The sequence below is a fragment of the Protomyctophum parallelum genome (genome assembly GCF_964188405.1).
Source record: "Protomyctophum parallelum genome assembly, chromosome: 13".
In the NCBI taxonomy this organism is placed as follows: Eukaryota; Metazoa; Chordata; class Actinopteri; order Myctophiformes; family Myctophidae; genus Protomyctophum; species Protomyctophum parallelum.
Window position 1 is genome coordinate 40,746,412 of NC_139708.1, and position 72,089 is coordinate 40,818,500.

The 72,089-nt window shown below is 44.8% G+C and overlaps 3 protein-coding genes across 3 annotated transcripts in view; all 3 read right to left on the bottom strand.

Moving 5' to 3' along the window:
• Nucleotides 1–9,699: 9,699 nt before the first annotated feature.
• LOC310869713 (small ubiquitin-related modifier 2) lies at nucleotides 9,700–27,132 on the bottom strand. Its single transcript, XM_083780572.1, has 4 exons — nucleotides 27,001–27,132; nucleotides 24,810–24,941; nucleotides 15,113–15,184; nucleotides 9,700–12,655 (listed from the first exon to the last, which is right to left on the bottom strand). Exons 1-4 carry the CDS (start codon nucleotides 27,019–27,021, stop codon nucleotides 12,593–12,595), a joined length of 288 nt encoding a protein of 95 aa, XP_083636698.1. The 5' UTR covers nucleotides 27,022–27,132; the 3' UTR covers nucleotides 9,700–12,592.
• A 2,776-nt stretch (nucleotides 27,133–29,908) lies between these two features.
• On the bottom strand, nucleotides 29,909–48,783 carry nup85 (nucleoporin 85). Its single transcript, XM_083780866.1, has 19 exons — nucleotides 48,613–48,783; nucleotides 47,274–47,358; nucleotides 46,197–46,353; nucleotides 45,627–45,697; nucleotides 45,053–45,096; nucleotides 43,923–43,992; nucleotides 42,964–43,085; nucleotides 42,007–42,141; nucleotides 40,361–40,483; nucleotides 39,565–39,696; nucleotides 38,849–38,955; nucleotides 38,467–38,550; nucleotides 37,859–37,924; nucleotides 36,697–36,848; nucleotides 35,372–35,489; nucleotides 33,631–33,731; nucleotides 31,935–32,086; nucleotides 31,371–31,469; nucleotides 29,909–30,113 (listed from the first exon to the last, which is right to left on the bottom strand). The coding sequence occupies exons 1-19, from the start codon at nucleotides 48,643–48,645 to the stop codon at nucleotides 30,024–30,026; spliced, it is 1,941 nt and encodes a 646-aa protein (XP_083636992.1). The 5' UTR covers nucleotides 48,646–48,783; the 3' UTR covers nucleotides 29,909–30,023.
• A 5,883-nt stretch (nucleotides 48,784–54,666) lies between these two features.
• Nucleotides 54,667–72,089, bottom strand: part of LOC310868666 (ADP-ribosylation factor-binding protein GGA3-like) — a 22,102-nt gene continuing 4,679 nt past the window's right edge. Inside the window, 15 exon segments of the mRNA XM_083779122.1 lie at nucleotides 54,667–54,899; nucleotides 55,116–55,226; nucleotides 56,974–57,143; nucleotides 57,334–57,809; nucleotides 59,045–59,208; nucleotides 61,356–61,468; nucleotides 61,948–62,143; nucleotides 62,145–62,218; nucleotides 63,590–63,706; nucleotides 65,705–65,786; nucleotides 65,998–66,135; nucleotides 67,930–68,010; nucleotides 69,337–69,440; nucleotides 70,001–70,124; nucleotides 70,825–70,923. Coding sequence (XP_083635248.1) covers nucleotides 54,789–54,899; nucleotides 55,116–55,226; nucleotides 56,974–57,143; nucleotides 57,334–57,809; nucleotides 59,045–59,208; nucleotides 61,356–61,468; nucleotides 61,948–62,143; nucleotides 62,145–62,218; nucleotides 63,590–63,706; nucleotides 65,705–65,786; nucleotides 65,998–66,135; nucleotides 67,930–68,010; nucleotides 69,337–69,440; nucleotides 70,001–70,124; nucleotides 70,825–70,923 — 2,160 coding nt within the window. The 3' untranslated portion in view covers nucleotides 54,667–54,788.

Below are 72,089 nucleotides of genomic sequence, written 5' to 3' on the forward strand. Positions count from 1 at the left end.
ATGATAGTCAACGGACCAGCGCGTTCATGTGTTTGGGGCCAGGCTGCAATATCAAATTCGGCCACTATGTCCATTTCGCCTCAGTGTTTCCTCTGGGTGCCTTCTCTATTCATATATACTCTAAGGTTAAATGGCACCCACTGCTCCTGATAGTTGACGTGTTAAATGGTGCACCCACTGCTCCTGATAGTTGACGTGTTAAATGGCACCCACTGCTCCTGATAGTTGACGTGTTAATGGCGCCCACTGCTCCTGATAGTTGACGTGTTAAATGTCACCCACTACTCCTGATAGTTGACGTGTTAAATGTCACCCACTACTCCTGATAGTTGACGTGTTAAATGTCACCCACTGCTCCTGATAGTTGACGTGTTAAATGTCACCCACTACTCCTGATAGTTGACGTGTTAATGGCACCCACTGCTCCTGATAGTTGACGTGTTAAATGGTGCACCCACTGCTCCTGATAGTTGATGTGTTAATGGCACCCACTGCTCCTGATATTTGACGTGTTAATGGCACCCACTGCTCCTGATAGTTGACGTGTTAATGGCACCCACTGCTCCTGATATTTGACGTGTTAATGGCACCCACTGCTCCTGATAGTTGACGTGTTAAATGGCACCCACTGCTCCTGATAGTTGACGTGTTAATGGCGCCCACTGCTCCTGATAGTTGACGTGTTAATGGCGCCCACTGCTCCTGATAGTTGACGTGTTAATGGCGCCCACTGCTCCTGATATTTGACATGTTAATGGCACCCACTGCTCCTGATATTTGACATGTTAAATGGCGCCCACTGCTCCTGATAGTTGACGTGTTAATGGCGCGAGGACTTGCAACGCACACTGTCCCAGGCAGCGCACCCCCCACCTCCCAGTTCTTCTGCGTGTGTGTGTGTGTGTGTAGTGTCAACATCCGCAGAGATGACGGATCAGAATACACCAGCGGCGGCTCCAGAACATTGTGACTGGAGGTGCTATAGAGGGGGGGGGCTAATGAATCTTGGTTTACATGATATAAGTAAGTCAATTGGGCTTTTGAGGGGGGGGGGGGGGGGGTTAAGGGGGCCACCAGAGGGGGCTAAAGCCCCCCCCCCCCTTGCATGGAGCCGTCCCTGGAACACACACACACACACACACACACACACACACACACACACACATACACACATGAACATAAAATCGGGAATCGTGTGCTTGTGTTTTGCTAAGATAAATGTTGTATAGTTTAATTGACATGAATTTATTAGTTAATTAAAATTTCCCATTGACATGAATGGGAAAAGGCAAAAATTCACACTCAAGTATTTTTTCCTCGGAGACTGTAGGCACTATAGTTACAAAACTTGGAGGAAAAATTCATACTTATCACTAAAATTATTTAACCTATAAGTTTATAATTTTATCGGTCGGCCTCATGGTGGCGCTATAACTTTACGTTTTGGCTTATAACTCTTGAACCGTAGGTCGTAAAATTATTTTTCCCCTGGATTCCTTGGGTCATGACGCATCTCCCCATATAGGCCACACCCATTTCCGCCATGATATATTTTCGGCCATTTTGAATTTTGTCCAAAACACACTTTTTGCTTTTCGCAAAATGTATTTTCTCCAAATCTCACAAAAATCTGTACACGTGATCTCTGGACCTTTCCGATGAAAACTCGCACGGCGGAACTTCGATAGTGCGTATCGTTCGGCCGTAATCGTCGTCCGAAGTTAGTGGGAGGGGCCCATTTTACAAAAAATGCCTCAAATCACGAACGGAATGTCCAATCCATCCCAAATTTGAATCAGATGTCCGGGATGGTTCAATCAACCAAGTTCTAAAAGCAATTCCATTTTCATCCATAGGGGGCGCCGCAAATGCGAGAAATGTAACCGTTTGTCGCAAAAACATGATTTTTGGGGGTTAAATCCCCTCCGAATCACTTACGCATGATCACAGGGGTGACGCAACATTGTAATTGGCTGTCAACATTAGTGGGAGGGGCATATGTAAGCCACTGAGGCAACCACACTCTGCAATTTCTTTAAATTGCGAATTTTTTATGCATGCATCGCTTTGCCTAAAACACTGAATTATATAAGAACCGCAATTGGAAAAAGCCTACACCGGCTCCCATGCATTTGTTGGAGACACATCTATACATTTTCAAATTATATTGTTATTATGCTTAAATTATCGCTTTGGTTAAAACGCTCAATCCCGTGGATAAAGTAGTCTACCGCATATGTAAATTAATAGCCTACAATACATTTAACAAACAAGCTTGACTGGCATTTGTAAATAAATAGGTCAATACAAAAACTATGAGGATAAAAGCAGAAAGGCACTATAAGGGCCGATTCATACTCCTATTTTACCGCTGTTTCGGCGCTGTAGTGCCGAAATGATTTCTGAAGGGTCTGCCGTCCACTAGGGGCAGTATATCTTTAGCTTTCCTGTTCTGTAGAGTGTAGAAGAGAGCCATCTTGTTTGTTGTCAGTTTCATGTTCACATTCAGAGATGCATGTTGTGTTGTTTGGAGGTTCTTCACCTAATACTTGTAAGTTTGTTTGTGTTATGCATATATATGGAACTATGATATAGTTTTGCCTCTTTCTTTTATTTACACTCTTATGTGAGTAAATGTTTGCTTGTACATTTTCTTATGATAATTAGCCTGCTTATTTTAGTTAATGTTTTTCTATTATTGTTTGTTTGTACTGCAGGGCTTCTTCATCTTTGTCATTAAAGAAACAATTTGTATTTCTTCATGAAGAAGCCATGGTTGTTGTTGGATGCTCTGTCCCTGGCTGCGCTTTCCGAACTGACGACGTGTCTGAAGCTCTCGCCATCGCGCTGTTGAATAATCATGGACTTGCCCATCAGAACGCACCACCTGCCGCTCCGGCCCAGGCCCCAACCCCTCAGGGCCCCAAACTGGATCGGCCTAAGGTTGACGTTGGCGTGTCTATTGAGGAATGGAATGTATTCATCCGTCGTTGGGACGTCTTCTGCGCCGGCTCGGGCATAGGAGCTGCCCAGGCCCCATTCCAGCTCTTTCAGTGTGCTGGGCCTGAACTTGGTGACAGCCTGCTGAAAGTCAATCCCAACGTCACTTCAGGGACTTTGCCAGATCTCATCGCCGCCATGCGTTCTCTAGCAGTCATTCCAGTCGCCACATGTGTACTGCGCACCGAGCTGCTTCAGTTACGGCAGGGACGTGACGAGACCTTCCGCGCCTTCACTGCCAGGGTGCGGGGCAAAGCGGAGACATGTGCCTATGTTACAGTATGTGCGTGTGGCTTGCATGTGGACTATACCGACCACATTATCCGTGATGTTCTAATCAATGGGATTTATGACTCGGACATACGGCGTGAGACGCTGGGGTCACCTGACATCCTAAAGGAGCCAGTTAACGACGTCGTTGCACTTGTTGAAAACAAAGAGATGGCTCGTAATGCTCTCCCATCGTCTGCCCTGTCGGCCATGTCATCGTTCCAGCGCTTAAGAAAGGGCCCACAGGTGAGCCCCGCCCCAACCCCAGTCCCGTCAGACAAGGCGAGATTGGCCTCGTGCCAGGAGTGTAAGGGCACCTTTAATGTCTTCACGGAGGGTCCCCGCGGATGGAATACCAAGCCCCACCAGCTTTGTATTGACTGTTATAGGGCCCGCCGACGCAGGAGGCGACCACAGCTGTCCGCCGGCAGTCAACAGGCCGCTATGGAGTTTGAGCCAATCTCCCAGAATTCATCTATTCAGTCCAGTGCCCGCCTTGGCCGACGTCACAGGGGCCATGTCAACACACCCGTCAGACTCGAGCACCACATTTTTTCGAAGGGCGAGTGGAGGCGAGCCAGGACGAGGGACCATCCCCGTGCGCTGGTCACTATCTCTGTTGACAGGCCGGTCGGACTGAGTGACAGCGCTAATGGCCAAGGCTCGGCCAACGTGGCTAGGGTCTCTGCCATAGCGGACACTGGTGCGCAGTCGGACCTTTGGTCCTTAGAGGAGTTCCTTGCCTGCGGATTCTCGCGTGATGTCCTACGTCCTGTCCACCTCAGTATGTCGGCCGCCAACCGTTCCCCCATAGCTGTCGAGGGCGCATTCTTCGCTAGGCTTTCCACAGCCTCCGGCAGCAGTGGAGTGTCGTCCTGCCGCTCCATGGTGTACGTGAGCAGCTCAGTCCGGGCCATGTACCTCTCATATGATTCGTTGCTCAACCTCGGCCTCCTACCTTTAAACTTCCCGTCGGGTGACATCGGCGGGGGACCCAAAGACGGGTATGGACCTGACACCCTTTACACGCCGAGCCGTCCTTTATCTGTTTCTGCCGTGAGGTCCACCAACGGTGGTTGCACCGACCAGAGCGACCCCCATGGCGCCCAGTGCTCATGTCCCCAGCGCACTGTCCCGCCGACACGTCCTGCGACCCTACCATTCCCTTGCACACCGGAGAACAACGGCCCCATGAAGGATTGGCTGCTCCAGAGATACGCCTCATCCACGTTCAACACTTGCCCTCATCGAGCATTGCCGTGCATGGAAGGGCCACCCATTGAAATGCACGTGGATCCTGCGGCCACGCCGAGAGCATGCCACACCGCAGCCGTGGTGCCTCTACACTGGCAGCAGAGAGTCCACGATGACCTTCTCCGCGACGAGGCCCTTGGTGTCATTGAACGTGTGCCATATGGTGAACCTGTGTCGTGGTGCCATCGTATGGTAGTCACTCGGAAGCACGAAGGTTCCCCCCGTAGGGTCGTGGACCTCTCACCCCTCAACAAGTTCTGCCTACGTGAGACCTTCGCCTCAGAGTCTCCATTTCACCTTGCTCGTCGTATCCCGAAGGGCACCTGGAAGACTGTCACGGACGCCTGGAACGGCTACCACAGTGTGCCCCTGCGTGAGTCAGGTCGTCATCTGACCACCTTTATCACACCCTTTGGCCGCTGGCGCTGCACGAGGGCACCACAGGGTTTCCTGTCATCAGGGGATGGCTACAACCGCCGCTTTGATGCTGTCCTCTCAGACTATGAGCGCAAAGAACGTTGTGTGGATGACACTATCCACTACGACACCGACCTGGAGCAGCACTGGTGGAGGACCATTGACTTTCTGACACGTGTCGGCCGTTCAGGCATTGTGTTGAACCCAGATAAGTTCCAGTTTTCGTTGAGGGACGTTGATTTTGCTGGCTTCAGGGTGACGGACGCGACCATCGAACCACTCCCCAAGTACTTGGATGCTATCCGGGACTTCCCTGCCCCAGAATCTACGACGGATATAAGGAGCTGGTTCGGCCTTGTCAACCAGGTGGGTAACTATGCCCAGTTGCGCGACACGATGGCTCCATTCAAGCCGTTCCTCAGCCCACGTTGTAAGTTCTCGTGGTCGCCCGAACTGGAGGGAGCATTCCTGTCGTCCAAACGTGCCATTGTTGAAGCAATCCGTGAGGGTGTGGAGATCTACGACATGCAGAAGCGCACCTGCCTCCGTCCCGACTGGTCCAGGCGTGGTGTCGGTTACTTCCTGCTCCAGCAGCATTGCAGCTGCGCCTCGGGCGTACCAGACTTTTGCCCTGGAGGGTGGAGGATCACCCTCGCCGGTTCACGCTTCCTGTCCCCAGCAGAGCAGCGCTATGCAGCCATTGAGGGAGAGGCCCTGGCCGTGGCCTGGGGTCTGGAGCAGACGCGATACTTTACACAGGGATGTGACAACCTTGTCGTTGTTACCGACCATAAGCCCCTGGTGAAGATTTTCGGCGACCGCACACTGGATGAGATAACGAACTCACGCCTGTTCAGGCTCAAGCAGCGTACCCTCCCGTGGCGCTTTGACATTGTGCACTTGCCGGGCAAGAGCAACCATGCTGCTGATGCAACCTCCAGACATCCTTCCCCTTCAGGCTCAGCAGACGGCCTGTCACTGGGGTTGCCGGGCATGCCTGACGACGTGGAGTCCGCACATATGGCTTCTATCCGCAACGATGCACAAGAGCTCGGGGCCGTCTCCTGGTCCCTCCTTGCGCGAGAAACAGCGGCTGATGCGTGCCTCGGCCGCCTTCTGTACTTGATCGAGCGTGGGGATGGAGTCGACGTGGATGACCTCGCCCTGGCGAGTCTGTCACCGGTCTGTGAGTCTGTCTACGCACAGGATGGCGTCCTACTATATTGTGACCGCGTCGTGGTCCCTCCATCCCTTCGTGCCAGGGTCCTAAGGAATCTCCATGCCGCCCACCAGGGGATCTCAGCGATGGAACAGTACGCCCGTGCCATAGTCTACTGGCCTGGAATGTCGGAGGACATCCGTGCTACCAGGTACGGGTGTGCGGACTGTAACCGCAATGCACCGTCGCAAGCGGCCACGCCCCCTGTGCCATCCTCGCCGCCGTCCACCCCATTCGAGGCGGTGTTTGCTGACTTTTTTGACTATGGAGGCCGCCATTATCTGGTTGTCGGGGATCGACTTTCAGGCTGGGTGGAGGTCCTGTGCTCTACAGCAGGCACTGATTTGGGTGGCTCGGCCGGCCTAGTTCGCCACCTCCGTGCATTCTTCGGCACCTTTGGCGTACCAGTGGAACTTTCTAGCGATGGTGGCCCGGAGTTCGTGGCTGGCCAGACACAGGAGTTCCTCCGCTTGTGGGACGTCCACCATCGTGTGTCCTCTGTTGCTTTCCCGCAGTCGAACGGGAGAGCGGAAGTCGCGGTGAAGACTGCGAAGCGTCTCCTGATGTCCAACACTGGCCCGACTGGCAGTCTCGATCATGACCGCTTTCTGCGCGCCATGATACAATTACACAACGCGCCTGACCCGGACTGCAACCTCTCGCCGGCGCAGATTGTTTATGGTCACCCCCTTCGTGGTTCGCTTGCCTTCGTCAACAGGCTTGAGAAGTTCTCAGACCCTCGTGTCCGGCCGCTCTGGCGCCAGGCGTGGGCAGCGAAGGAGGATGCCCTTCGGACCCGGATGTCCCGTACCACTGAGTCTCTGAGGACTCACTCGAGATCACTCCGCCCGCTGACGCTTGGTGAGAAGGTGTTCCTTCAGAATCAGCAAGGCCCGAGCCCTAACAAGTGGGACAGGTCGGGAGTGGTGGTGGAGTTGCTTGAGCACGATCAGTATCGGGTTAAGGTGGATGGATCAGGGCGGTTGACTTTGCGCAACCGGCGCTTCCTCCGTGGCTACACCCCAGCCACCCCTTGTGCCCTACGGCGGCCTGCGGCGCAGTTGCCGCCGACCGTGGCCCTGGATCGCCAGCGTCTGCCTGTCCGCCCGTTGACGCCCCAGGGGGTCGTTCAGCAGTCAGGGGATGGACCCCTTGACGCGGGTTTGGGCTCCTCCCTTCTGGCACCGTCTGATGGGGCAGCCTCTGGCCTAGGGTCCCAGGGTGACCCCGTTCCCTCTGCCCTTGATTCCCAGGGCGACACTGTTCCCTCTGGCGTCGTCCCGGGCACGTCTCTTCAGGTGTCACAGTCGCCGCCGTCTCCGCCCCTGTCTGCGCGGCCGTGCCGCACTAGGAAGCCGCCTAGGCACTACGAGCCGGAGACTGGCCGTTGGACGCTTTACTGAGTCCTTTAATCTATTTCAGTTCATAGCTTACCGGACTGGGGGGGATGAAGGGTCTGCCGTCCACTAGGGGCAGTATATCTTTAGCTTTCCTGTTCTGTAGAGTGTAGAAGAGAGCCATCTTGTTTGTTGTCAGTTTCATGTTCACATTCAGAGATGCATGTTGTGTTGTTTGGAGGTTCTTCACCTAATACTTGTAAGTTTGTTTGTGTTATGCATATATATGGAACTATGATATAGTTTTGCCTCTTTCTTTTATTTACACTCTTATGTGAGTAAATGTTTGCTTGTACATTTTCTTATGATAATTAGCCTGCTTATTTTAGTTAATGTTTTTCTATTATTGTTTGTTTGTACTGCAGGGCTTCTTCATCTTTGTCATTAAAGAAACAATTTGACATAGAGGAGTGTATTTCTTCAATTTCGGCTCGTCAGAAATTTTCAGTAGCACCGAAGAGCCGACTTTAGGACGGTACCCGCCCCCCCGAACCTCAAATGATGTCACATTGTAGGCTCTACAGCGCCGAACCGACTTTTATTCGGCTCTAAAATAGGAGTATGAATCAGCCCTAACTTCCCTAAGGCTTCTTTACATCAGGTATAAAGGAAAAGGAAAACGTGACAACCGTATGGAAAAAGGGGCAGAAGTCCTAGATAGTTAACGATGGGGAAATGGCCGCAGAGGACACAACGTATACAATTATGTTATCTTTTGACACTTCTTTAACCCAGTGGCTCCCCATTTCAAACCCTTTAAAAGCTATTTCGGCATTTGAGCCACGGACCACCATTTGATGAGATTTAACCTCTCAGCGTCATGAATGATCAATCATCAGTTGAATTAATTCACTCAAAGTAACAAGTACCGGTAACTAAAGCAGTAGAATAATCGTAGTGGAGTGACAAGTACAACAGTTTGAGTCCGAGATGTGGTGGAGCACAAGTATAAAGTACCAAGAAGAAATGGAAATACTCCAAGTAAAAGTACCTCGGAGTACAGCACTTGAGTGAAATGTACTCAGGTTACTTTCCACCACTACCATTATACAATCACACCAGAGATTAGTGCTGCAGAATTAATAAAAAAAAAGATTCACACCTATGAGATCTCATTTCTAAATTTGGCTGTCCAATTCATTTTAGTTACGCTTATGTTTTTGCAACAAGAGAGAGACTGGGAACCCTATTTGGTGTTTTAAGCATTATGTTATACTTTAGCTATTGAAAAATAGCAGATCTACAAGCTCATAGTGCGGCACTGATGGCCGTGCTATGAGCTTGTAGGTCTGCTATTTTTCAAAAATCGTCACTGACATACAAACATAGGGTTTTTCAGAAAACTGCCATGATTTAGAAGGCATTTGTAGAATTGTCTCTAGGTCTAAATGGGTTAAGACTTAAAGGACCTATAACATAAAATTCAACTTTTTCAATTTCTTTTGTGTTTTTGGGGCTCCCATGTTTGTTTTCTATCCCCACAAATAACCAATTTTGAACAATCAGGCCTACATGTCATATGGGTGTTTTAATGGAAATTGCTCTCAGGAACAGCTCGACTGATTTTGGCCTCATCGTAATGTCATCAATGTCACCCTACTTTGTATAATTCCTCCTTCAGTTCCAAATTTGCATTTACACTTTGTTTACAATGTCCACCATTGTTGATTTTCCAAGCTGGCATGGAATGGAAACAAGCCTGGTTTTATCTAGCATCAGTATTATAATAATTCAAATATTAAATAATCTGCATATCAGCACCCCCACCACCTCAGGACATTGTGATACTGCAGCTAAAACTGCTTTCAAAGTCCAGAAAGAAATGACAAGGCCTGGTTATATCAGAGTGGTGATTGAGGCTCAAACCATTAGAAATAACTTTGAGGGACATAGACCATATGATTATTAAATATTAAAATGCATGTTATTTGCGCTTTAAGAGAGGTTTAAGTTCAAGCACTTTGATGTGCTACAGTAGTTATGCCACATGTTGAATGTAGTAATGTTCAGCAACTACAGACTAAAGACAATGAAGATTTTAACGAGATAAAATGAGAATCGTGATCTCAATTCTTGTCGACGAAGATTCACATTTTGAGCAAGAACGGTGCGGAGATGGAGACACGATGATCGGAGTTTGGATAAAAAGAGAGAATAGCTTTATTTTTTTTAACAGGTATCTTTATCAGAGAATACAGGTGATTATTCAAAACTCAATATTTTAAAGCTTGGCCTAGTTCAAACTATTAGTAAAGACACGTCATTCTCTACACAACAACTACTATATAAAAAAACAGATAAAAACAACAAAAAACAAAACGAACAAAAATAATTCAACGCAATTATTTTCTGCACGTCGCAGAAACCGAAGCACATTTAAACTGCAGCCACATTCCCCCGCCCCCAAAAAAACAGTGAAATTAAAAGTGAATCTCTGAGTAATAAAATCCTGTCCCAAAAACGTTTAGATCTCTAGAGCCTGACTTCTAGACAACCGACCGGGCCTAGTCAGTCCACAACTGGTCTCGCATAGCCAGACAACCATTCCACAATCTCCGAATGCTATTCAGTCTGGAACTACAGCTCCTGAATGCTATTCAGTCTGGAACTACAGCTCCTGAATGCTATTCAGTCTGGAACTACAGCTCCTGAATGCTATTCAGTCTGGAACTACAGCTCCTGAATGCTATTCAGTAGTTTAGCCGTGACGTGAGCGCCCCCTCCAGAGAAACTCCCGAGTCCGACTTTGTGTCGCTTTACTGTCCCCATAGGGCATAGAGTTATACTGTGACGTTCTGTCGGACTAAATCTGAGACGAAAACAACCACGAAAGTCTCATTTTTCTGCTTTCCCCGCAACAACAAAGCTGCTGCTCTCCCAAATCTGGCTGTGACAGGCCGTCTGCCCCACACGGAATACTATCGCCATTTTATTTCATTGTGTCAACTAAATCCTCATTAATTGCAAACTATATTCAACATACTCAAGCCTGCACACATTCTAAATATGCCCCGAAATATTGTACTGAGCAAATGGGCTGTTACCACCTTCAATAATAATGATAATAATAGTCTTTATTGTCTCCACATCATATATTTTCTTTGCCATGGACACTTGTACAAAACATTAATAATTCTACTCGAGTTGGAAGCATTAAGACCCATTTTAACCCTCAATGGCTTCCTTTCTGAAAAAGAACGTCATTGTAAAAAGATTCACGCGTTTAGATATTCTATTTACAATGAGATGCGGACGGGAGCTGGTGCCACTTGGACCCGGACGTAACTAGGACTACAAAATGACGTTGGACTAAAATACTGAATATAGTCTGGAACTACAGCTCCTGAATGCTATATAGTCTGGAACTACAGCTCCCGAAATCAGAGTAAGGAAGCTGCCATTTGAGTTCACGAAAATATATTTTAAAATATCGTTAGAGCTTATTTCCTTTTCTGCTAAGCAACAAGCTATATATGCTTAGATGATTTTTATTAAATTATGAATTTGCACGACTGTAAGGAAGAAACGGAAGTGAGGGAGGAGGCTTCACTTCCGCTTTATATTTTACTCATGGTAGAACTTCCGTTGCTCCAGTATGACGGAAGCATTTGCAAATTGCGAGAGGCAACAGTCTGGCAATGTCGAGATCAGTCCACAACCAAACATTTCAACCACGACCTCCTCCCCATGCGCCGTTATTACTAATCACATGAACCCCAGCATCCCTATTCTAGCGGGGAACATTTGACAAAAAACATAGCTGATCGACAAGCTCACAACGCGTCGACGCGTTGTGAACTTGTAGATCTGCTATTTTTGACAAAGAGATTCTTGTGAACTTGTAGATCTACTATTTTTGACAAAGAGATTCTTGGGCACGCACGCCTTATACTCTTTATCCCTAAACTTCTTTGCCATATTTTACTATCTTGAAAGTAATTTAAAAATAGTTCAACTAGACGATCTACATCGACACGTTGTGAGCGTGTAGATCGGCAATTTGAACTATTTAAAAAAGTTTTTCAAAATAGTAAAAGAAAATGGCGACTACGTTTAACGATGTAGATGGAAAAGTTGCAACTCGATCGTTTCAATGACACTGGAGGGGTTTTCGAGTGTTTAATATTCGGTGTGCGACTAGGCCGACTAGGCCCCACAACCTCCCCAGAAACACAAAGCATTCAAACTGGGCTCCGCTCCCACAAACAAACATGGCATGACGAACCAACGGACAACCCTTTGAACACGGAGTAATCCTGATGTGGCTTTTTATGTATGTTTATGTACAAATACGAGAGGTGTAACACAGGGCATTGAATGAATGGAGAGCAGACGCTATACAACAGCAGTTATTATGTGTTATTGTAAAGGATTAGAGTCTATTTTCCGTGCGAGAGACGGCACGCAAACAGAGCATAAAGGGTGCGGTCACACGTGTGCGTCAGAAGTTCTGCGAGGTGAGGTGCGACACGTCAATTTCTCTCCGTTGACTTGCAGGTTGCGTGCAGCGCCAGTGTTCTGGCGTGTGTAGTTTATTTGACCTATGTTGCGGCAGTTGGCTCACGGAACAAAAACTACAAGCAAAATGGCTTTTTTCCTATTGGCTGACACCCGGTTAAAGTCCAGAAATGTTGAAAACCACGCGCTTCGCAACGACGCGTCGAAAAAGCCACACGACACCTCTGACGCGCACGCCCCCGATTTATGCTCTGCATGCTCACGCCCGTGGTGCACGTCGAACACAGCCCATCCACGCCAAGCTTCCAGCGCGGCGCGGACACGAAGCGCTGGGAGCTCGCAGGTCGTGCGACGGAGCATAAATTGGGCTAATGTGTGACCGTGCACTGAACTGAGTCAGACATTAAAGAGTTTAGGTCTTCTTCCTGCATGGCGTTCGGTTGAGACGGTGGAGCAGAGAAGCTTCCCGGATGTGATGGTGGTCTCGGGTGGGGTCCGGGTGTGTGTGTGTGTGTGTGTGTGTGTGTGTGTGTGTGTGTGTGTGTGTGTGGGGGGGGGGGGGAGAATCATGGACTCCTTAATACAGGCCTCCCGTTTGCTGCTGGAACACATCAATCGTATCTTCATCCTCCATTTCCAACTGTCGGGAGAAAAACAAAACAGCAAATTATAAACAGGCACCATGTGACGTTGTGTGATAAGACCTTAAAGTGTATAAACGGACATTTCTGCGTTATCTCGCCCATCGCCTCGCAGTGAGTGTCGATAGTCTGCTCTGCAGTGACCTGAGAGGACATGCATTCTTTTGAAGACACATTTAAGTGTTACACGTTACACACACACTCGGGTAACCTTTAATTTACAATCTGGACATTTAGCAGGCGCTCTAATGTGGAATGACTTAGACCAGTGTTTCTCAACCTATGTACCGCGGCACTTTACTGTGCCTTTGAAATCTCCAGGTGTGCCTCGAGATTTTTACCGAAAGTAACACTAGCCCTCCCCCGAAAGCGATAGCTAGGCGTCCTATTGTTGCGTCGTTGTTGTTGTCACACGTCTAAATAGACGTCCGAAAACAACATGACGACGGAACAATAGACTCTTAACGACCATCGGCCATAGAAATGTTAATCGCCTGGTGGTGTCAATCCCTCCAGAAAGACACCACCAGAACCCGACAGCAGCACACACAGCGCCGCCGAGTCACCTCCACCTGACGACGGCACAGCAACAGCAGCAACAACGGCGGCTACTAACGCAACGCCTACAAAGAAAGCCCCTGCCAGACTGTACCGCGATGATTACATGAAGTTTGGCTTCACGTTTACTGGGGATAAAACGTACCCGATTCCGCTGTGTATAGTTTGTGGATTCAAGCTTGCAAACAGCGGCATGGTTCCGAGTAAACTGAAGCGCCACCTTCATACCAATCATGATGAACTCGCTACAAAGGACAAACACTTTTTCGTGAGCTTGAAAGAAAAAAAGGAGAAAGACACAACGAAGCAGGCAAGTCTCTTGATACGCAGTACTACTAAGACTTCTGAAAAAGGTCTGGAATTAAGCTACCAAATCGCAGAGATGTTGGCACAGTTAAAAATGCCACATACATTGGCAGAAACAGTAATAGCCAGATCATTCAAACTCTTTTCTTTCTCTTTAAAGTTATTTGACGAGTGCTGTCATGTGTGTTTTTAAAAGTATATTGGGTTCATATATATATATATATATATATATATATATATATATATACATACATACACCGGTATATATACAGTATATACACACACCATATATCTAGGTGTGCCCCGAGTCTAAGTCTTAGACGTGCAAGGCCAGAGTAAATGACATGAACTCTAGTCAACAAACGGCAAGGAAAACTATGGTGGCCTCAGTAGAATGCAGAGAGAACCGTATCGGGTCTCAAATAAACTAGGATCCCTGGTAAACATCAAAGCTAGTATCTGTTTAAACAACACACCATGTAAATAATATTCTGTGCATTTGAAACTGTCGGACACCAGGTGAACAATTGGCCTAGTATCTGTCTAAACAACAGGCCATGTAAATAATATGGGGTGTTATGGAGTCTGAAGAGGTGGTGAATGCTAGGGGGGGTGAGGTTGAGTTTGAGCAGGTGAATGCTAGGGGGGGTGAGGTTGAGTTTGAGCAGGTGAGTTCTAGGGGGGGGGGGGGGGAAGAGTCTGAAGAGGTGCGTACTAGTCAAGGAAGGTAAATTAATCCATTTTGGGCGGGAACCCCTTTTGGTGTTTTAAGCAATATGTTATACTATTACTATATATACTATGTTATACTATTTTTTTAAAGTCGTGAAAATGTGGCGCAAATCTTTGAATATATATTTCAGAGCGAACATTTTTAACTAAAATATTGGCTTCTGGGGGGTCCCTGGAACTACATATTTTGAGATGGGGGTCCGTGGCCCAATAGAGATAATTCTGGGGGTCCTTCATATGAAAAAGGTTGAGCACCACTGACATATAGAAACATAGGATTTAGAAGGCTTTTTTTTATCGACCTCAGTCCAAAATGGGTTAAGGACACAACATAATTTTCTCTATCCAGCAATTCCAGCTGGCAGATTGGTCGCACTGGGTGGCAAACAGCAGGCAGGGGTTTGATGGAATGCATTGCAGTCAATGAAGGCCAGGTGAACAAGCTTAATAAATATAATTTTCTAACGATTGAGAGTCGACCTTTGTAAAAGTACACTGTATCTAAAGAGCACAGAGTACGTTTATGAACGTGCCAAAGTCTGACAACCAAATCACCATAATACAGAACCTGAAATGCTCGAAAAACCAGCGATCACAAAACAACCCTGTGACTTGTCTTCTTCTTTGATATTCCTGAACCCATGACATCAGAAAGGTCACCAGGACATCAGAAATAGTGTTTGTATATAAGCTGGTCCAGCCGGCTCTCATCCACTCCTAAGCATTTCACCCAAACTTAAACCGCCAGTTTACTTCCTTAATTTACCTTCCTTGGTGCTAGGGGGTGAGTGCTAGGGGGTGAGTGTTTAGAGGTGAGTGCTAGGGGGTGAGTCTGAAGAAGGAAGTGTTTTTTTCCGTACCTGTGCCGGTGTGTCTGTCTCGTTTATTGGCTGTCCGTCGAATCGGAACCTGATTTGCCTCATGGCCAAGCCCTGCATTTTGAGAGAGAGAGAGAGAGAGAGAGAGAGACACTGAGTGAAGCACATCCCCTCGTCACACGTTGGGAGGAGCTGTTATAGTTGGAGTCCATTCTATAAACAGTGACATTTCCACATCCATCCACTGCCAAGTAGTTCATAACAAGATGACAGTAGTAACCCAGCAACATTCACTGCTCCTTTCAGCAGCTCAGAGCACTGGCTCTAAAACCTGCTTCATATCAAGGACACAACCACCATTAAGTCTAATCATTGTGTGTATTCCTGCATCGAGCGATCTCGGTACATAGAAAATTGATTTATTGGAGATTCTGACTTTATTTAAAAAAAGATTATATATTTTTTTGTCCCACGATTTTGTAACCCATTTTTCACCCCTGTGTCAATCATCCTGTGATGTGATCCTGGGCTCTACACAGTACACACCCTCCGCCAACCTAGGGAGAGCAACGGACTTAACTCATGCTTCCTTCATGCTTGAGTGTCCAAGTTGCTCCTTTACACCTGACAGGGGGGAGTTTCCCTGGTTGGACGTAGCGCGTGGAAGGAACACGTTATTCCAACCAGTTCCTTTCCCCTCCATCAGGCGTCCCGGCTGGCCAGGGGGAGGCAGTTTAGAGACCAGGATTACTGCATGCTTTTGTCCCTAGGGGACACGGGGAGAACATGCAAACTCCACACAGAAAGGCCCTTTCGCCAACCCCGCCTTCGTGTATGGGCACTGATGACGCGGAGGAGGAAACACGCCGCCAGCACCCACAGCGCCCCGAGCGGGAATCGAACCCAGGACCTTCTAGCTGTGAGGCGACAGCACTACCAACTGTGCCACCGTGCCCCTGGAGATTCTGACTTTCAATTGTGCATACATACAAGTTGTTTTGATTGTATTGTTTCACTTTCACAATGTAAAAGTAAGTTTTCTCATGCCAATAAAGCTCTTTGAATGTGTGTGTGTGTACTGTGTGTGTGTGTGTGTGTGTGTGTGTGTGTGTGTGCACGCGTATGTGTGTGTGTGTGTGTGTGTGTGTGCGTGCACGTGTGTGTGTGTGTGTGTGTGTCATATCCTGACAATTCACATCCATGTTGACGTTCCAAATAAAGCAAACATCTGATAAAGTGAACAACAACAAAAACATCTCCATAAAGAGGAAGGAAGTCACCTCGACAAAGTCTGACCTACTTTCACAGCCGTGTTAAATCATTCTGACCTGAGATCAGATTCATACGAGGTTTCCACTGGACACACACTGGTCTGATTAACCCATTCTGACCTGAGATCAGATTCTAAAAATGTCAGTCGTTCTTCGATTTTTCAAAAAATAGCAGACCTACAAGCTCGTATCGCGCAACTCGGTGGCGCGATATGAGCTTGTAGATCTGCTATTTTTCAATAGCTAAAGCATAACATGATGCCAACACCAAAATTGGTGCCCGGTCAGAATGGGTTAAATCACACGACACGGAGCCTCTCCCTGTATACATTTGGCGAAGATAGACGATCTACAAGCTCGTAAATATATTGGCTATGTATTTTTGCTGAAGAGATTTAGTATAAAAGGAGGTGGTCTAGTACAGAGCCCTGGGGGACACCGGACAGTGTATATCAGCCTCTGTCGGGCTTTTGGAAACCTAACCTGTTGCTTTGTTACTTTTCAGGATTCAAATTCAAAAATAGCAAAAAGTAGTAGATCTACAAGCTCGAAACATTCTGGGCGGGAACCCTATTTGGTGTTTTAAGCATTATGTTATACCTTAGCTATTGAAAAATAGCACATCTACAAGCTCATAGCTTGTAGGTCTGCTATTTTTTTAAAGTTTTGAAAATGTGGCGCGAATCTTTGAATATATATTCTTTCAGAGCAAACGTTTTTAACTCAAATCTTATCTTCTGGGGGGGGGGGGTCCCTGGAACAACATATATTCAACATACACAGATAATATACAACAAATACAGATCATTCCTTGACATGAGAAAGGTTGAGCACCACTGACGGAAACATAGGTTTTCAGAAAAATGTTAGGATTTAGAAGCCAGTTTTTAAGAATCGGCCCTTTCTCACCGACAGCCGTTAAATATCCAAGGCATTCACACAGCCCCACCCTGGAGATTTTTTAAATCCAACTTGAAAACACACCTTTTTAGTCTGGATATTAATACAGTGTTAAGTTATTGTTTATTGTTTGTGTTATTTTGTTTGCTTGGCCTGTTTTATGATTGTATTACATGTTCTACTATTGCACTGTGGATAGACTACGGTCTACCTGTTCTCTGGAAAGCAACTGCTGTTTTTAAATGCGCTATATAAATAAAATGTACTTGACTTCACTTGACACACCGATGGCAGAGGAAACCATGCAAGGCACCAACCTGCACATCGGGAGCAATTAGGGGTTCAGAGTTTTGCTCAAGGACACTTGGACACTACCTCTGGGGGAGCTCACAGGGATTGAACCGGGAACCAGCCACTCTATACTCCTGAGCACCAGCTGGGCAAGATCTACGCTGTGTAGAGGCTGTTTGGGGGGGAGGTTGCAGGTTGAGGTTGTGTGATTTTAGCTGAGGTATCGCCCAAGGAAATGACGTGGATGCTTTACAAATCAGTTTACATTATCCGCGAATGAAACAAGTGTTGCGATTGGTTGGGAAAAAAAAATATCGTATCCGGGGGAAATACATCTGACGGATGTTCCAGACGATACATCTGCCGATAGCTTCTCTGGCTTACGTTGTGACCAGGCTTTTCTTTATGCTTCTCTGCCTTACGTTGTGACCAGGCTTTTCTTTATGCTTCTCTGCCTTACGTTGTGACCAGGCTTTACTTTATGCTTCTCTGGCTTACGTTGTGACCAGGCTTTTCTTTATGCTTCTCTGCCTTATGTTGTGACCAGGCTTTTCTTTATTGCGAACGCAGTGAGCCACTTACTATGAGACCCTGCTGCTCATGTCTGTGTGTCTGTCCCGCTGTGACACCACCCGCCCGCCACCAGAGGGCGCAGCTGTAGCACACACACACACACACAGGGCGCAGCTGTAGCACACACAAACACACACACACACACACACACACACACACACACACACACACACAACCACACACACACGAGCTGCGTTCGCTTCCCGCGTTTGCGCGTCTTACTTGTGCTTCTCTGGCTTATGTTGTGACCAGGCTTTTCTTTATGCTTCTCTTTTATTTTATTTTATATATATCTTTTTGTCCCACGATTTTGTAACCCATTTTTCACCCCTGTGTCAATCATCCTGTGATGTGATCCTGGGCTCTACACACCCTCCGCCAACCTAGGGAGAGCAACGGACTTAACTTCATGCTTGAGTGTCCAAGTTGCTCCTTTACACCTGACAGGGGGGAGTTTCCCTGGTTGGACGTAGCGCGTGGAAGGAGCACGTTATTCCAACCAGTTCCTTTCCCCTCCATCAGGCGTCCCGGCTGGCCAGGGGGAGCTTCTCTGGCTTACGTTGTGACCAGGCTTTTCTTGATGCTTCTCTGGCTTACGTTGTGACCAGGCTTTTCTTTTCGCAGATAAGTAAGGAGTGTGGTTCCCACAGTGTAAAGTGCAACAAATTACATTTGTGTCTATGAAGAAAACGGCTTCATGAGAACAATGTTGGTGGTGTAAGTAAGAGATTTGCTGACGTAATTCCTTTTTTTTCATGTTCCACATGCATAGATCAACAACAGTAGCCTACTGTAAGAGTTGAAGTTCCACATTCACTTCTGTTTCCTTGTAGAGACAACAAGGGCAATGTATAGTTGACACTGTAGTCGTTCAGGGAAGCAGTTTAAAGGTAAACTATAAGGTGTTGGGTGACTCAAGGCAGTCCAACCACCTGTTGAAATAAACTACTGCTATATTTTATAATTTCAAAAACATTAATAGCTGATCTACAAGCTTAAAGCGAATCATTAAGTGACGTGTTGTGAGCTTGTAGATCAACCATTTCTGCTATTCTGGGAAAGGTTCCAGGTTGAAAGTGTATGAACATTTTCCGGCGATTGCGATTATCTCAAATAAACGATACGTAGCTTGCAGAGTTAGTTTGAGGGGTTAATATGCTGCATTACTATGTGGGTGTATTCAGTGTGTGCAAGACCCACACGTCATTCGCTGATGTGGCAGTCAGCTGACCAGTTGCAACGAGACTGCATGCGTTCTTCCTGCCTTCTGCTTATGGTTCCTGGTTGTTGTCATGTGATGTTTGCTCCCACCACCACCCCAGGACCACCACAGGTGGGCTCTGTTATTTCTGGGGGGGGGGGGGTTGTTATTGTATATCTATATCCCTGCTCTTAATGTTTAATGATGGCGTTTAATTGTGCCGAGCAGGGAGAAAAATATAGCAGAGCCGAACGCCAATGTAAAATATCATTATGCACACTTGTATTCTCATTCTATAATAAATATTGGTTAAATCTATTCGTGAGTTATGCGACTGAACTGGGATTAGACGATGATGTAATACAGGGACAGGCACCATCAGCACAGCTGCATGAAGACTTCCCTGACGAGACTTCATTTACTTTCAAATAAAATGGCCGTGCCAGCAGTTCTTTCAAAAGACTCTCTCTCTCTCTCTCTCTCTTCCCTTCTTTCCATATAGTCAGTCCATCTAATTACTACTGCATTGACGTCAGAGCTCTGCTAGAGATACAGTATATTACAGTAGAGGTACAGTATAGTACAGTATAGAGTATATACACCACCGGCTAACAACATGGCCTTGTCCCAGACTCCCGGTGCACACGGCCTTATATGGTGGTCACGCCGTCTTTAAAAAGAAAGTGGACAAAAAAACCCTCATCTCTCATTAGGTCCATGTTCAAATGGCTGGAATGTGTACAGGATTGAAGTGGTTAATGTATGTTTTGTCATAGGCGGCCTAATAACTTCAAATCATTGTAGTGGAGTAGTGTAGAGTTAAAAAGGTTGGAATTAATCAATCAAAGTAAAAGTACAATATGTGGATCAGACTTGTAGTGGAGTCGAAGTAAAAGTATTGGATAGTAAAGTAAAGTACAAATACGTTGGAATTGTACATCAGTAAGTACGTAAGTAAATGTACATAAGCTACTTTCCACCACTGTGGAGAAGACACGTGTCTTCCTGGGAAGTTGGAACATAGCATCAACTTATTAGTGTTTCTACACTTACTGTACAGTCAGCTACTGTACTGTACACATGTAAACTGTTGCACAAGATCACAGCTAGAATCTAGCACGTCCTCCCTTCACAATGAGTCACATTGACTGACTGCTAAGAGCATTACATCTCCAACCTACCGAACACGCTTCTGAGATAGATGGGTACGAGTGAAAGTGTAGATAAATGTATCATTCAGTAGATGGTGATAGTGGTGTGTACTGAGGTGGGGTTTAACCCATTTTGGGCGGGAACCCCTTTTGGTGTTATGCTTTAGCTATTGAAAAATAGCAGATCTACAAGCTCATAGCTTAGGTCTGCTATTTTTCAAAAATTGAAGAACGACTGACATAGAAACATAGCTTTTTCAGAAAACTGTCAGGATGTAGAAGACATTTTTAGAATCTGATCTCAGGTCAAAATGGGTCTTGCGTGGCCAGACAAGACAACTATTCCACAATCTCTGAATGGAAGCTGGCATTTCCACTCCGTTCACGAAAATATAAATGTAAATACACCGGATTTAGCAGAAAGAAATGCTAAACATTTTGCAGGTCTTGTGACCTGCGCAGCACGCTGTGGTTTAAAAGAGACCCAATGAACATCCACCCTGCATGGCTGGAGGATTCACTGAGGCACTGCAGTCACTGTTGAGGTCAATCTGTTACTGATGTTATCAACACGACAGCATCTTATCTTCTCTCTTCACCTTTAGTCTGTACTTTTGACTGTTCCAGGTTGACGTTAATTTGACGACACGGTAGACACTAGACAGCCTGACAATACAGAAGTAAGTCTACTTGAATCTCCATAATTATTATAATTGGTCCTCACTATGATGCTCATGATAAAAATGGTACAATGTTTTCCTACTCGGTCTGTGGCTCGTCGGAGGGCTGTGAACACTTCAAAAACCTAGCCTAGATTTCACACATTTTAGATTTTTATTAACACAGGAACAATGGCTTCCATTATCAGAATGCACATTTTCCAAGACTAGAAAGCCCCATTTTATGTAGCCTACCTACATATCGTTTTACTTCATAAAAATGATGTGTGGCCCGTCGCCATTTTCAATTGCCCCCTCAGTCATTTCATCCCGCAAGCCAAGCCTAAATTGTATTCCTCCATGAATTATGTCATCTGGTAGGTGGGTTTCTGAACTGTCCACAGCCCTCCTCTGAGACACAGAGTGAGTAGACAGGTTTCTGAACTGTCCACATACCTCCTCTGAGACACAGAGTGAGTACCGTAGACAGAAATGGTACCATACTATGAGCATTAGTGAGAAGAGAACCAGTTATATGAAGATAGGTTGAACATGCTTTACCTATTGAAAAATAGCAGATCTACAAGCTCATACGAGCTTGTAGAGGAGGTCCCTGAAACAACATATTTTCTGATGGGGTCCGCGGCCAAATACAGATAATTCTGGGGGTCCTTGACATGAAAAAGATTGAGCACTGACATTTTCAGAAAACTGTCAGGATTTAGAAGACATTTTGTAGAATCTGGCCTCAGGTCTAAATGGGTTAAACCCATTTAGGCCTGACGTCGAAATAAAAAAAGAGTTTGCTCTGAAATAATTTATATTCAAAAAAGTGCCGCATTTTTACGATTTACGACAAAAATAGCAGACCTACAAGCTCGTATTTTTCATTAGGTAAAGTATAACATAAGGCTTAGTTAAAACACCAAAAGGGGTTCCCGCCCAAAATGGGTTAAGTATTGTTTTCTATGTCAGCACATTCATGATGATGGATTATTAGGTTGTGAGGAAACAAAATATGATAAAACACAACGTCAGCATCCTGCGATACATAAGTCCATCTATGACATCACCACCAACACCGCCACCCTATTCATTCAAATGTCAACGCTGCTCTGGGAAATAAGCCAGAATTAGACGGTAAATCTCAGTAAACCAGCAGATAAAAAAACAGTTACATATAGGTACTCAACATGGGGTCCGGGGACCCCCAGGGGTCCAAATGGACCCTTTACGTACGGGTCTGTAGTGTTAAATGAACACTGAGGATTTTACAGTCCTCAAGAGTTAAAAAAAAATCACACCCATGTGAAGTGAGGGGCGCTCATATCATCGTACATCATCATGACGTCGATTTGCTCAGACACATATGACGTAAATTCTCCGTTCATTGTCAATGGGAATTGAATTTGAGTGTTAGGACAAAAATACAGATTTGCTCAGACACACACATACTCATGACCCAAACGTTTGGGACCCTATAGTGAAAATAATAGATCAGAGACATTTGTTGGCAAGTTGGCAGCTCGACAGAGTGCATTTCTAGTTATCTCTGTCTCCTTCTTCCCCTACCTCTCTTCCTCCCCCTTATGTCACCCCCCCAGCCCCCCCCCCCCCCCCCCCCATGTTACCTCACGTATCTACTGTGCACTGCTGTTATCTATAAATCTATTATTTATGTTTTCTGCTCAGACACACCCTGAATAATGAGGTGAAATCAATCAATCGCTAAATCAATCGCGGAGGCACAGCTGACGTTAACGTCAATAGAGGATCAGCAGCTCGTCCCAAACCCCTGCATGGAGAACTGGAGGCCCCGTTTAGACTGCAGTCACATCCTGACGTCGAATCTGATGTGTTGGCGCGACCATTCACACTTTGTTCGCAAGTGACCAGATCAGATCTGTCACATTTACACTCACTGGCAGTCAAATCCAGCCTGAATCAGATCTGTGCCACAGACAGATTGGAATCCGATTTGTTTAAATAAGTCTGAAGCACAAACATTTACATCCCATGGAATCCGGTTACTGCATTCAGACTGAGACAGAGCTCCTGAAATCAGATTGGAAACCACCTCTGATGTGGTCTCAAATCACAAAATAAATACAAAATCTGATTCCATGCTGATTCCGTCTACTCTGCATTTATCCAATTCTGGACAGGAACCCCTTTTGGTGTTTTAACTAAGCATCATGTTATACTAGCTATTGAACAATAGCAGATCTACAAGCTCATAGCGCGCCACCGAGTGGCGCACTACGAGCTTGTAGGTCTGCTATTGAAATATTGAAAAAAATCGTAAAAAATGCGGCACAAATCTTTGAATATATATTCTTTCAGAGCGAACGTTTTATTTTATTTTGACGCCAGGCCTAAATGGGTTAAACCAATCAGATTTCAATCTGGATGTGACACAGATCTGGTTCATGCTAGATTTGGCTGCCAGTGTAAATGGGCCTTATTGTAGAAGTAACAGCACCAACCAGAACTAACCAGAACAGTAAATAGTACACCACCTAAATAGAACACCACCTACTATAAGTACCAGAACTAACCAGATCCCAACAGTAAATAGAACATCACCTACTAGAATTACCAGAACGGAAATGCTAGCCGCATCCTTGCTCGCATTTCGGGAGGTGTAGTTCCAGACTCTATCTATACTCTAGGCTTAGCCTGGGCACCATTCCATTTCAGGTTTATGAACCGGTCGGGAGCGGATGATATCGCTACGTCAGAGACGAACAGAGACCAGGCTTTCCTCCGAGGTGGAAAGCCTGGTGAGGCGAGGTTACTCTAGGCTATAAGCATTCGGATATTGTGGAATAGTTGTCTGGCTACGCGAGACTACACAACTAGTGATTTAGAAGACCTCTGTGGAATCAGCTTTTATTTATTTTTATTTATTTATTTTAGCCCAGAGCTCAGAGTTCAGAGCGTAGGCGGACAGAGTAAAGGTCCTTTCAGATGGGCAGTGTGTGGCACAGACGTTGAACTTGTCGCCTGGATCAACGGCAGGTCTGCTCCAGGTCTGCTCAAGAGGGGCGCCACAACGCATGTGTAAAAAAAAAAAGAAGAAGCTCAACACAATCCAGTTCTAGTCAGTCACGGGCGAAAAATGCGCTTGCGTTGTCTCTGCTCGTAAAAAAAAAAAGACCCTGCAAGCCCCTCATTGAAAATGTATTAGTACACGCGTGGTTAATAATGCACGGTACAGTAGGTCAAACGCCCCTCCCAGGGTCATGATCACCATGATGGTTTGTCGTGGACACTTTTGTCCACCATACAGACATGAGCGGACAATATTATTACCAGAAACACACAAAGAGCTACTAGCCCTGAATGACCATAACAGGTCTGTATGAGGGTCCTTGCAAATAAAACTCTTGCAGTAGGCCTTCAGAGCGGTGTGTGTGTGTGTGTGTGTGTGTGTGCGCGCATGTAGGCCTTCAGAGCGGTGTGTGTGTGTGTGTGTGTGTGTGTGTTTGTGTGTGTGTGCGTGTGCGTGTGTCATTCCCACAGTAGGCCTTCAGAGCGGTGTGCGTGTGTGTGTGTCATTCCTGCAGACCGCAGTAGGCCTTCAGAGCGGTGTGTGTGCGTGTGTGTGTCATTCCCGTCTCTCGCAGTAGGCCTTCAGAGCGGTGTGCATGTGTGTGTGTGTGTGTGTGTGTGTGTGTGTGCATGTCATACCTGTCTCTCGCAGTAGGCCTTCATCAGCTTGTTGAGCGGTGTGTGTCGTTTGATCTTGAACTGCACCACCGATCCGTCCTGGCCCGCCACCTTCAGGTTGATGTGGTCATTGTTCTCCGTCTTCACTCCCTCCTGCCGGACAGACAGACGGACAGACAGACGTACAGACAGACAGATGTACAGACAGACAGACACAGACAGACGTACGGACAGACGGACGGACGGACGGACGGACGCAGAGAAAACAACACGTCAACAACACTGTATAGGAAATGAGTCCGTTGGGTTCGCACACTGTAGAATGAATCATTATGCAACAGCCCTTTGTTAAATACCCGCTCGGCCTGACCTAGCTGTACGATGGCTTTGTGAGGCAAAGACAGCCGATCTACAAGCTCACGACGACGCGTTTTGAGCTTGTGTAAAACAGATCGTCTCGGTTGAGACACGCCGTGAGCTTGTAGATCTGCTATTTTCATAATATGGCAGTATAATATATATATATATATATATAAATGAGGTATTAGGCTTTTTGCATGGAAGAATACGCAATAGGGTAATGTGATATTTGTCTCATATCAGTTGATAATATCACTCTAATATCAATATGCATGATAGTTGATACATTATCAGTGATGCAAACAGCCTGCATCCTTATAGACTCACTAAATTGAGAAAGGATGCAATCATGTCCCCCTCCAGGGGTCCTGGGATGCAATACTGTACTCAGTACTGTACTCTAACACCGTTGAAGTAGGACTCATAAAATAAAATGCTCCTGGGACCCATCTAAGACTAAAAGACACCCCTGGGTCCCAGGACTCATTACATAGAAAAAAAACTATTTGCATCACTGCATTATTACAGGCAGTTATGGACCAGACACGGTAAGGTAAGGATGATCAATCCATAACTGCTAGCAGGATCCAGAGGTGCTGGTTCACCTCCCCAGGGCACCGTACTAGTGCCCAGGTGCCCGTGAGCAAGGCACCAAACCCCTATAACATTATATTACTGTTGTAGCTGATCTACAAGCTCAAAGCGCGTCGCACTGCGGGGTTTCTACAAATAAAAAAAAGTTTGGGAATGATCGAGGTGCCTGATTGTGACTGACTGAATACTTTATTAACAGTTTCCATGGACAGGGAAGTACAGTTCCATACAAGGTAAGGGACTAAATGTATTTCGCTCCTATGCCACCAAAATGTGGAACGCCCTTCCAACAGTCATTAAGACATGCAAATCCCTTGACTCCTTCAAAACTGCTCTCAAAGGGCACCTACGGACGGCTGAAATTCGAAACTGGCCCCCGTAAAATCTGAATCCCCCCCCCCACCCCTGTCCCCCTTTCTTTTTCCCTTTTTACCTCCTATGATGATTTCCTTTTGACTATATAGTTGTGTATATTCGTACGTCTCTAAATGTTTTGATGAATTGAAAATGGTGGGCCCTATTGTAAACAAGCGTAATGCTTTATGGTGTCGTCCACTCACTGTTAACAGTTTTTGTATTGAGTTGTACTTGAAATGTACTGTAATTCTGCAAACTGTTTGATCAATATCAATCAATCGAGGTCTGTCTAAAAAGGACACAAACAAGAAAGGCTTTCTGCTTGTTTCCATTGGGGTCCTCATGTAGGCTACTACTCAATTCATCAAAAAACATGAATGATAGATAAATACAGTTGATCTCTGAATTATGCATATAGTATAGACACAGACTTGAATGTAAACACACACACACACACACACACACACACACGCACACACACAGTTAACAGTCTTTGTATTGAGTTTGTGCTTGAAATGTACTGTAATTCTGCAAACTGTTAATAAATATTTCAATCAAAATCAATCACACACACACACACACACACACACACACACACACACACACACACACACACACACACACACACACACACACACACAGCATTGATTCTTCAGTCATTCATGCACCTCTCTCTCTCTCTCTCTGCTCTGCTGCTTGTTTGCAATCTACCGCCATGGATGCGCGTGCACAAGCCTTCCGGTGTGTGTGTGATGTGTGTATGCTGCACGTTTTATAGTTGTTTATTTTTGTTGTAGCGTTTTCAACTTTATGATAAAATAAACATGAACTTTGCCCCCTTCATTCACCCCCCCCCCCGACCCCGTGCAGTGACGAAAATAAGGAAAATAAAAAAGCTCACCTTGGGTTTTTCGTCAGCCATGGTTTTGGTTTTATGGGTTTTTTGTTGTTACTTCTTTTCTATTTTCTGCGCTTCTCCTGCTACGCCGCCGCCGCCGCACACACAAAGAACGCGTGCGCGCGCACGTACTCGCGCCCGCTTAAGATACCGGGGCAAGCGTGCGCGCTCACGCGACCCGTGCGCGTCCACCGCGCTCGGCCGCCATTGGCCCGACGGTGGGGGAGTGTCAAGTGACGTGGGGAGAGTGCATGGACGGTGCGTACGTGCGCGGTCCCGACGAATGGGGCGGGAGCAGGTTGCGTGGACGCGCGTTAAAGAAGCATACAGGCAGACGCGTGCACGCGCATTTTTTCCTCCCTGTTTCCTTTTGTTACATTCGATTTTTTATAGAGGTATTACTTAAAAAAATACTTAAAAACACATCCCTGCACTGTATATATACAGTAAACATAATTACGTTTTACCATAGATAAATAATGGTTTATTTCTATACTGGGACTCACATAGCTAGTCTTTTAGTGTTTTTGTCCTCCTGTGTGCAGAGGCGTTCCAGAGGCCATCTTGTTTCTATTAACATTGTGCAATAACCGTACGCAGGCTGTTAGTTTTCACCACAGTAAATCTCCAACATTTCCGTGTCAAGCGACCCACATGTTCATAGGCTATTATCTGGCCCGCCGCAGACCCCCATCTGAAAAGCTTTTGTGCCAGGGGGGCCCTGGGGGGACCCCCATAAGATATATAGCCTATATATCTTTCCCCCCCCCAAAGACAACAGATCTACAAGCTCAATGTGAATCATTCGCGATGCGTTGTAAACTTGCCATCTGCTATTTTTTAATATATTTATGATGATGACATTGTTTCAATTCAATGTCATAAACTGTTCCTCGTTTTTTTTTGCATTGGGGACCACCTGGAACACCCCCAACGACCCCCTGGGGGTCCCTGGGCCACACTTTGAGAACCGATATGGTTTGACAGACACAAACCTGTTTCCGCCAGATGGGGGCGGTATTGAGTTCACAGTTATGATGGGGAACAAAATGTGATTGTGAAGGAAAGTGAATCTCTTCAATCTGGCAGAGTTAGGTTAACATATTTAAACAGTGTAACTAAATTAACTAATGTATATCATAACGTGTCCAACAACAATTTAATATGTAAAAAAATATGAAATCACATCCAAAATAGCCAATTTTACTTGTATCGAGGTCAAGGTGCCCATGATTCCAAGGTCCCACTTGACCTGTATCCATCTGATAAATTGAAAATGGTGGACCCTGTTTTAAACTGCTAGAGCCTCTCTCATGGGGGTCCTTGGCATATATTTTCAAATGGGGGGGTCCGCGGGCTATTAACTAATTCGTTTTCTATCTCCTGGTGAGAACAGGAGTGGACCTGGTGAGACGTAGGGCCCGGACAGGAGTCATCCCACAGAGCCTAGTCCCTCCACATACCAGAATTGTACCTCTCAGTCCTGGCATAGTAGTTCATACTTCCAACGGATTGTGTGGCCCTGGTCTTTCCCTAGTGGGTCTAATCGAGGGTAGCTACTGGGATGTAAATCGGGACTTGATCACCCCGGCTGGGTCACCCGAGTGAGGGGTATGATGTTCGCGAGACCCGGAACCCTGATGACCTTGGGATACATCACTGAGGATACGTCCCAGTTGCATCCATGCGATGTATTTTCGTTCTAGTGTCAATTTGGGGTCCTTGACATGAAAGTTTTGGAACCACTGACCTAGACCAAACCCTCCTCCCCTCTTTAGTCTGGTTGCATCCAACGGTCCAGCAGCAGTTAATGAACCTGTAGCTCCACTGCTACAGTAGTACTTGGATTATCACAGGATTAACCCATTTAGACCAGAGAACGATTCTACAAATGTCTTCTAAAACATTTTCATGTCAAGTAACCTCAAAAATATATGTAATTGGCCGCTGACCCCCATCTGAAAAGATGTTGTTCCAGGGACAACCCCAGAAGCAAAGATATGAGTTAAAACATTTGCTCTGAAAGTATATTCAAAGATTTGCACCACATTTTCAAGACTTTAAAAAAATAGCAGACCCACAAGCTCATAGCACGGCACTCGGTGCCGCACTATGAGCTTGTAGATCAAGAATGGGTCAACACATGTACAGTATAGTTTCTAGAATTATTTTGTGCACGAATGACCAGTGTTGGTGTCTGTAGTGTAACAGTATGATGTATGTCTAATTGTTCCCTGCATGACAAAATAAATAATGTTTGTCTCATGGATATCCCTATAAATTATGTCAGTGGTTTTTCAACCCTTTTCATATCAAGGTCCATTATTTATTCAACATTTGAGCCACGGACCACCATTTGATGACATTTAGCCTTGCAGACCCAACACTTTATTTTTCTTACAGTTGGATGAGACTTTTCCCACAATTCAATGCTGAATTGATGTTGGTACCATAGGAGATAACAGGTAAAACGTTGACCAAAAGAAAAAAAAAATCTGTAAATTATTGTAAACCCCACGGGGGTCCGGGAGGGAAAATCTAAAATATCGGAGTTGGAACCTGAGACCTTGACCAGCCCCATTTACCCGCTGAGAGCTGTTCATGAGGTGGACAGAATCTAGCCCCCGCCGCCGGGGGATTGGGGCTCAGGAGGTTTTAAGCAATACAGATATTTAACAATAATGCAACTCTTGAGATGCTAAGATCTATAAGGGTCCACTTAGTTTTAACTCTCCGTCATTCCGCTGGGGACCACCTGGAACCCCCTCAAGGACCCCTGGTGGTCCCTGGACCACTGGTTGAGAACCACTGCTCTACGTTGTCAGATACATACCCTCAGAAGACTGAACTTTATGGGAAACGTATACATTCATTATACAAAAAGAATGAATGATATCTGAACATGAGATTGAGTGTTTATTATCAAAGAGCACATTCTTTTTTTTTCTCTCTCGATGTGTTAAGTTTTATATACAAGTACAAAAAAAAGGAAACAATATGGTGGCTCGCTCCGGTGGCCATGAGGTTCAACAGCAGGCCTCCACCGTACCCTCTTTGATGATGGCCATGGCCAGGTTCCTGGCCAACGCCAGCCTCAAGAGCTCCACGTCTTCCACCTGAAACAACACACACACACATCACCTTGTTATAACTGTTTTCAGTGGTCTGTGTTATTTCTTGCCAATGACCGATCCGCTCTATAACAGACTGGGTAATATTATCAAAGCCTCGGAGCACCGGCTGCGCCCTGCTCGATAACACCCCTGCCCACTTTGACAGGCTGGGATGGCTTAGGGTCGTCGACAGAGTACAGCATCTTGCAATGGGTCTGGTCCACAAGATTCGATACACCACCAAGATACCCATGTACCTGTCTAAATACTTCCTTAATGTAAACGAAGTCCACACCCACAACACCAGAGGGAGTGCAACAAACCATGTACAACCCAGATTCGGCACAAACAAGGGACTAAATTATTTTCGCTCCTATGCCACCAAAATGTGGAACGCCCTACGAACAGTCATTAAAACATGTGAATCCCTTGACTCCTTCAAAACCGCTCTCAAAGGGCACCTGGCTGCAATTCGAAACTGGCCTCTGTAAAATCTGAATCCCCCCCACCCCCCCACCCCATTTTCCCTCACTGTATATTGTATCTTTTCCCTTTTTTGCTTCCCATATGATGAATTCCTGTTCTGTTCTTTAGCTACATAGAAATGTCTATTTGTATGTCTCTAAATGTTTGTATGTCTTTAAATGTTTTGATGAATTGAACAATGTGGACCCTGTTGTAAACAAGTGTAATGCTTAATTGGGTCGTCCACTCACAGTTGACAGTCTTTGTATTGAGTTTGTGCTTAAAATGTACTGTAAATTCTACAAACTGTTAATAAATATTTCAATCAATCAATCAATAACACACACATGTCATTTAGAGCTAAACATTGCTCTCAGAAATGTTTTTGAAAACATTTAAGCGAGGAATAGACGATGCAGTACCCGATGACTTGTCTTAGGCAGACATTATCCCTTACTTATTATTGTACTAAAGCATTATTCAACCTGTTCCGTTCTGCATGTTTCTGCAACAGAAACAAACTTTTCAGTATTACCCGTCTTGATAACAAGATCATCAGACCTCCCACACCCACCATGTCGTCAGACCTGAAGGTTCTAGTTGTTCAAAATTAGCAGATGTATAGCTGCTAATTTTGAGAACCATTGTTCTAAAGCACTGTTGTAAATCCTATCAGTTTTCTGGAAAAGCATAGCTGTTATATAGCAAAAAGCTAACATGTTTTAATGCTTTCATCAGCCTTCTACCACAGAGAGAGAGACAGACACAGAGAGAGAGAGAGAGAGAGAGGTGTACCTGCATAGGTCCGTCTGGGCCCGGCGTGCTGGTCTGGGAGGACGTCAACTCCTCCAGACAGAACATCAGCTCGTGGGTCTGTTCTCCCGAGAAGATCACCTGAGAGAGAAGACCAAAGAAGAACCAACTGAAAAGGTGCCACAAAGAATCTATTGCAAAATCACTACTTTAATACTTGCCGTTTCTCAAAGTGGGTGCCGTGGATGTAAGCAAGTCCAGTGGTGCCGCAGGATACTTATTAGGATAATATTAGGATAATATTTGACTTGGTAAAACAGGCCCGAGTTGCACCGTCCGTGGTGCGTCCTATTCCTCCCTGCTGACGGGCCCTTCCCCAGACCATAGTATTCCGTGTAGTGACGAATGTCTCGTTCTGGTCAGCAGCGTCCACTAGAAGCTGACCCTAACCATAACCCTAACAGATTGACCTCAGTCTGTCAGGGTTATGGCATGGCGTCGGTCAGATGACCCTGACCCTAACCTAGCTCTGGTCCATATAGAGTTAGAAGGAGTTCTCCTTAACGCTAAATGGACCAGTGGTCACCTTGACCCTAACAGACTGACCTCTGCCTGCTCCATCAGGGGCATGGCGTCGGTCAGCAGCGTCCACCAGAAGCTGCGCGGGGCGATCTTGGCGGTCATGAGGGACAGCAGGAGCTTAGCGGCCTCCGTGAAGCGCTTCTCCTCGTACAGCTTGTGGAACTCACGGTACTTCCCTGGAGAGAGAGAGAGAGAGAGAGAGAGAGAAATCTGTGATCATTGTTGAAACGGCGTGACATTTTAAATGGACGTTCTGCGTGCTCTATTACTAGTTTGACCCATTCAAATACATTTTAAAGCATCTCTGTTGGTTCGAAATCTCACGTTTGCTCGTTTTCAGGATTCAAATTAAAAAATAGCAAGCTACTTTTTTTTTTAAGATCATTTTTTGGCTTTTTCTACCTTTATTGATAGGTAGAAAGTAATCTGACAGGAAATGGGGAGAGATGGGGGGGGGGGGGGGGGACAAAGGCCGTCGGGATCGGGAGTCGAACCGCGGCACGCCGTCAGGCTGGCTCAGCAGCCTCTAGGGGCCCAGACGGTTGAGCTAACCGTCAGGCTGGCTCAGCAGCCTGGGTGCCCAGACGGTAGAGCTAACCGTCAGGCCGGCAAGCTACTTTTGACGCTTCCGTGTGACGCTGCATCAAGTGATCAAGTAGGGCATTAATTTCTTAAAAAACACGAAACATTAGAATATGGAGATACGAGATAACTCTAAGACTAACTCAGCAAAGAAAATGTAGTACGACTTCACCAGGCCGTTCAAACAGGGTTATTTATGCCTATTCGACAGTATACTAGGCTGTGTGCTGCTGTGTCACGGACCATAAATAGCCCATATACAGGCTCACAGTGTGTGTGTGTGGGTGTGTGTGTGTGTGCGTGTGACGACCCAACAGCCACCATAAGGTCAAGTGTATAGTGATTTAACCCATTCAGGACAGGCACCCCTTTTGGTTTTATAAGCATTATGTTATACTTTAGCTATTGAAAAATAGCAGATCTACAAAGATTTTGTAGCTCAACCATCTGGGCACCTAGAGGCTGGTGAGCCAGCCTGACGGTTAGCTCAACCGTCTGGGCACCGAGGCTGCTGGGCCTATTTTTGAAAAGTCTTGAAAATTTGGCACAAATCTTTGAATATATTTAATAAAAAAAGCTTTATTTATACAGTATAGCACCTTTGCTATATGCTTAACCACTGCTTTCACAGAGAAAGTTTTTAACTCAAATCTTTGCCATCATATTTTCAGATGGGGGTCGGCGGCCAATTATATATAATGTCTGGGGTCCTTGACATGAAATAGTTTGAGAACCACTGACAGAAACAGGGTTTTAACCCTATGAGAACCACTGACATATAGAAACACAGGGTTTTAACCCTGTGAGAACCACTGACAGAAACAGGGTTTTAACCCTATGAGAACCACTGACATAAAGAAACACAGTGTTTTAACCCTGTGAGAACCACTGACATATAGAAACACAGGGTTTTAAACCTGTGAGAACCACTGGTGTCAGTCCTAAATGGGTTAATGTCCCCTCAGCTGATGTGCTGATAAAATTAACCATGTGACAAACAGTCACAAGTTCACAATCCACCGTTAATGGCTGGCTGTGTGTATGTGTGTGTGTGTGTGTGTGTGTTTTGTGTGTGTGTGTGTGTGTTTTGTGTGTGTGTGCGTGTGTGTGTGTGCGTGGTGTGCGTTGTGTGTGTTACCCAGGAAAGTGAGTCTGTCGCTGAGTAGCATGGCTGGACCCAGGTTGTCAATCAGGTCCAGATCTGAAAAGGCCCCTCGTGCACAGTAGTCCTGTAAGAATCTGACATGCACGCACACACACACACACACACACACACACACACACACAACATAATGAATTACCATACTTAACTTGTGCCATTCTTTTGCCATTATTGAGGGGCGCTAGCCCCTCCTATATACAGGTTTAATGTTTGTCTTTAGTTCAATGTTTGTTTAGTAAACGCATTGACAACTAGAACTGCACTCTGTCGAGTGCATACTTGCTTGTTGCACACTAGTAGGCCATAAATGGCCAACTAGTGCGCAAGCAGAGCGCACAAGTACTTTCGACCGCTGTAAACTGTGAAATCTCAGTATCTCTGTGAAGGAACGTTTGAAATGTCTAATTATTAGGTGTAACTATTTGCTACCTACCTACTTTAGGCATGTAAACATAATGTTGTAATGAATACGTAAGTGACGACTTTGGATTGTGACGTATATGTCAATCAGTGCCTCCCAACACTAAAACATATCGTCATTACGTCACCATCGAAAACCAATTACACTCTGGCATTGGGTCCTTTAATCCACATATTTCTTACGTCATCATTGAGAGCTAGTTATACATATACTATATATATATATGTAATTTGTAAGTTGATTAGCGGTATACTGTGGTTACTTTGCGCAAAAAAACGTCCCAGCCAACCCGCCACTTTTGATGCGTATGCAAATAAAACAGCAAATTGTGCCTGATTTGCTGGGACCAGATTACATACATGACCATATTTCTTACGTCATCATTGAGAGCTAGTCATACATATACTATATATATGTAATTTGTAAGTTGATTAGCGGTATACTGTGGTTACTTTGCGCCAAAAACCGTCCCAGCCAACACGCCACTTTTGATGCGTATGCAAATAAAACAGCAAATTGTGCCTGATTTGCTGGGACCAGGTTACATACATGTATACACAGGAACATTACCTTTAATCCTCCCAACACTAAAACATATCGTCATTACGTCACAATCGAAGACCAATTACACTCCGGCATTGGGTCCTTTAATCCACATATTTCTTACGTCATCATTGAGAGCTAGTTATACATATACACACCATGTACTCTGGTCCCAGCAAATCAGGCACAATTTGCTATTTTATTTTACAAATTACATATATATAATATATGTATGACTAGCTCTCAATGATGACGTAAAGAAATATGGTCATGTATGTAATCTGGTCCCAGCAAATCAGGCACAATTTGCTGTTTTATTTGCATACGCATCAAAAGTGGCGGGTTGGCTGGGACGGTGCATACGGACCGGGCGAAACTATTACTTGCGCGCTCTGCTTGCGCAAGTAATAAAGGGAAAGTTTATGTCATAATGTGACGTTTACGTACATATTGTTTCTTTATTGTTAATGGGGTTTAATGTTTGTGTTGGCACCGTTTGTTTTACATCACCATTACATCACCTAATCAACATGAGATAGACTTTAATATATTAGCGCCCCTCACTTCACACGGGTGTGATTTTTATGAACACCAACTCTAAAGCCTGAGTTATACCTCAAGCGTCAATGTTGCTCACCAGTGATCATACAGACCTCTCCGATATGAAAGATATGGAGGCGAATAGAACAACATTCATTCATACATACCTCTCTGATATGAGATGAATAGAACATTAGATACAATAGAACATACCTCTCTGATATGAGCGTGGCGAAGGCAGCGTCCTTGGCTCTGATGGCCCAGGACAGAGCTGAGCCCAGACGGCTGTTCCTCAGAGCTCGCCTGGCCATGATCTTACAGATGCTCCTCACTGGAGGAACATGACAAAACATACATGATGTTATAGATGCTCCTCCCTGGAGAGACCATGTTGAGGAAATGTGGAATACACCAGGTTATACATTTAAGGAAATCAAATCACTCATGGGAAACTAAACTATGAGAAGCTGTTTTCTGTCCCATTGTTATCTTTACTGACATTTGAGCGGTGGACTGAGGGGTCTTCCCATAGAGCGTGGCAGTCCCGCCCCCTTTCATGACGACGCCAGGCCCAGGAAATGAATCCCAATGAATTTTATCAATCCCATAGACATTTTTACTAATACTATCAATATTATCTTCATTCTGACTTACTTCCATTCTGCATAGCTTTCCTGTTGTTGTTGTTGTTGTTGTTGTTTATTGTGAGTGAGTGCATGGGAAACAAAGACCGCATGGTCGTTTTGGAACAAATGCTTGACCGTACCTTGTTGCCGTTTGCATTTTTCATTGTCTAATAAAATAATCAATCAGTCAATCCCCACCTTGTCTCTGTTCACAGACAGAACCCACCCTGCTCAGACATGTGTCTCTGTTCACAGACAAACAGAACCCACCCTGCTCAGACATGTGTCTCTGTTCACAGACAGAACCCACCCTGCTCAGACATGTGTCTCTGTTCACAGACAGACAGACAGAACCCACCCTGCTCAGACATGTGTCTCTGTTCACAGACAGACAGACAGAACCCACCCTGCTCAGACATGTGTCTCTGTTCACAGACAGACAGAACCCACCTTGCTCAGACATGTGTCTCTGTTCACAGACAGACAGACAGAACCCACCCTGCTCAGACATGTGTCTCTGTTCACAGACAGACAGAACCCACCTTGCTCAGACATGTGTCTCTGTTCACAGACAGACAGAACCCACCTTGCTCAGACATGTCTCTGTTCACAGACAGACAGACAGAACCCACCCTGCTCAGACATGTGTCTCTGTTCACAGACAGACAGACAGACAGACAGAACCCACCCTGCTCAGACATGCGTCTCTGTTCACAGACAGACAGACAGACAGACAGAACCCACCCTGCTCAGACATGTGTCTCTGTTCACAGACAGACAGACAGACAGACAGACAGACAGAACCCACCCTGCTCAGACATGTGTCTCTGTTCACAGACAGACAGACAGACAGACAGACAGAACCCACCCTGCTCAGACATGTGTCTCTGTTCACAGACAGACAGAACCCACCCTGCTCAGACATGTGTCTCTGTTCACAGATCCTCAGCACCTTCAGAGCTTTCCTCTCGGTGTCCAGAGGAACGCGCTCGATCTGCAGCTCCAGGTAGACGCGGCCGAACTCCGGACAGTGGTCGTAGTAGTCCACGGCCAGCTGCCACAGACTGCACGTATACAGAGAGACACACACACAGAGAGACGCACGCACTCGCACACACACACACACACACACACACACACACACACACACACACACACACACACACACACACACACACACACACACACACACACACACACACACACACACACACACACACACACACACACACACACACACACACACACACACACACACACACACACACACACACACACACACAGTTAACCACACATACCCCTTCCCTAGCATCCCAACAGAATTAAACCTCATGGAGCGAGTGTTTTCCGAAAGCGATATCGTGCGGAAAAGCCGATATGGAACGTTGGCCATTGCGTTGTGACGTAGCCTGAACCAATCAAATAAACCAATAAATAGTAGCGTGTAGATGAAAAACTAACATGTATTCAAATGAGATTTCATCGTTTGTTCGCTCGGATCGCTAGGAGTGCAGATGGGGTGTTAGCATCCTAGCAATGTGTGGAAGCCTAATAATAATCAGGGATGGGTATATTTAGGATTTGATCGATTTGCAGTTCTTCTCGATTACCCGTTTCAGTTCATAAATGGAATTTAAAAAAATAATACTACGGTAGGTCAAAGAACAAAATGACTCTGGCCAAGAGAAATCATTTTGGAGGAACAGAGGCTGTAGCCATTCCACTCTAGACCAAATCATAAAACTGCAAAACGACTTGATCCCAGTCTAGTATTTACTGTCAACTGTACAAACTGTGAATGATAATGAACACGTATTAGTACTGTGTTTGAGTTACAAATGTTCGCTCTGAAAGAATATATTCAAAGATGTGCACAACATTTTCACAAATCTTCAAAAAATAGCAGATCTACAAGCTCATAAGCTTGTAGATCTGATTTTTGAGCTTGTAGATCTGATTTTTCAATAGCAAAAGTATGACATAATGCTTAAAACACCAAAAGGGGTTCCCGTCCTGAATGGGATAAATAATTAATAACATAATAAATGTGATATATAAGACAGGACAGCCTCACCTGTGATGGGTGAAGAGACCAGAGGCATACTCCAGGAGGAGAAACTCTCTCAGGTTGGATCCAAAGCTGAACACAAAACAACCACGAGATATCAGATCAATACACATGGTCTGATGTCAATACACATGGTCTGATGTCAACACACATGGTCTGATGTCAACACACATGGTCTGATGTCAACACACATGATCTGATGTCAATACTCATAGCTTGATGTTAATGCACATAGTTTTATGGTTTGTAGGATACACAGTTTTGTGTGAAGTATTATTTATGACTAGACATGGTTTAGATTAGAACAAAAGGTCTTACTGTAGATTGTGAAGTATTATTTATGACTAGACATGGTTTAGATTAGAACAAAGGTCTTACTGTAGATTGTGAAGTATTATTATGGGTAATCATGGTTTAGATTAGAACAAAGGTCTTACTGTAGATTGTGAAGTATTATTATGGGTAAACATGGTTTAGATTAGAACAAAGGTCTTACTGTAGATTGTGAAGTATTATTATGGGTAAACATGGTTTAGATTAGAACAAAGGTCTTACTGTAGATTGTGAAGTATTATTATGGGTAAACATGGTTTAGATTAGAACAAAGGTATTACTGTAGATTGTGGGATTGGAGCAGATTGCAGTGATCCAGTAGATCTGTCAGGTGAGCCACGAACCACCAGTTGTTCAGAGCGATACTGGAAACCACAGACAACACAAATGTCGTTGTTTTTAAGACAAACTGATTAAAACTGTAAACCGCAGACAACACAAATGAAATTATGCTATTGTTAAAAGTGAAGATTACTAAAAGTAAAACTGTAATTGTTGTTGTGAAGACACACTTATTATTAAAACTGGAAAACACAGGCTGAAAATGGCTAAAGTGACGGTGTGTGTGTGTGTGTGTGTGTGTGCATGCGTGCACGTGGGGGTACAAGTGCATGCATGCGTGTGTGTGTGTGTGTGTGTGTGCGCACACATGCGTCACCTCACCTGCAGTCTTTGATGACCTGGTGGATGTCAAACTCAAACGCTGCCAACAGGATGCTGTCCAGAGGCTCTGGAACGCTCCTCGAGTCCAGGAACATGGTCATGCATGACTGAAACCACACACACACACACACACACACACACACACACACACACACACACACACACACACACACACACACACACACAACGTGAATGCACCATTACCCACCCACCTGTCTACCGCCTGCCTGAGCCCATGTGAATGCACCATTACCCAACTTCAAAAGCATTCAGAAAGAGCACCTACAGTGCAAATTGTAAATTGTAACTGGCTGCCGTTTGAAGTAAAGAGTAGTTTATCACCAGAAATACCCCCCACCTGTTTACTGTACATATCTTTTTTTTCATATTGCTACTTGTATATTATGATGTTTTTGCATATTACTGTATATTATCATTTGTCTTTAAATGTCTCGATGATTTGAATACACAGGACCTCAATGGAAACGAGCTCTGAGGGCTTATCTGGGTTAACCATTTAGCATTATTTTGTATAAATCTGTGCCACTGTGCCTCTTTTTTGCAGACCGTTAATAATGTATTCAATCAATCTATCAAAACGTGCCTAAAACCACTCCAAATTCAAGGAGGAGGAAGGCAAAGAAAACAATGCCGTTTGTTGGGTTTGACTCTAGGGTGGCAGTACTGCATGGTGACAGTAGGGGGTGGTGTCGTACCTGTGCGTAGTAGTGCAGTTCGTTGGGTTTGACTGTAGGGTTGCAGTACAGCAGTCTGGTGATCAGAAAGTGGTACCAGGTGCTCAGCAGGTCCTTGTGCTCCAACATGGTGTCTTCGTCGCCTACCAGGATCTACACACACACAGAGACACACAGAAGGTCATACTGTTTAACCCAGTTTTCTGAAATACCCTTGTTTCTAGATCAGTGGTGTTCAATATTTCATGTCAAGGACCCCAGACATTATATCATGTAATTGGCCGCCGACCCCCATCTGAAAATATGTTGTTCCAGGGACCCCCCCCCAGACGCAAAGATTTGAGTTAAAAGAGTTCGCTCTAACACAGATTCCACATTTATGATTTTTCTAAAATAGCCAAAGTGTAACATAATGCTTAAAACACCAAAAGGGGTTCCCCTCCAGAATTGGATAACATTCAGTCTTTTTGGACAAAACCTCTGGTCTGTCTAAGCCAGGGATTCTCAAAGTGAGCCGTGACACAAGTCAAGGAGTGCCACAGAATACTTTGATGACATTTGGAATTGACCAATATCACTCAGTTTGACCACTTCCATGCCTAGTAAAACAGAACTGAGTTGCACTGTCCTTTTACCATCTACACAAACTGTCTCCACCAAAAATAGCAGATCTACAAGCTCAACGCGACCTTACAGATGACCTCTAAGTTGTATTGGTGACCTTACAGATGACCTCTGGGTTGTCTTACTGACCTTACAGATGACCTCTGGGTTGTCTTATTGACCTTACACATGACCTCTGGGTTGTATCACTGACCTTACAAATGACCTCCATGTGAGGGTTGCTGCTGAAGGAGTTGTCCTGCAGACAGCGGTCCACCTCCATATGCCACTGTCTCCACTTCACGTCAAAGTCCGTCAGCGTCTGGCTGCCAGCGGGCTGGAGGGACACAATAATCACACACCATAGTCTTTAAATCAGTGGTAACCAACCTTTTCAAGCCCAAGAGCCCATTTTATTCCCAATTGTAAGCCAAGATCTACCACTAAAACGTGTTAGAAAAAACACTTGTTTTTTTGCTATTTCTGACAGGCTCAATGCATGTGCACACATCCACACAAAGACTAAAGCTTAAATAAGAATAAAAACTTATAGTAAGTTATATTATCAATGTCAAATAATATTAAGACAAATGTATTAGAAATAAAAAATATTAGGACAAAAATACAAATAAACTTCTTTGTTGAGTTTTTCTTTTTAAATAAAACAAAATGCAAAGGACATGAATTGCTTTTACAGCACAATATTTTGTTTCTCATTTCAATGAATATTCACATATTTGTAAAGTTTGAACGCCAACTTTTAACCAAACGTGGGAGAAACACTGTGCACAGCTGCACGCACAAATAAAGAGTGCACTCGCGCACGCACATGACGGATTATTATCGATCAAAACAATCCTTAGCGTCGCTTACAAAAGCATGTGTTGCACAGCATGAATGATAAGTAATCACCGACCTGGATGGATAAATATCAGTGGTCCATCCATTGTGTGACCTGATTAACGAGCAACGGTAGGCAGCCGAGTAAGTTAACAGCTTAGTAAATTAATAGTCTACCGTGTGTCAGATGTTCTGTCTGAAGCAGTCAAAGCCAAGGAGAATGTTACAATTTAATTCACAATCGAGCATCTTGCCCTGCATCGAATATCACATGATAGAACAGCAGGATAAAAACGGATAGTCTGTCTATCATCCATGCATCCATGAGCTAAGCGTCAAGCCCTGTCTAGGACCCACTTCCATCAAAACTGTGGCTTTCTTGTTCAATAGTTAGAATCTTCAACTCTCACTGTGTCATGTTTTGACAGCGGCACTAAACATTTTGACAATTTGTCATAGTGATATTTATCCAGCCAGGTCGGTGATTACTTATCATTCATGCTGTGCAACACATGCTTTTGTAAGCGACGCTAAGGATTGTTTTGATCGATAATAATCCGTCATGTGCGAGTGCCGAGTGCACTCTTTATTTGTGCGTGCAGCCGTGCAGTGTTAAAAGTTGGCGTTCGAACTTTACAAATAATAATATTGATCCAGAATTGGGAAAATAAATGTGTAAAAACAGAGCATCATTTAACCGTTAAATGATGCTCTGTTTTTACACATTTATTTTCCCAATTCTGGACTAATCGTTTAATCCAGTGGGTTTCAACCCTGTTCACATGAAGGTCCGTGATCTATTCTGCATTCGAGCCACGGACCACCATTTGATGAGATTTCGCTTCTCAGACCCAAAACGTTTTGTTTTCATTGGATAATTCCATGCTGTATTGATGTTGGTACATCATGGTAGGAGAGATAACAGGCAAACGTCAGTGCAGTGCCCGGTGTCGAGTCGGTCGGACCCACGGTTCTGCAGAACCACCACAAAAGGCTCTGGGTCAGGCTCTGCGTACGTACGTTGTACGTGGGCATCTTGCTGAGCAGGCTGTCCATCAGTTTGAACAGCTTCCTGGAGGCTGGCTGCAGGCTGGCCTGTTTCACCAGCATCTGACGAGTCTCCTCCAGCTTCCCCTGAAGCACATAGCTCAGCACCTGAAACAGTGGAGGACAGACAGGTCAGTGTCTGAAACACAGGAGCCATGGAGGACAGACAGGTCAATATCGTAGCTCAGCTGCAACTAACACATTGCATGTTATTGTTCCTGTGTGTGCATACATGAGTGCGGTGGGTAGGTTTGAGTGTGTGCGCCGTAGGTAAGTTATTGTGTGCATGTGCATTTGTGTGCGGTAGGTTTTTGGCAACACTTTTTGTGTATATACGTCTTTAGGTCTCTGTTAATGATATCACACGAGATCGCTGTATTCAACTTTTTGGCTTTTCCTTCTTCAGCGATCTCATGTTGCATGTGCACTGCAGTTCACTTCCTTGTTTACGGCTAGAATGAATAAGAAGGATAGAGCACGGAGGCGCGTCAAAAGTTTGACACATGTACTAAAGAACATGGAAAATCCACAAAAGAAAATATACAAAAACATTAACATTTAGTGAATGTACTTGTCCTTTATCTTTCAGTCTGTTATACACAACATTCTTTCCACAGTTATGTAATTTACATACTTTTTAAAATAAAAACTAAATGAACTTTGTACTATTCTTTTTGTGATATCCTTTTTATTATTTCAGTTCAGTGTCAGCAACTCTCATGCACCTCTAGCACCTCTGTTGGAACACTCCATCATCGCAGTTCCTGTTTACACTGAGCATGTGCAAACCTCTCGCAAACCTCTACCACGTCCCAATATCTGTGGTGTGTTTGTTTTACAACCTACCACGTCCCAGTAGCTGTGGGGTGCGTTTGTTTTACAACCTACCACGTCCCAGTAGCTGTCGGGTGCGTTTGTTTTGCAACCTACCACGTCCCAGTAGCTGTGGTGTTCGGCGGGGCACTCGCTCTGCAGAACCTCGCTGGCTTTCTCCTCCACGTCAGCCTTGTGCAACCTCACCCAGTCCAGCAGGTGGAGCAAGAGGGAGCCCGCTGATGGTGCACACACACACCCCAAAATATTAGAACAAACAAGATATACAAGCGAACATCATGCCACGACGATACGCTGCTAACTTCAGATCAGTTTTCTCTTCAAGCAAATGGTTAAAAATAAAAACCTCAACTATAAAACAAGGTGTACTCGGTTGCGGGCGTGTGCACAAACCGAGCATGCACGTAACAACTTCACGGGGCTGCGCCCACGGAAATAAGTTTGCGTCGCCCCTCAACTTCTCTGCGTGTCCAAAATGAACGCACGGCCTCTCATTGAAAATGAACTACTAGGCGCGCCAGTCCCTTGGGATACTATTTACATTATGAAGAGAGGATATATACAAAAAAAAGCGATGGAAATAAGCAAATTAGCACAACACCCCAATGCCCCATTCAATTCAATGAAATTCATTGAGGGGCCCAGGCCGTAGCGTAACGGTCTGGGCACCGGACTGGTAATCCAGTCGCAGTGTGCCGCGGGTTCGACTCCCGGACCCGACACGGCCTTTACTGCATGTCATCCCCCCATCTCTCTCCCGTTTCCTGTCAGCCTACTGTCTGTCCCTTCAAAAATCAATAAAAGGCGTAAGCCGCAAAAAAAATATCTTAAAAAAAAAAAAAAAAAATCATTGAGGGCTTATGGTAGGGGAAATTGCCAATAATGCGCTTTTGCACGAAATAACACCTGGACCTCTTTGGTGGGGACGTAACAACTACAAATAAAGGTAAGAAAGCCTTCTACTATGGAATTCTCCTTTAAGACTGTTGGTCAAAACGAACACACGTGTGAAACAAACCAGAATGAGATGTACACAGAAACCTGGACGGATTTACCTGGAGCAGCGTCGATGAACAGCACTTCACACAGATTCCAGATCAGCTCTATGGCCATCAGAATGGACACCTGCCATGAGACAAACCAGTGTTAACACAATGATAACAGATCCTAGATCAGCTCTATGGCCATCAGAATGGACACCTGACATGAGACAAAACACAGTAACACAATGATAACAGATCCTAGATCAGCTATATGGACATCAGAATGGACACCTGCCATGAGACAAAACACAGTAACACAATGATAACAGATCCTAGATCAGCTCTATGGACATCAGAATGGACACCTGCCATGAGACAAACCACAGTAACACAATGATAACAGATCCTAGATCAGCTCTATGGACATCAGAATGGACACCTGCCATGAGACAAAACACAGTAACACAATGATAACAGATCCTAGATCAGCTATATGGCCATTGGCCATCAGAATGGACACCTGACATAAGACAAACCACTGTTTCAACACAATGATAATAGATCTTAGATCAGCTCTATGGCCATCAGAATGGACACCTGACATGAGACAAAACACAGTAACACAATGATAACAGATCCTAGATCAGCTCTATGGCCATCAGAATGGACACCTGACATGAGACAAAACACAGTAACACAATGATAACAGATCCTAGATCAGCTCTATGGCCATCAGAATGGACACCTGCCATGAGACAAAACACAGTAACACAATGATAACAGATCCTAGATCAGCTCTATGGCCATCAGAATGGACACCTGACATCAAACAATCCACAGTGTCAATACAATGGTAATAACCTTAACCCATTTAGGCCTGACCGACATTTAAAACAATTCTTCTAAATCCTCCAGTTTTCTGAAATAAAAATTTCACAATTTTTCAAAAATAGCAGACCTACAAGCTCGTAGCACGCCACCAAGTGGCGCGCTATGAGCTTGAAGATCTGCTATTTTTCAATAGCTAAATTATAACATAATGTTTAAAACACCAAAAGGGGTTCCCGCCCAGAATGGGCTAAAACATACTCCGTATATACAATGTACAGTATACAGTATTTGATTAAATACATATGACAAACGCACCCTCCTATAATAGAGGTATTGCCATAATCCTTAATAATACTGTACAACATCCATACCTGGTTCCCATACTTGTTGGCCAGTTCTGAGTCTTGTGTTGAAACTACAGTAAAAGAGACCAAATACATATTTCACCTCATCCAGAAAATACATGGAAGACCAGAAGAATATGTCACCATAACAACAGTACATGCACGAAGACTTAACCCATTTAGAACTGGGAACCATTCTACAAATGTCTTCTAAATCCCGAGAGTTTCCTGAAAAACCTGTGTTTTTGTCAGTCGTTCTCAAACATTTTCATGTCAAGAACCCTAAAAAAGAAAAGTATGTATTTGGCAATGGACCCCCATCTGAAAATATGTTGTTCCAGGGACCTCCCAGAAGCAAATATTTGAATAAAAAATGTCCACTGTGAAAGAATACATGTTCAGAAATGTGCACGTTTTCACGACTTTTCAAAAATAGCAGATCTACAAGCTCATAGCGTGGCACATGTTGCCGTGCTATGAGCTTGTAGATCTGCTATTTTCCAACAGCTAAAGTATAACATAATGCTTGAAACACCAAAAGGGGTTCCCGCCCAGAATCGGTTAAATATGTGACTATAATAAGTTAGATGAAAGCGTGTACCTGCAATCTGCTGTAGCTCCTCCATGCAGGCTCGTATGACAGACCTGTAGTTCTTACTGATACTGACGAATCTGACCAGACGAGATATGTGACATATTTTAGTTAAGCCTGATTCAGACAATATTATTTTAATGTGATTTATGTCACACCAAAAGCAGAGAATCATGACAATTTTTTTAACAATTTTTTTTACACCCTCAGACCAAATCCAACACTTATCACAATCAGCCATTGACGGCCCCAGAGAACAGTGTTTCCAGTGATTACGTTAAAGAACAAGAACTGATGATAGTTATTTTCTGATCGGCTGTCCCGCGACACAGCGTTTTTCTGACTATTTATTTTACGTCTCCGGTCCGGGTGGGCTTTCAAAATAATAAACACTGGTAGTGTCGGAAGAATAAAGTATTTAATACTGGGCAGTGAATGTGTTTCAAAGTGATTAAATGGATAGATTTCAGTCCATGTTGCAGTCCCAGTCATGACCATGTAGATAGATAGATCTTTATTTGTCATTGCAACTAAATTAAAAGTGCCAACCAGTGCCAAGTGGGGGTGATCTAATCTTACTGGGGCTTCTTGTTCTTGCTGGGCAGGTCCTCCCGGATGGTCTGCAGCCCCACGAAGATCAGGTGGGACTCGTTGAAGAGTTTGCGTAGAACGGGCGAGTAAATGTCCTCGTCTTTCCTCACCTCGTGAATGGACAAACCGACCGGTCCAGTTGCACCTGGGAGGGACAGGAAGGGGACCTTTTAGGAAACACGTTCTGCATTGCATAGAGCCGAGTACCGAGTTACACTGCCGTGGAACAAACTAAAAGCGCCGGGACAACGCTCCACACGTCCCAATCTCTTCTCCCTCCTGGCCCCAAAACTATGGAATGCACTTCCCATTGCAGTCAGAACTGCAGACTCACTCCCAATGTTCCGTCGTAGTCTGAAAACCCACCTCTTCAGACTCCATCTTAGCCCGTAGCACTTGCCCTAGCCCAACGACCTTACAGGCGTATGCAAAGTGTAAATCACTCTGGATTAAGAGCGTCTGCAAAATGCTTTAATTGTAAATTGAAAGGGCAAAACAAAATTGAATTTTTTCAGTGTTCAACAGCTGATTGTGTATAGAACACATCATGCGACGTATGGAATATCAACCCGGGTAGACAACACACTCACCTGATGTACTGTGAATGAGTGGATGTGCACCCTCATCTCATGTACTGTGAATGAGTGGATGTGCACCTCATCTCTCTCATGTACTGTGAATGAGTGGATGTGCACCTCATCTCTCTCATGTACTGTGAATGAGTGGATGTGCACCCTCATCTCATGTACTGTGAATGAGTGGATGTGCACCCTCATCTCATGTACTGTGAATGAGTGGATGTGCACCTCATCTCATGTACTGTGAATGAGTGGATGTGCACCCTCATCTCATGTACTGTGAATGAGTGGATGTGCACCCTCATCTCATGTACTGTGAATGAGTGGATGTGCACCCTCATCTCATGTACTGTGAATGAGTGGATGTGCACCCTCATCTCATGTACTGTGAATGAGTGGATGTGCACCTCATCTCATGTACTGTGAATGAGTGGATGTGCACCTCATCTGATGTACTGTGAATGAGTGGATGTGCACCAGGCCTCACCTGATGCTTTGAACAGCGTGTCGTAGGCCAGGATGTCTCCAGGTCCCCAGACGAAGCCCAAGTGCTGCCTGGCGTCAGGAATGAGCTGGGAGAGAAATATTAACACAACTCACAATTATTATATAATCGTGATTTATTTGAGATAGCGGCTAGATTCCCAGGCGATAGCCGATCTACAAGCTCACACTTGTTCAGCTTGTAGATCGGCTATGTTCGGCAAAAGAGGTTTTGTGCAGAGAGGGAAAACAAGCAAGGTGATGGTTTTTGCCAAGTGTTGCAGTTTGGAAGCGCTCCTTTTTACTAACGCATCGTGCTGCTGCTTCCTACATTGCCGGTATCTGCAGATTGGAAACAGGTGTTACGCAGGGCCGTTCGTTCAGTGACTTAAGTTCTGACGAGTGCTTCCAAACTCCAACACTTAGAAAAAATGTATCACGGCACATTTCTAGACAGAAAGTAGCTCATAACGTGTCTACGTGGATTTGTATTAAACAAACGCTTTTCAGATTGAAAGTGGATAAGTCAAGCTTGCCTTACGGCTGCAATATTGGCGAGTTTAACATTGCTTAATACAATGGTCTGTCAATGGAAGGGTATTGCAAGTTTGCAACTCTAGATTCATCCCATTATTAAAAATAATCTAGTGTTGCAAATTGTGGCCCTATATACATTTATGCCAATAGAAAAAAGTCAATCTTCACATTGTGAGCTTGTAGATCTGCTATTTTCCAATGCATTTGACTTGAAACTTGAAACAGGACACCCTGCAAAATGAGTACTTTTGGTACTATTAACTATTGATGCCAATAGCTGTGTACTTTTTACTCAAGCACATTTTCAATGACAGACTTCTACTTGCAACAGAGTACTTCTAATTGCAGTAGCCTAACTTTTAAGCCAATATTGAAGTATTGATACTTTAATAAATGTGAGTATTCTTTCCACCACTGGTGAAACCTACTGAACCTCAGTGCTTTTAATTGCAACATAACTGCACTGAATGAAGATAATTTATTATATTAATTTATAGTGAGTTAGTAGTTAAGTTACTCAGACTAGTACTCTTTGCAACAAAACTGTACCGACTGAAGATTATTATTATATTACATTTATAGTGAGTTTAGTAGCTATTTACTCACAGTAGTCTTAGTATACTTGAAGATCATTTATCATCATCATTATCATTATCATTGTCTGTGCAACAAAACTGTACTGACTGAAGATTCTTCTATAATATAACATTCTAGTGAGTTACTCACAGTCACAGTAGTCTTTGCAACATAACTGTACTGTACTGAAGATTATTATTATAATATAACATTCTAGAGTTAATACTCACAGTAGTCGGCGGTTCCACGTCCACCTCCTCCATGACTGAACGCGTTAGATGCTGTGTTTTAATCCAGACGCAAAACAACGAACATTAAATGTACGTTTTAATTCAGAAAAACCACAACAAACATGTCAAAAACACAACAACTGGAACTAGTGAGCGGCACGCGCGCCTCAACCATTCGGATTCGGATGGACCCCTCTACTCCGGACCCCCCGGCGCATGTGCTATGACGTCATGGGAGTCAGTCAATGAGCCTGAATAGAAGTGAACTGTTTTTTTTTGTTTGTTTTTTTTAACTTTTACTTCATTTTTGTTGGACACGTTATGATTTACATATTAGTTACACTCCTTTAAATATGTCGCCATGATGCGTCTGTGTCACACCCCTGTCTCAGGCGAGGGTCGTGAACACAAGGATGGCAAGGCGACACAGTTGGGCAGAGTTTAACAGTTGTTTTTTTCCCAGTGCAGATTATGTGACAAAAAACAAATACAGAGGAGACCGAAAATCTGTAATAGAATAATATATTCAAAACCAAGTATTTCATTTTATATAGATAATGTAAAAACCAGGGGGTCCCCAATGCAAAAACAGTTTATTTTCAATGTCATAAAAATATTTTCAAAAAAAGCAGAAGTTCACAACACGTTGTGATTCGGATCAAGCTTGTGCATCTGTTTTTGAAGAAAAAATAAAATCTAATCTTCTCTTACGGGGACCCATTAATTAATTATCAATTTGTGAGAACATTATAATGGAGGTCAATGGCAGATTTTGGCACCTTAAAAAAAAGGTGGATAGCCTACATGCTGGAACTTAATGTAGTTTTTGAAATATTTAATTTAAGCACCCAATGCATTAATGGCAATAGTACAAACATGCTACTAGTCCTATACTTAGAAACCCCATTCAAACTTTAAAATGAAACAAATATAACCAAATGGACAAATAAAAGGGTGCATTTGGTAGGCCTAAGTTACTTAGAAACCCCATTCAAACTTTAAAATGAAACAAATAGAACCAAATGGACCCAAAAGAGGGTGCATTTGGTAAGTTACTCTTTTTTATTCTGTTTGCTCTTTCTTGCATTCTTTATTCCATCTTATTCTTATGTACCTGTAGGCTGTAGCCTCAGTGTATATAGGCCTACACAATATGCAACAATAAAGTACAACCTTGAACCTTGTGTTCCATTTGTACACCCTCAGTTTCAGACCTGTAACGGTCATTCATGGCCAGCTCTTTGGGTGTTCCACTCATTTTGTATGTCCGTGGCAACAATTTGACAGAAATGACCACCACAAGTCAGCATGGTAGCTACCGATAATGATAATGAAATGAAGTCTTCAGAGGAGCTCAAAACATAGAGAGACATCCATTGAGAGAAATATTTATTTGTTTGTCATGCAGCAAATACAATATCACGTCAAACCATAGCATATAATATATACAGTAGGCCTACAGACAGAGTACAGACGTCAACACTCTGGTCACGATGGACAGATCATCCATACAGCAGTTGGTAATAATTAAGTACATCTATATACAATACAGTAGTACACACATAATATACAGCACACACAGTTTATCCCACGTGTTGTTCATTCATGGGTTAGAGGAGTTTTAAGACCATTTTAGATGAGAGCTAAAATGCATTCTTTTAATACTTTGGCTATTAACAAATAGCAGAAACACAAGCTCATAGCACACAAGCTCATAGATCTGCTATTTTGGGAAAATGTGTGCAAATCATATATCTTTTTTTGGTTTTACTTCAATCTTTGCTTCTGGGGGTCCCTTGGAACAAAATATTTTGAGATGGAGGTCTGCGGCCAAAGACATATAATGTTGGGGCGGTGTCCTTGACATGAAAAAGTTTGAGCAACACCGATATAGCAAAATAGGTTTTTCAGAAAACTGTTAGAAGATTTTTTGTAGAATCGGCCACAGGTCTTAATCGGTTAAATCAGGGGTTCCCAAACTGTGGTGCGTGCACCCCTTGTGGTGCGCGAACGCCCTCTAGGCTAGGGGGTGCGTGACATGAACAGGTCATTTACTACCATGGAGGGTGTAATTTAGCACAAACTGCAAAATCCGGAGATGTATAGAGCAGCTGCAGGAGTATACAGCAGCTGCATGTCTCTCTGTGCAGTGACATTCTGTGATTATTCATATATAAAAAAATATATATATATCATTTTCTGCCAAATACAACGAGACATAGCGCTGGGGTGTGTGCGTCAGCTAGGTCAGGAGGTGCACGGCGAAAATAGATTGGGGACCGCTGGGTTAAACGAAAGTATTCTGGCATAGAGAGCAGTGGTGGACAGCAAGTAGTACATGTACTGTACTTAAGTACTTTGTACTTTTGTGTCTTTGGATTCTTAGGACTTTCACTACACTCTGCTGCTACATTAAAAAAAGTCATTTGACAGTTGTAGTTTCACTTGCCGTTGAGAAAAAAGTATGACCAGAAGTATGTACACTTTGACTCAAGTACTGTGGTTGAATACTTTGTCCACCACTGCCAGACAGGGGAGATGTCTGCTATCTTCTGGCCAGACCAAGATCAAAGTACTGTATCTGTAGGTTTGGTCTTCTTCGCTTTAATATACACGTATACTACTTTACTTTAATTACTCGAGTAGAAGTAAAAGTAGTCATCAAAATAATTACGCCAGTTAAGAATAAATAAGTGTCCAGTGAAAAGATTATACTCAAGTTACTGAGTATTACTCCATAGAATCTGCGTTGTTCAAAGGATCCAAATGTACAGTGAAATATTTTAAATGCAACTGAAATGTTCCAAAATAAATATACAAGATGTGCTTGTCCAATAGAAAATTATATAAAAAAAAAAAATTAAATACATAACAAAATAAAGTCTCTCTGAGAGAATTAAACTAATAGAATGCATTTAATCAAATAAAATAAAAAAGTAAGTAAAAATACAAGTGGAATGTAGCCAAATATTTTGAAGAAAACTACTACTTTGGTCCAAACGTGAAAAATAACATTTTGTCTCTAAAAAAATAAAAAATAAAAATGTAACTCATTAAACCGACCTCTGCACATACTGTACATAGTATTGTGTTTAAACTGTTGTGTACCGAGACACAGTTGACACTGATTTCTGCTTTGAGCTACTGGGGTTAATTCTGTCGTTGTTGTTTTTTTTACACCCACCTATAAGTCACCCTTGATTTGCTGCTAGGCTTAGTGATGCACTGAAATACTAAAACATAAAAAATAAAATAAATCCAACACTGATAAAAGGCTGAAAAGTAACACCTGTCCTTAAATCACCAATAAATCATTGCTGTTTGGCAGAGACCGTGTATGTCCATATATATATTTTTTTAATTATACCCCGCCCCCCCCATCCATTAGATGTATATCGCATCTAATGGATGCGATAATACATCGCATCCATTAGAACACAGGTTATTTTTTTCCCCCATTTTCTGAGGGACATACATGGTTTCCACCAGACAGCGTGCGAAGACATCCTGGACAGAGGTTGTCGGAATATCTGTTCAGTGTTTGGAGTACAGTAGCAAGTTGTTCACTTCATACAGTTTGATTAAATCTACACTACAGTAGTTACATCACCATAACAATCAAACAGGTTCTGGTGGAAGTAGTTACTTTCGCGTAGCCAGACAACTATTCCACAATCTCCAAATGCTAGCAATATACGTATAATATAGTCTGGAACTACCCAAACATCCGTTCGTCATTTCCGTTCATAAAAAATATTTTTTTAAATATCTTTACATTTCTTTTTTTTTTTCATTTCCATTTCTGCTAAGCAGCAAGCTACAGTATATATGCTTAGATTATTTAGATTTTATATTAAGAACTTTTGCGCGACTGTAAAGATGAAATGGAAATGGGGAGGAGGCTTCACTTGCACTTTTATCGCTATGATCGTGATCAGAGCTTCCATTGCTCCAGACCGTATGACCGGAAACATTTGAACATTGTGGGATCGAGGCAACAGTCTGGCCACACAAGACTACGGTGGAAGTAACGTCCGGGTCACAAGTCTACGGTGGAAGTAACGTCCAGGTCACAAGTCTACGGTGGAAGTAACGTCCGGGTCACAAGTCTACGGTGGAAGTAACGTCCGGGTCACAAGTCTACGGTGGAAGTAACGTCCGGGTCACAAGTCTACGGTGGAAGTAACGTCCGGGTCACAAGTCTAGGGTGGAAGTAACGTCCGGGTCACAAGTCTACGGTGGAAGTAACGTCCGGGTCACAAGTCTAGGGTGGAAGTAACGTCCGGGTCACAAGTCTACGGTGGAAGTAACGTCCGGGTCACAAGTCTAGGGTGGAAGTAACGTCCGGGTCACAAGTCTACGGTGGAAGTAACGTCCGGGTCACAAGTCTACGGTGGAAGTAACGTCCGAGTCACAAGTCTAGGGTGGAAGTAACGTCCGGGTCACAAGTCGTTGCATGCCAGGAAATAAACCACTTAAACCCCATACGTTGTTTGAGAGGGGTCCCTCAGGGCTCCATAGTATACTAGTGTCTTTCTAAGTTACCCTACATTAACCCATTTAGACCTGAAGACACATCTGTGTCACCTTATATGGCTTTAAAACCACTTCAAGCATTATTCTAAACATTAGCTGTTGATTTTGAAAAATCGTGAAAAGGTTTTAACTCAAATATTTGCTTCTGGGAGGGTCCAGGAACCAAATATTTTCAGATGGGGCTCCGCAGCCAAATACAGATAATTCTGGGGGTCTTTGACATAAAAAAAGGTTTGGATTTAGAAGACATTTTGTAGAATCTGAATCTGAAAATAGCCGATGGACAAGCACAACGTGTTGTCGCTTATATCCCTGCAAAGGTTTTCCCAGAATACGGATGACGGGGTTTAGAATCTGACAAAAAATAATAATAATAATAATAAAAAATAACCCTCCCCCTGCCACATGAGGACATTGTTCAACGCGTTTAGTTTTTTACGGTTCTGCAAACTAAAACAATAAGCTAGAACAGCTTACAGTACTGCATACTGCAATAGTCAAAACACTATATTCTTCACCAGGTCACAATGCCAAGGCCTGCTGATAAAAGAGAAAACCCAACCTAAAACATCACTTGAAGTTAACGATCAACCACATTTTCAGCAGCTAAGCGATATCAGGAGCCGAATCCCAACCGGGCACTGTTTGCAGGGTAACGGTGGTTCTCAAACCGCTTCATTTCAAGTTTGATATGCATTGGACCACGGGTCCGTTTTTTTTAAATCTAAGACCTGCAACGCGACTAAGAGCAGCAAACAAAAGGCTTCATTCACATCAATATGAAAAGAAAGGGGCAAAAAACAGTGTCCAGCATTATCGGCCCCTCAGCTCTGTCTACACTACAGCAAGGTAACTTTGTGCAGTTCAAACTTCATTAGGTTCCAGCCAACACTCCCCTGTTCTCTTTAAGCATAATCCTGTTCATTCTGTGTGTGTGCAGAAGGAATGAATAAACATGGTACAGTTTGGTCCTGTCAGCTTGTCAAACGGAGCGGGTTATAACAACGTCATTATAAAACTCTTAGTGAGCTTCTCAGGCTTGATGCCGTCTAGTACGTTTACCATAATACTTCATCTCACTTTTTAACTCATTATAATGCTTCATTGCCACTCGAGTCTGGCACTGACGCTCTCGTGTAATGATGATAGAATAATACATTAAAATCAATTATTTTAGCGCGTCCATCGAGGCGTGTCTTGGTTTAATCTCTGCATGTGTCACTCTCTCTGGGGTTCAGATGAACACACAACCACCCCAACATGAGATGATGATATGTTCCTTATAATGTGGCACCGGGCCTGTACAGTACAGTACAGTACAGTACAGTACAGTACAGTACAGTGCATAATACCACGGAGAGTGGTCGTTGAACGCTTTGAGAGTGAAAAAAAAATGGACCTTCACCTAATGTATGTTATATTGATATGTCATGATATGCATCTTATAAGGTCGGCTATAAGAAGGAAGGTGACCCCATGTGTCGGGTGGGGGGGGGGGGGTCAGGGTGTGGTGGGAGGCTATAGAAGACCCCATGTGTCGGGTGTGTGTGTGGGGGGGGGGGGTGGCGGAGGCTGTAGGAGACCCCATGTGTTGGGTGGGGGAGGGGGGGAGTCAGAGTGTGGTGGGTGGGTGGGTGGGGCTATAGGAGACCCCATGTGTCTGGCGGGGGGAACGTGTCCACCTCCCCCGCCTCATTGACCGCTCGCTCTCCCAGTGTGAAGTCCAGCTTGTAGCGCAGGCGCACCTTCTCCTGCGCACACACACACACACACACACACACACACACACACACACACACAGTCAGACCCTGAGGAAGACCTTCTAGGACAGGTGGATGCGTGTTGGACATAATTGTTGCCTTGGTTCTTTTCTTTGCACCTTTTGGGAGTTAAGCGGTTACTTCTTTGGAGTTTAGTTAATATGTGTACAGGTATGTGTACTTTATGCATTCATAGTGTAATCCTACCTTGGTGGGGTTGGCCAGTAACATGATCTGAGTGATGGAGGCAGGGGGCAGGATGGGGTTAAACGCGGCCAGCTCTGTCCCCGACGGAGGCTGGAGCTTCACCTTCATGGACTGACGAAGAAGAGTTAAACATAGTTAACCCTTTTTGGTGTTTTAAGCATTATGTTATACTTTAGCTATTGCAGATCTACAATAGCAGATCTACAAGCAGCACCGAGTGCCGTGCTATGAGCTATGAACTAGGTCTGCTATTTATTTTTTTATCGTGAAAATGTGCCTCAAATCTTTGAATATATATTCTTTCAGTTTCAGTTTTTAACTCAAATCTTTGCTTCTGGGGGGTCCCTGGAACAACATATTTTCAGATGGGCGGGCGGTGGCCAATTACATAATATCTTTTGGGGTAGAAACATGGGTTTTTCAGAAAAATAAATTTATTTTTTTCTTTTTTCGACGTCAGGCCTAAATGGGTTAAACACATTTAAACACAGTTAAACACTACACCTTCATGGACTGATGAAGAGTTAAACACTACACCTTCATGGACTGATGAAGAGTTAAACACAGTTAAACACTACACCTTCATGGACTGATGAAGAGTTAAACACAGTTAAACACTACACCTTCATGGACTGATGAAGAGTTAAACACAGTTAAACACTACACCTTCATGGACTGATGAAGAGTTAAACACAGTTAAACACTACACCTTCATGGACTGATGAAGAGTTAAACACAGTTAAACACTACACCTTCATGGACTGATGAAGAGTTAAACACAGTTAAACACTACACCTTCATGGACTGACAAAGAAGAGTTAAGAAGAAGACAGTTTAGAATCCCGGCTTTCTCTTGCTGGAAAGTTAGCATGCTGAAATAGAAGCCAATGTTCTCGCATTTTGTGAAAATTGGAAATGAATGGTGTCATAATGAGCATAAAGTGAGGACTCAGCTATATGAATACAGGCTTAAAATAGATGAAGGGGTCCTTTTAACCCATTTAGACCTGAGGCCGATTAAAGAAAAAAAAGTCTTATAAATCCTAACAAGTTTCTGAAAAACCTGTTTCTATATCAGTGGTTCTCAAACTATTTAATGTCAAGGACCCCCAGAATTATCTGTATTTGGCCGCAGACCCCCATCTGAAAATATGTTGTTCCAGGGACCTCCCCCAGAAGCAAAGATTTGAGTTAAAAACATTTGCTCTGAAAGAATATACTGTATATTCAAAGATTTGCGCCACATTTTCAAGATCTTTCAAAAATGAACTACAAGTTTGTAGATCTGCTATTTTTCAATAGCTAAATATAACATAATCCTTAAAACACCAAAAGGGGTTTCCATCCTGAACGGGTTAAACATTACAGTTCATTACAGTTATTAATTAGCATTAATTAGCATTAAGAGACATCTCTCCTCACCTTGGGCACTGTCAGGATGTAGAAGACATTTTTAGAATCTGATCTCAGGTCAGAATGGGTTAATTAGCATTAAGAGACGTCTCTGCTCAATTTACAATTTACAATTTAGGCATTTAGCAGACGCTCTTAATCCAGAGCGACTTACAATAATCAAGAACAAAAGCATGGGAATACATCACAAAAGCATTTATCATAAAACATGCGTAAGCTAAGAAAGTAACAGTGGAATATCTATATTATGAGACTATACATATAAACTATATATATATACTACTATGCTATACATATGTACTATGGCGTGCTATGACTATATACAATGCAATTATAGTGCCGTCTACATAACATGCTATAAGTCTGTATCAGATGCTATCTAAGTCTACAGAAATGCTATCTAAGGGGGTAGGGTAGGGTAAGTGCTATGGTAAGTGCTGCTCACCTTGGGCACGGCCGCCTGCAGTACCACGTGATGGACAGGCAGGGGCGCTGTGTTGAGCATGGACACCACCATCACCAGGACGTCAGGCCGGGCGGGGGGGCAGTCCGAGGCGAAGTTCAGCAGCACGCGGACGCCGTCTTTATCGTAGGCCGTCACGGGCAGCACCCGACCTGAGGAGACAGACAGCAGGCACAGCCAATCAGAACCCCACCTGCAGCAGGCACAGCCAATCAGGAATAGGGCATTATGCAGCACACAGAATAGCTCTGCCTACTTCCAGGCCCGTTCGCTAAGTCAAAAGACTTTTGACTTAAAAGACAAATGAAAGTTTTTCCGTCAGGAATGAAGGGCGATGCTCACTGGGTCTGATGGCCTCCAGGGGAACGTGGACGCTGCTCAGGGAGATCTCTGGTCCTCTGGCGGGGCTGCTGCCCTGCTGGGGAGGAGGAGGCCGGTGGCACGGAGACGCCGAACACTGGAACAACGGGCTGCCTGGGGCTGAGGAGACCTGCAGGCCGTGGGCAGCTGAGGGGCCCTGCAGGCCATGGGCAGCCGAGGGGCCCAGGCCGTGGGCAGCCGAGGGGCCCTGCAGGCCGTGGGCAGCGTAGGGGCCCAGGCCGTGGGCAGCCGAGGGGCCCTGCAGGCCGTGGGCAGCGTAGGGGCCCAGGCCGTGGGCAGCCGAGGGGCCCTGCAGGCCGTGGGCAGCGGAGGAGCCCAGGCCGAGGCTCTTGCCGTGGGGGTAGATGGCGGGGGAACTGGGCATGGTGGACGGTGGCATTGCCGCCATTCCCATCACAAAGCTGCTGCTGCCCATGGTGGGCATCTGACTGGGTAAACTGTAGAAGATATAAATGACGTGAAAAATGAACAAAATGAGCCAGGCCTTGTGTGGAATGTGAGAGGAAAGGATAAAGTTAACGCACATCGACACACGTTGTCCCAAGTGATTCAACACATATAATTCAATGGCCACACCAAAGGGTCACCATGCAACTCCTTGCATGGTGGCCGGATGGTAACCACAAGGTTGCCTGTTCGAACCCGGGCTCCCTCAGAGTCCGGACACTGAGGCCCTCATTTATCAATTGAGTGTAAAATATGCCTCAAATTCGAGTGTAGGTTTCGTAGTACACCCACGTCGCCACGGCATTTATAAAGTGATCGCAAACAGCTGATCCTTCCTTATATTAATTTCGTTCCGACGTTAATAAATGTGACGGCTGAAATCTATCTGGCACGCCCTATGAAATCGAGCCTCGCCCTCGTTTTTGCGACATGAACAACTGCAGTACGACCTTGGAAAGCATAGTTACATGAGTCAAGTCAAGCCTTCCTTGCCTTGCTGACCGCCTCACCCCCCTCTCATACACACACACACACAGACACACGCACGCACATGCAACTTGCAAGCAACTGTCACTGTGTGTTAGTTGTATATGCACCGGGGCTACCGGTATGCGCTCATGCAAAACACTATTTAAATGGCTTTTAAAGCATTGTTTTTAATTGCGCGATTTTAATAAGCTTGCACACTTGGAAATATCCTACCAATTTCATATGACATGCCTTTACAAACTTTTTGTTTTTCACATGTAGGCTATTATTAGTTTTATACATTTTAGGAGTGAAAACATATGTTTAGATGCCTGTGACAGCCTCTCAGCTGGTCAAACAATGCTGCTCCGCTGTTCTACGACAGAAAAACAGGTGAGGACAAAGCGTACGACAGCTCCTGACCAGACGTGATTTTTTTCTTGGCACAAGTTCAATTTCAAGCTTTGGCGGAAATGGTAAATGCCGAAAATGTCAGTAATTTCGGCGTGCACCCATATTTTGGCGTACGCACGGTTGATAAATGAGGGCCTGAACCCCTAATTGTCCCCGATTGTGCTGCCTTGCATGGTTTCCACCGCCATCGGTGTATGAATGTGTGTGTGAATGGGTGAATGTAATGCACAATCTATGTAAAGCGCCTTGGATAAAGGCACTATATAAATGCACCAATGGTGACTGACTGAATGGATAGTCCGTACCAGGTCTTGTGGTGACTGACTGAATGGATAGTCCGTACCAGGTCTTGTGGTCTCCCAGGTCCAACATGGCCAGGTCCTGGAGGTCCTGGAGGCTGTGTGTCTGTGGGGGGGCGGGGCCGGCCTGGGTCAGCTGAGCCGCTGGGAACGGAACCGGACCTGGAGCCGCTATGCTGCCGAACAGGTCCACACTGGGCTCTGTGGTCTGGAACACAACACGGAAGAAATTATATGATTCTATCATTTTCAAATAATGTATGGAGCCTTACGGGTCCAGGAGGTTCTCACATTCACGGGTCCATTTGGACCCCTGGTGGGCCACGGACCACACGTTGAGAAACAGTGCATAACACGTTAATTAGAGATGCTCCAATCTATCGGTCACCGATCGCTGATCGGCCTCCAAATGACTCGATCGGTGATCGGCAATTTACCCTATCTGTGATCGGCAAATTTCCCTCTCTGGAGAAACCAATCTTTTATACCATTTAAGAGGTATAAAAGTGAGATATATTATATAATAGCACTGCAATCGGTGATTGGGATCGGTCCCAAAAAACCATCCCTAACGTTAAAGGAGAATTCCATACTAAAAGGCTTTCTTACCTTTCTTTGTAGTTGTTACGTCCCCACCAAAGAGGTCCAGGTGGTTTTTTGTGCAAAAGCTCCTGATTGGCAATTTCCCCTACCATAAGCCCTAAATGAATTGCATTGAATTGAATGGGAATTGAATAGGGCTATGGTGTGTTGTGCTAATTCGCTTATTTCCATTGCTCAAAATTATAATTTCTTTGTATACATCCTCTCTTCACAATGTAAATAATATCCCAAGCGGCACACTTTACTACTTCTTTCGATGGAAATAAGTGAACTAGCATAACACCCCATAGCCCCATTCAATTCCCATTAAATCCAATGCAATTCATTGAGGGCTTATGGTAGGGAAAATAGCCAATAAGGAGTTTTTGCACAAAAAAACACCTGGACCTCTTTGGTGGGGACGTAACGACTACAAAGAAAGGTAAGAAAGATAAGAAAGCATTCTAGCATGGAATTCTCCTTTAATCACGCTGTGAAGGACCTAGGTTGAGTTTCTAAAACAAAAGTACCGCAATTTATGACGTTGACTCTTTACAAATCTGTTCACATTCTCCGTGAATGAAACGAGTGTTGTGAATGGACAAAAAGGAAGAAGATAGTTTCCGGGGGAAAGTCCCGCCCCCATCCCCTATAAACACTCTCTGACCAGGCTGTTCTAAGTCCCGCCCCCATCCCCTATAAACACTCTGATCAGGCTGTTCTAAGTCCCGCCCCCATCCTCTATAAACACTCTGACCAGGCTGTTCTAAGTCCCGCCCCCATCCTCTATAAACACTCTGACCAGGCTGTTCTAAGTCCCGCCCCCATCCTCTATAAACACTCTGATCAGGCTGTGTTCTAAGTCCCGCCCCCATCCTCTATAAACACTCTGACCAGGCTGTTCTAAGTCCCGCCCCCATCCCCTATAAACACTCTCTGACCAGGCTGTTCTAAGTCCAGCCCCCATCCCCTTTAAACACTCTGATTAGGCTGTTCTAAGTCCCGCCCCCATCCCCTATAAACACTCTGATCAGGCTGTTCTAAGTCCCGCCCCCATCCTCTATAAAGACTCTGATCAGGCTGTTCTAAGTCCCGCCCCCATCCTCTATAAACACTGATCAGGCTGTTCTAAGTCCCGCCCCCATCCTCTATAAACACTCTGACCAGGCTGTTCTAAGTCCCACCCCCATCCTCTATAAACACTCTGATCAGGCTGTTCTAAGTCCCGCCCCCATCCTCTATAAACACTCTGATCAGGCTGTTCTAAGTCCCGCCCCCATCCCCTTTAAACACTCTGATCAGGCTGTTCTAAGTCCCGCCCCCATCCTCTATAAACACTCTGACCAGGCTGTTCTAAGTCCCGCCCCCATCCTCTATAAACACTCTGATCAGGCTGTTCTAAGTCCCGCCCCCATCCACTATAAACACTCTGACCAGGCTGTTCTAAGTCCCGCCCCCATCCCCTATAAACACTCTGACCAGGCTGTTCTAAGTCCCGCCCCCATCCTCTATAAACACTCTGACCAGGCTGTTCTAAGTCCCGCCCCCATCCTCTATAAACACTCTGACCAGGCTGTTCTAAGTCCCGCCCCCATCCCCTATAAACACTCTGATCAGGCTGTTCTAAGTCCCGCCCCCATCCTCTATAAACACTCTGACCAGGCTGTTCTAAGTCCCGCCCCCATCCCCTATAAACACTCTGACCAGGCTTCTCTCCTCGGAAACGAGACGAAAAGGATGGGGACGAGGCTACTCGTTAAATGGTTCCAGTACCTGTAAGGAGCCCATGTGATTGGTCAGCTCGTTGAAGGAGCTCCTGTGATTGCTCAGCTCGTTGAGTGTGGGCGGGGCCTGGCTGCTCAGTGAGGGGACAGGGTCGTTTAAACCTGAATGATGATTAAAAATCACACACGTGTGATCATTGTGTTTGTGTTCACACAAACAGACAAAGCCGCAAAGGAAGGGCTAGCGCCCCTCAATAACTGAAGTGGTGCAACCACTCCAAGGAACAGCAATGTCCGTGTTCACCTATGTGTTGGTTCACCTACTGTATGTGTTCACCTATGGGTCTATGTGTTGGTTAATGAGCACCAGTATATGACTATTAGTACCAGTAAGGGCGCTGTTGTGCCAGAAACAGAGAGAGAGATAGTGCTGAACTGTTGCCTGCTAATGAGAGAGAGAGAGAAAGAGGTGTGGGGGGGGGAGTTGCACCACTCAGTTCACACTGGTGTGATTTTTTAATTAAAATAAATGTTAAATGCTATAGTGTTTGTTCATTAACAGGGTTACAGTAAATAGCTCTACATTCTGACAGTAATCAGCGCTAAAATAAAATAAAATAAAATAAAAGCTGATCAAACACCTAAGGACAGCAGCTCGTCGTCCAATAGGAAGAGGGCAGCCGAGGCCCTGTCGTCGCCGTCGATTGGATGGCTGGGGCTGCCATGCGAGCCCACCAATCCCTTGGGAGGAGGGGGCAGGACGGGGATGGAGAAGGCCCCGCCCCCGGGGCTGGTGGAGGAGGAGGCGGGGGGGTCCGGGGGCTGGGGGGCCGGGGGGGGTGGCGGGGGGAGGGGGGCTGGGGACGTCCATGCCCGCCAGGTCGATCAGCGTCTCCGTGGTCTCACCGCCTCCTGAGAGAGAGAGAGAGAGGGGTGGGAGGGAGGGAGGGAGAGGGGGAGAGAGAGATGGGTGGGAGGCAGGGAGTGGGGGAGAGATGGGTGAGAGAGAGAGAGAGAGAGAGAGAGAGAGAGAGAGAGAGAGAGAGAGAGATAGATAGAGAGAGAGAGAGAGAGAGAGAGAGAGGGGTGGGAGGGAGGGAGGGAGAGAGAGATGGGTGGGAGAGAGAGATGGGTGGGAGAGAGAGAGATGGGTGGGAGAGAGAGAGAGAGAGAGAGAGAGAGAGAGAGAGAGAGAGAGAGAGAGAGAGAGAGAGAGAGAGAGAGAGAGAGGGGGGTGGGAGGGAGGGGGGGAGAGAGAGAGAGAGAGAGAGAGAGAGAGAGAGAGAGAGAGAGAGAGAGAGAGGGGTGGGAGGGAGGGAGGGAGAGAGAGATGGGTGGGAGAGAGAGAGAGAGAGAGAGAGAGAGAGAGAGAGAGAGAGAGAAAGAGAGAGAGAGAGAGAGAGAGAGAGAGAGAGAGAGAGAGGGGGGTGGGAGGGAGGGAGGGGGGAGAGAGAGAGTGTGTCTATCAGTTTTGCATTCATCCATTCAGGACGGGAACCATTTTTGGCGTTTTAAGGATTGTGTTCTGTTATACTTTAGCTATTGGAGAATAGCAGATCTATAAGCTCATAGCACGGCACCGAGTGCTGCACTACGAGCTTGTAGATCAGCTATTAAGCCCTCGTACATTAACGCCCTCCTTGAGCGTCACACAAAAAAAAAAGGATAAAAAGTAGCAGATCTGCAAGCTTTTATTATTATTTTTTAATTTGAATCTAGAAAAGTAACAGTTTTGGACATAATGAGGCAGATACGATTCGCTATAATACAACAGCTACTTCCAACCACGTGCTGGTTTACCAAGAGGAGGCATGTCTGGAGGCGAGCGGTGTCAGTAGTAGTTCCCAAAGTGGGGTCCGGGGACCCCCAGGGGTCCTTGAGGGAGTTCCAGGGGGTGCCCAGCTGAACATTGATTTGGGTCCCAGAGATAGAAATGCCATTAAATGGGGGTCCGTACTAGCCTAATGCATGTCAAACTGGGGGTCCTTGAAATTAAACGGGTTGAGAATCACTGCTAGAGCCGTGAAAATCTCCTCTTATGGATAATGGGGGTCCCTGGCATATCTTCTCAAATAGGGGGTCTGCGGGCTAAGTAGTGTCAATGTGGGGGTCCTTGACATGAACTCGTTTGGAACCAGTGCAGTAGCACACCGACAGCTAAATCACCTGCTTCGCTGACCCAGTCCAGCTGCCGGTAAGTTGCCGATAGCAACGGACGGTAAACGGCGGGAGGACTAAAAGCGACGGACAGTAAACGCCGGGGGGCTGAAAGCCAGAACTCACCATTAGCAGCCATGGACGGAGGCTCTATGCTGTCACCGTTCATCACCTGACCTTCAACGATCATCTTGTAGGAGTTGATGACCCTGGAGAGGTCATCGCTGGCCTGCAGGATGTCACCTGGACCAGGCAGAGGTCAAGGGGTCATCCACTTATTAGACAGCCCTTTAGATAGCATTTTATGTCAACTTAGATAGTATTTTAGACAGACTTATAGCTCGTTACGTAGACAGCACTAGAATTGCATTTCATGTAGTCATAGCACTTTATAGTACACATGTATATTGTATAATGTATAATATAGTATAGTATGAATAGTTGACATAGATATTCCACTGTTACGTTCTTAGCTTATACACGATTCATGATAACTACTTTTTATATATGTGATGTATGACATGCTTTTGTTTTTTTGCTTAAATGTAAGTCGCTCTGGATCAGGAGCGTCTGCTAAATGCCTAAATTGTAAACAACACTGATCCATTGGTTCATTGATTGGACTAACCTTTTTATTTCAAATTAAGTATAAATGCAATAGAATACAGATGCACACTGAGATCAAAGGGTAAGGGCCAATACACGCTCCTTCCGAGTTCCTTGACTTTCTTCATTAAGGGACGTGTGAGAGCCATTTCTTTTCTGTAAATGGTAAATGGTAAATGGTGCATTTATATAGCGCCTTTATCCAAGGCGCTTTACAGAGATTGTGCATTACATTCACCCATTCACACACACATTCATACACCGATGGCAGCGGAAACCATGCAAGGCACCAACTAGCACATCGGGAGCAATTAGGGGTTCAGTGTCTTACTCAAGGACACTTCGACAGTAACTCTGGGGGACCCCGGGTTCGAACTGGCAACCTTACGGTTACCATCCAGGCACTCTACCCCTGAGCCACCGCCGCCCTGTTTGGTTTGTTTCTACCTTTGATGACGTCACCTAAGGGCTACAGGTCAAGGCCAAGGTTGGCCAGGTTATGTGAGGAGGTCCCTAATGAGGTACAGGTGCGTTCAGGCATACCGTTTTTTTTACTGTGAGGACAAGGGCTGTTGTTTCTGTTTCGCTAACCGTTTATTCATTTATTAATTTTCATAAGTCTACTGAAGTGATGGGCAAGTTACAGTGAATGAATATCATTTATTTTGAACTCAGTGAACGTTTTGGGCATCAGCCTCCTTTATTCACACATCTAAACATGATTCTCTGCATCGACAACCAGCAGCCCAAATTATAGGGCCTACAGGGGGCCTACAGGAGGTCATGTAACTACAAAGTGATTGTAACTCAGAACTTCTGATGGCCGGTTTCAGAACCTTTCCTCAGAATCTGTGCACGGCCAGATGTCCTGACTCTCTAGTCCAGGGGTGGGGCAACTTTGATGATGGCGAGGGCCAACATATTTCCACACTCACTTCAGAGGGGCCACAGTGCATATCTCTGTCGTGGCAAAAACAGCCGATCTACAAGCTCAAAACGCGTCGCAATGCGACGCGTTTTGAGCTTGTAGATCAGCTATTCTTTTGCAATATTTGAATTTCAAATGCATTTAGTTATAGTTATGTTAACTTTATGAACTGTTAACATAACTACATTGGACACAAAAACATTTTAATACTAGGTACTAGTCATTTAATACTACCGGTAGTCATGAAGTAATTAAAGCGGGTTTGGAATTGTAACAGCTGAAATCAATACTATATATATATAAGTATTCTGATTTTAACATGCGGGGGCCACAAGTGAATGTGGCCCCCGGGCCGCCAGTTGCCCACCCCTGCTCTACTCCAAACTACCGTATAGTTGGGAAAGCCTGTCCGACGTCAGAAGGAGCGTGTATACTGACTGGGGCAGATGTGTGAGAGTATGAGAGAGGACGCGGGAGCGCCCGTCTCTCCTGTTCTGTGTGAGTGGACCGGAGGAGAGGACGCGGGATGACGCCCGTCTCTCCTGTTCTGTGTGAGTGGACCGGAGGAGAGGACGCGGGAGCGCCCGTCTCTCCTGTTCTGTGTGAGTGGACCGGAGGAGAGGACGCGGGAGCGCCCGTCTCTCCTGTTCTGTGTGAGTGGACCGGAGGAGAGGACGCGGGATGACGCCCGTCTCTCCTGTTCTCACCCAGATTGGTGTCGTTGTCCTCCGTCTCCGTGGCCATCTTGAAGGTGCTGCGTCTCAGCTTGTCACAGCGCTCGTACAGGTCCTGGCAGACACAAAAAAAACATGCTTACAAATGAATTCCTTTGCGTCAGAAAGCTCAACTCAACTCAAACTTTATTTATAGAGCACATATTACAACGACCAATGGTACTGTACAGGTTAAAAACAGGAAACAGAACAAGACAGGAGAGAAACAGATAAATGAAAGAGAAAATAAAGAAGAAATAAAAGCTATTGACGTTTGGGTCACACACCTTGATGATCTCTCGGTCGGACTGGGTGGAGGCGTGGCGGTCGTAATGCGACAGCATCTCCGTCAGCAGCTTCACGTTGATGTTCACCTCGTCCAGGGTGTGGAGACGCTTCGTCACCTTCTGCACGCGCACCTCGTCCTGGACAGAGACATGTTTAAAACATGTTTAATATAGTATACGTTCTGCACGCGCACCTCGTCCTGTGAGTCACAGACCACAACACACTACATCAGTGCTTCTCAAAGAGGGGTTACCGGTCCAGGGGTCCTTGAGGGGGTTCCAGGGGGTCCCCAGCAACATTTGTTAATACAGCATCACAATACATTTAACCCCCCTTTATAAACATTTTATATGTTGGCTAGTGAAAGAGGACATGAAGTTGGTTGGTGTGAGAGAAGAGGAGGCAGAGGACAGGGTGATATGGATGCAGATTATTTCACTGATGGGAAAAAACCCTAAGGAAAGAACAAGATGTGTTGGCTATTCAAAAATTGCAGATTATTATAAGCTCACAAGCGCATAACATCATGCCATGCAAGCCTGCCCTGTACATTTGCTATTTTTCTTGCAGTAGTAAGCAAGGTAAACACAAGGTAATACACCAAATGCATAGAAATGGGTAAAACAAGAACCCATCATAACAAGTACTCTAAACAGTATAATATTAAATAACCACTGCTACTACATGAAACCACAGCCACTTGACTTCTATTTCAGGCATGTTAGCAGACGCCTGGTACCCTGAGGACATTTAAAAAAGCGAGTACAAGTGCTCTAGCAGTAAAACAGCATACTGTAAATAAAAAGGAGCACACTACACAGGACAAAATGGAGTTGACAGCAGAATAAAGAGTAGTGAGTGAGTAGTGAGTGAGTAGTGAGTGAGTAGTGAGCGAGTAGTGAGTGAGCTGAAATAAACATGCAACAATCATTTGTAGGCGCACCAGCTGAAAATATCGGGGAACACCAAAAATGTAAAATGTGTATACCATATTTCCATGCACTACTAGGCCCTGGTGCAATGCATGTAGAATTGGACATATAATAATAATAATAATAAACTTTATTTATATAGCACCTTTCATACATAAATGTAGCTCAAAGTGCTTTACAGAGCAGAAAAAATAATAAAAACAAAAGCAAATCAAAACAGCATTAAAACAGGCATGCAGTTTAAAACAATAGGACAATAGCGCAGTGTCAAATCAGGAGAAGGCAGTGGTACAAAGATAACAGATAAAGCAGGGCAACGACATTAAAAAAACGACAATAAAAAACAAGCAGTAATACAATACAGTGAGGACATGAATAAAAAAAGTCCGTTATGATTTGACAATGTTGGTCATTGTTGTCAATGTTGTTTCTTGACAGATAAATGTTTCCTTGTCATGATGTTGTGTATGTGTTGTACTAGACTGGATTAGATGTTTTTATTGGGTGCATATTATACACAATCCTGGTTTCTACTGTAGATCTAGAGACGAGTATGTGGAGAATCATTCATGACATTGGTATGAATTAAGCAATATTACACGAGAACTCGCCCTGCGGACTCATTCCTGCAGCATCGCAGGCGTGCATTGATGACGTTAAACCACCCCCTCGAGTGTAACATTGCAATTATACAACAGTTACCCTTAAAACTAAGAAAATATTTTTTTTAATTACAGATGTAGTCACTACGACCACAACTGTCCCAAGAAACTAGCTAGGCTAAAGCCACCGAGTTTGCTGCGCTCTGGGAGAACAGACACAGAGCAGCTGAATTATTTGTTTTGATTAGGTGTGGAGTGGTGCTTGTTTGAACCACAGCTAGAAGGCCGTTTCAACCAATCAGATTGCTTCCTCGAAACGACCTGTTGTATAATGTTCATTATTATTAGTATTATATTATCACTGTACTTTGTGGTGAAAGAGGCGTGTCTGTCTCACCTCTTTCACCATGTTCTTGATCAACCGGTTGGCTTCCTGCAGGTCCTCTGGGTTCTTACTCCTTAGAAGTTCTGCCAGAAGCTGTGGAACGCACGCACACACGCACACGCACACGCACACGCACACGCGCACACACACACACACACACACACACACACACACACACACACACACACACACACACACACACACACACACACACACACACACACACACACACACACACACACACACACACACACACACACACACACACACACACACACACACACACACACACACACACGTTGACGATGGTCGATTTATTTCTAAAGCATTTCTGTACGTTCTTTCCCCAAAGCACTTTGCAATCAGTTTTGAGAACCCACCATCAGAAATGTAAACAACCATGGTTCAGTCATCAAGTGTCGTGCTCAAGGACACTTCAGCAACAAAGCTAAGAGCTGCCGGGGATCGAACCAGGAACCTTCACAACTAATACCATATATTAAACACGACGGCTGCTGCTGGACCCAAATACTATAGTATTCTGATACCTGTTCAGCAGGTTTGCTATTTCAACATCATTTCAATATTGGGATGCTTCATTTTTTTTGTATGTATCATTTTAATCATTGCAGAGCTAGGTCATGTGTACACGAGGAGCTGGGAAGGTAGGTTTCTGCTTTCTATAAACTCCCATGTAAATCTGCCGCTGGCTGCCCTGCTTGTGAGTAAATTATGCACAGAATATCCAGAGCATCGAGGGCACGGTGGCACAGTTGGTAGTGCTGTCGCCTCACAGCTAGAAGGTCCTGGGTTCGATTCCCGCTCGGGGCGCTGTGGGTGCTGGCGGCGTGTTTCCTCCTCCGCGTCATCAGTGACCATACCCGAAGGCGGGGTTGGCGAAAGGGCCTTTCTGTGTGGAGTTTGCATGTTCTCCCCGTGTCCCCTAGGGTAGGTACCCTCACAAAAACATGCAGTAATCCTGGTCTCTAAACTGCCTCCCCCTGGCCAGCCGGGACGCCTGATGGAGGGGAAAGGAACTGGTTGGAATAACGTGCTCCTTCCACACGCTACATCCAACCAGGGAAACTCCCCCCTGTCAGGTGTAAAGGAGCAACTTGGACACTCAAGCATGAAGGAAGCATGAGTCAAGTCCGTTGCTCTCCCTAGGTTGGCGGAGGGTGTGTAGAGCCCAGGATCACATCACAGGATGATTGACACAGGGGTGAAAAATGGGTTACAAAATCGTGGGACAAAAAATATAAATTAAAAAAAATATAGCTTGAAAGAAACCATTATTTCGGGACGTCCCTACAAAACACCTAGAGATTAATTCAATACCCACTGACTGGTGTAGTAGAATACATTTGACAACGTTCTGCATTCATTATGAACACCTTGGACATTTAAGAGGAAGCTCACCTTGCCCATGTCCTCGTTGTCGAACACAGGGTTCTTGGGTCGCGTCGGGGGGGAGGGGATCAGGGTCTTGTCCAGCGGTAACTCTGGGTCGCTGGTCACCAGACCTGTCAGAGAGGGGGGGGGGGGGGAGGAACTAAATGTTTGGACTGGGGGTTGCTGGTCACCAGACCCGTCAGAGAGGGGGGGAAGGAACTAAATGTTTGGACTGGGGGTTGCTGGTCACCAGACCTGTCAGAGAGGGAGGGAAGGAACTAAATGTTTGGACTGGGGGTCGCTGGTCACCAGACCTGTCAGAGAGGGGGGGAAGGAACTAAATGTTTGGACTGGGGGTTGCTGGTCACCAGGTTTCGTCCCGAGTCCGGTAATGCCCCCCCTCTAGCATTTAGAGTTCAGAACCGAGTTCTGAGGCAGTGAAACACTTTTTCCCTTCCGAAGCCGAAGCCAACGTTATTTTTGGCGGCCGGAACACATTTGGTTTCATTTTATGCTCTCAAGAGTTAAATTATTGTTAAACATCTCCATTACTTAATTTACCAGAAGTCTACACAATTAGAGAATGTAGAAGAATTGTTATCTTGCTCAACGTTTGCCTGTTATCTCTCCTATCTCTACCAGTTTACTGTCCTGTCCTAGAAGTAACGTACAGGTATATATATTTGCTCACCCTGTCTCCTCAGGGTCTGGTAGGCCTCGGCGATCTTGGCCTCGTTAGGGAACGCCACCGTCCAGCTGTACAGCATCTCTATGATCTTGGTCTTCACCTTCTCTGGAACGCCGTCGCCCATGTACTGAGAACACAATCACACCCGTGTGAAGTGAGGGGCGCCCGCTGTGTTCATATCGGACACAACATGACGTCTTATGTCATCATTTAGTGCTCTAAACAAACATTACATATACTTGGCTGGCTCTAAAGTTCTTTAACGTTTAGAGAACTTTAGAGAACGTTTAGAGTCTAAACGAACATTGTATTATCCTCAAAGTCCACAGACTTGTCTGGTAAACGATTTATGTCGATGTAAGTGCTCTAAACAAACATTAAACATCCCATATACTTGGCTGCCATATGACGTATTCCTCAAAAGCCATGCATTGGAGGGGCTAGCGCCCCTCAACAATACTTCATGTACTGAGAACACAATACTTCATCACAATACTTCATGCACTGTGAGGACGGAGTAGACATCACCCTGGGAAAAGGAATGGGAGTGCAAGGAGGTCCAAAACAAAGACGTTCAATAGATTCAGGACTGGACACCATGGCCAGTGCTTGGCCAGCCTTCACAAATGGGGCAGTAGCCCAAGCCCACTGTGTGCTGCTTGTGGAGGAGAGGAGTAAACGGAATGAAGCTTGTCCTCTCCAAAGACTGAAGTCGCTCTCCATAGTACAGCAGAGAAGCAGGCGTTAACACGAGAGTGCAGAGACACACACACACACACACACACACACACACACACACACACACACACACACAACTTCTCGCTCACCTTTGGAGACACCACTTTGATCATCTCGTTCAGGAAGCGGTACTTCCCGATTTCATTGTGAAACCTTCTGCCACAGTTCTTCATACACGCCTCCAACACCTGCATGTGGAATGAAAGCAAAGAAAGAAAGAAAGAAAGAAAGAAAGAAAGAAAGAAAGAAAGAAAGAGAAAGCAAAGAAAGAAAGCGTTTTTAGTCTTGTAGCAGAAGCTCTTTTCCAGGGTGACTTACATGCAAAATCAGAATAAGCAGAGTAAACATGAACTCTAGTAGTCAAGAGGAAAACTTGAATACCAGATAAACAATGAACCTACAGTAGCGTCTATCTAAACCAGGGTTTCTCAAAGTGTGTGACGCAAGTCCAGTCCCTCAGTCAGAATACTTTGATAATATTTGGAATTTATGAATGTCACTTGCACTTTACTTGGTGGTGCGTTCTATTTCAGTCTACAGTACACAAAGGGCTCTATTTAAGTCCATGCTAAACTCCTTATCCCTAAACTAGACCTACTTTGCCTTTTTTTTTTCTTTTTTTACTATTTTGAAAAACATTTTTCAATAGTTAAACAGTTTGACTGCTGAAAACGATTTACCAGACTTTTAATCAACCCCCCTTCACTGCCGAGATTGTTGTATTACCTTTAGAGCATACGCTGAATTATTTGGGCTTTTAATCCGCGAAAATCGAGCGAAAAAAGCTTCCTCTGTTTGTTATGAACGACCGCACCACCCGCCATCATGAGGCGTTGAACCCCATTCGTTTGCATTGGCCTCAATTTCCCAGAAGCCCTAGCAGCCCACAGCATGTGACGATTTCCGGTTTCATCGTCAAAACAAATGCATCTACTCTCTATCTCCGCGGCGAAGACGGATTTTCTATTTATTTTTTACATTACGGCGGATTAAACACATAAAATAAAAGGCGCGTATGTCCGATATGGCAGCGACATTAACCTGGAGTAATCCATTCCCGGCACGGAAACTGTTTTAAAATAGCCAATCTACAAATTCACAACATGTCGATGTAGAACAGTTAGTTGAACTATTTGACAATTTTCAAAATAGTAAAACAGGCAAAGTAGTTTAGGGATAAGGGGTTTAGCATGGACGAAAATAGAGCCTCTTCACCAAAAATAGCCGGTCTACAAGCCCACAAGATCACAATGCGTCACATTGTGATGCAGTGGATGAAGACGTTATTTAAAGTGGTGTGCCCTGGTCCAAACATGTTTGAGAACCTCTGGTCTAAATAAACATGAATACATAA

Excerpts from the sequence above, each read along its gene's own strand:
- LOC310869713 (XM_083780572.1), bottom strand. The coding sequence starts at position 27,021 with ATGGCTGACGAAAAACCCAAG. Across the intron at positions 24,942-27,000 it reads TGGCTGACGAAAAACCCAAG|GAGGGAGTGAAGACGGAGAA; the intron begins GTGAGCTTTTTT and ends TCTGTCCGGCAG. Across the intron at positions 15,185-24,809 it reads AGGCCTACTGCGAGAGACAG|GGCTTGGCCATGAGGCAAAT; the intron begins GTATGACATGCA and ends CTCAAAATGCAG.
- nup85 (XM_083780866.1), bottom strand. The coding sequence starts at position 48,645 with ATGGAGGAGGTGGACGTGGAACCGCCGACTACT. Across the intron at positions 43,086-43,922 it reads GTTCATCGACGCTGCTCCAG|CGGGCTCCCTCTTGCTCCAC; the intron begins GTAAATCCGTCC and ends GTGCACCATCAG. Across the intron at positions 39,697-40,360 it reads ACATGGAGGTCATTTGTAAG|ATCCTGGTAGGCGACGAAGA; the intron begins GTCAGTGATACA and ends GTGTGTGTGTAG.